Source organism: Sceloporus occidentalis, unplaced genomic scaffold, assembly GCF_023333645.1.
Source record: "Sceloporus occidentalis isolate IW3139 unplaced genomic scaffold, rSceOcc1.0.p SCAF_4, whole genome shotgun sequence".
In the NCBI taxonomy this organism is placed as follows: Eukaryota; Metazoa; Chordata; class Lepidosauria; order Squamata; family Phrynosomatidae; genus Sceloporus; species Sceloporus occidentalis.
This window is the reverse complement of record NW_028316984.1, coordinates 88,971,930-89,033,753: the sequence shown is the minus strand read 5'-3', so window position 1 is coordinate 89,033,753 and position 61,824 is coordinate 88,971,930. Positions and strand designations below refer to the sequence as shown.

General features: G+C 39.0%; 1 protein-coding gene across 1 annotated transcript; it reads right to left on the bottom strand.

The window, feature by feature from the left end:
• Positions 1–10,363: 10,363 nt before the first annotated feature.
• On the bottom strand, positions 10,364–55,461 carry PTDSS2 (phosphatidylserine synthase 2). Its single transcript, XM_089520806.1, has 12 exons — positions 55,115–55,461; positions 46,771–46,872; positions 36,647–36,729; positions 33,020–33,087; positions 31,380–31,514; positions 28,933–28,983; positions 26,542–26,655; positions 25,015–25,133; positions 21,383–21,497; positions 20,762–20,907; positions 13,706–13,891; positions 10,364–12,600 (listed from the first exon to the last, which is right to left on the bottom strand). Exons 1-12 carry the CDS (start codon positions 55,378–55,380, stop codon positions 12,450–12,452), a joined length of 1,536 nt encoding a protein of 511 aa, XP_089376932.1. The 5' UTR covers positions 55,381–55,461; the 3' UTR covers positions 10,364–12,449.
• Between the last annotated feature and the right edge of the window lie 6,363 nt (positions 55,462–61,824).

Genomic DNA, 61,824 nt, shown 5'->3' with positions numbered 1-61,824 from the left:
TGACTACTGAATTTAATACTAAATTGGAAATGTAGGAAGTTGTAGTATGAGCAGGGAAGAATAATTCACAGTGCAACGACTTAGGTTTAGAAGTAAACCCCACTGAATTCAATAGGACTTATTCACAGAAAAGTATATGTACCAGTTGAAGGCTAATGCAATCTCATTAGCCTTCATCAGTGACTACACTGATTAGGAGTTATAGACTAACAAACATCTGGAGAGCTACACAGCCCCCATTCCTGGTGCACAGGATCTCAGCCTGAAAGTTCTGCACACCCCAAACTGAGCACTCTCTATTGAAATATGGCTTAGTGGGGGGGGGGACCACCTCCAAAATACAATCAAAACATTTTAATAGAAAATGTGACTAATGGAGATTGTAATGGAAATGGAGTGCCATTAAAGTGTCTATTAGATTTCCAACATAAAGGTTATTGATTGATGTGGTCAGGAGGAACTGATAGTTTTCTGACCATTTTTAGCAGAAACATTAGTTGGCTCTTGTTTGTTTGAAAGCATTCTCAATTCCATTGACTATAAGTCACAATGCTTACATAAGCCATGGAACCAATATATGAAGTACACTAAATCCCTACAGAGCTATGACACCGTTCATTGAACCAGATACACAGATCTCTTTCTTGGGAGGCAGAGAGAGTGACACTCTTGTCTAGATAGGTAACAGACATAATCTGAAATGAGTCATAGCGAAAGGCATCTTGCTTTCATTTCTATCTGAGACTAACACAACAACAAAACCTGACAGGGAAAGACTTCTCCGCTTTTCTTGCATGAAAACATATGAACTAGTGAGGTAGTTAGTATAGCGGTCAGAAGAAGAGTGAACAACCGGTGGCTCTCATGATGTTCCTGGAGGGCAACTAATGTCAGCTCTGATCTAGATGGATGTAGACCCATACTCCTTAGAAGGTCTTGGATTCTCCAACCCTGAGTTAAAGTCTTAAATTAACATTGAATTGAAATCCCTTCCCACTCAGGCATGATGCTTATTTGCTCATGTTGTTGTTGTTGTTGTTGTTGTTGTTGTTGTTGTTGTGAGACTTCAAGTCATTTCGACTTATGGTGACCCTGAGGCTCATTACTGACCTACCTCAAAGGTTTGTTGGAAAATAAAAGAGAAGGGATGAAAAATATGCCATGCTTTCCCTCTTGTAAGAGGGGGAAACCAATTGGCTCTCCCTACTGCTATCTGCCCTGCCCTGTCTTTAACTTCACTAGCCATATTGGGTAGTGAAGATGCCACTGGTCCTTCAAGATGGATAATATGCCTTAGGTATACCCCCCAGTCACAGCAGCTAATCTGTGCACATCTGGGATTATGGAGAAAGTAAAAGGCCACAATCATCTTCTTACCCAGCAGAACAGATTGGTTGCTGTTGGAGAAGTGAGCAGTTAATGTGCCTGGGGCCTAAGCCAACAAAACAATATTGATTTCTCACATGAAATTTACAGATTTCTAGTATGTTCAGCCTGGGATGGTTGGAGCCATGCAGAAATATGATAGGACCAAGGCAGGTTCAAACTGGGATAGGGTAGACGTACGGAAAGCATACTTTTCAGTTGCAAGTCCCCAATATTTGGCATTTCTGCATTTCTGAGGAACCAGCTCATCCAGAGACAAAAAGGAGAAAGTTGGCATTGAAGCACTGCTATTGTATACTAAATGTAGGGGGACACTGTAGGAGGAGAAGACTGAGCTCTCTCCCATGCTACTGCACTTTTTGTGATCTTCCACCTGTAATTTCACATTTCTTAAATCCTTGTACACTAGCATCCCCTTGTGGATGACAGAGATACTTCTTTTTCTTTGTTGAATAGTGTCAAACCTATCATAGCATAGCTTTCTCCAATTGTATGTGGAGAAAAAGATGTCATCATTCATGCCCTTGTTACATCCTGGTTGAATAACTACAGCATACTTTGCATTGGGGAGTTGGAAAGATATTTGGAAGCTTCAGAATACAGTTGCCAGATGTGAGCAGAACTTGGAAAAGTTACATTTTTAGACTACGGTTCCAGAACTTCCCAGCCAGCATAGCCAGTGGCTATGTAAGGGATGTGGGGAAGTGCCATCCAAAAAAATAGCTTTCCCCAGCTTTTAAGATGAGGTGGAAAAAGTGCAGCCCTCCAAATGTTGTTGGACTGCCCTTCTCATCAGTTATAGGCAACCTAACCAATGGTGAAGAAGGCTGGAAGTGGAAGTCTAACAAAATCTAGAGAGCCACAGTTTGCCCACCTCTGGTATGAAGTATTGTGATCACATCGCTCAGCGCTGTTTAGCTTCATTATCAGCTTATCTTTAGACTCAATTAAAGTTGCTCTTCATTTTTAAAACCCAGGAGCATGGGTGTTGCCTATCTTAAGGAGTGCCTGATTCTATATGAACCCATTCATTAATTGGTCTCCTGCCTGAAATTTGGTAGGAAGGAGCAGGAGATAAGGCTCTTTTGACTGCTTATCTTTGAATGAGCAGCTGAAAAGTGGCTTTTCTTTACGCCTTGGCCCTTACATAATTTTATATAAGCTCTTTAAAACAAAAGGAATAAAATTTTCTTATAGCAGTCTCATATGTTACTATTTTATTTGGTTTAATTTTATTTGTCTTTTGAGCCTTCAAGGCCTCTGCTGGAAATTCTGTATATCTTTGCACACGTGAACAAGACATAATAAATGAACAGGACTTTTCAGAGCTCAAATGAATAAATGGTCAAAAGTGCCACCTGGATTCAAAAGCCAGCTTTCAAAAACTGGTAGATTTAGGACATGTACTTCAGCAAAATAAATTTTTGTTGATTTTACAACTCAAAACCTTTTAAAAACAGAACGTGTCCTTCCTCTCCTTGGTGGAAGTGAAGATGTACTCCATCCTTGCAGTCAACACAAAAAGGTTTGGTAATATTTGTTGCCTCTTTGGTATTAATTACACTATGGACAGTGCAGCGGAGCAGATTTTAGTGTTGTCTTGTACTTGGCATGTTGCTCAAAGGAAATGTCAGCTGTGCTTATCTTCAGACATGGTTACAAAGAAGAGATCTCCGAATCAGTTGGAAACTAAATGACAATGTTTCTAGGTCATCTGGAAAACAATGTAACAGTTCATGCAACTTGCCATCCGCCTGCTTAATGAACTCTACCAGATTTAGTTGTGTAGTTGTGTAGCAGTCCTGAGCATGGTTGTTTGCTTTAGTTTTGCTGTTGAACTGTACATAGCCAAGTCTAGATTTCTTCAGTTAAAGAAAAGGATACAAAGAGGGGGAGCTACAACAGTCAAAACATATTTTGCAAGTTAACAGTTTATTTATTTCCACCTACTAGTGGATTGATATAATGGTTTAGAGACTAAACCGTAAAACAGATAATCTGTGATTCAGATTTAATCTCTGTTGTGAACTCTTTAATTAATTTAAGCAAGTGACTATTTTCTCAGCTGCAATCTTCCACCACACCTATTTACATTACGGGGAATACTATCATGACCTACCTTTCAGAGTTGTTTTAAGGATTAATGACATAATGTATGGCTGGAGTGGGACTCATGCGGCCCTCCAGATGGTACAGGGACATAATTTCCATCAGCCCTAACCAGCATAGCCAATGATGAGGAATGCTGGGAGTTGTAATCCAACATCATCCTATTCCCTCCCATGAAATATGGAAGTATCCCAGTACAGTCTAGAACAGTGGTTCTTAATCTGTGGTCTGTAGACCCCCAGGGAATTGTGATGTCCTCACAGGGGATTCATTAAGGCCTGAAGGCTGCTCAGCCCACTTCTTCCCCACAGCACAGCAGCCACATGGCAGATGCCAATGCAAAGGCTGGCTTGAGTATTGCTGTTCAATCCAAAACAGCTTCAAACTGGCCGGAAGAAGCAGGAGAAAAGTCTTCCCTTCCTCTCTGGCACCTTTGAGGGAGGTTTAATGGATGGTATAGTTGTTAATGGTCAGTGTTCAGATGATGATGATGATGATGATGATGATGATGATGATGATGTCTTGAATTAAGTCTTAGGGTCTGCAGCAATGCAAGATATTTAAAGGGATCCCTGGTAAAGAAAAGGCCGAGAACCACTTGTCTAGAGCAATGGTGTTCAACCAAAGATGTTCCAAGATGTTAATCTTTAGTTTCCAGAACCCAAGATGACTGTCTAAGCTGTCTGGGTCTTCCTGGAGTTGAAATCTAGCAATATATGAAAATACTTCACCTGCCCAATTGAGAGCTATTTGTATAGCAATGGTGACAGTTGATGGGAACCATGGTCCAATAATATCTGGAGAGCTGTAGTTTGCCCACATTGCAGTTAATGGTTATGCCTTCATCTGTAAGATACATTGCCCAGGGCTGGGAGATGGTTTATATAAAACACAATGAATATATGAAGTTTGATACCACTTTAACTGTCAAGGATCCATCTCAAGGAATGCTGGAAATCATAGTTTAGAGTCCTCTGCTAAATAACTCAACTGCACCCACCACACTACAAATCCCAAGATACCCCACTTTATTATCTTTTCAGGGTATCTTGGGAACTGTAGTTCAGGAGAACTATCTAACAGAGAATTCTAAGTGCTTGATAAGGTTCCTCATAATATTTTAATTAACAAACTGATAAAATGTGAATAGATGGGAACACTTGTCAGATGGATCCATAACTGGTTGGAAAACCATGTTCTAAGAGTTGTTATCAATGCTTGCACTTCAAACTGGAAGGAAGCCTTGAATAGAGTACCTCAGGGATCTGTCCTAGGGCCCTTGCTATTTTACATTTTTATCAGTGATTTAGATGATGTGGTGAAGGGAATCATCATAAAGTTTACAGATGGCACAAAACTGATAGGAGTGGCTAACACATTGGAAGAGAGGAACTGAATACAAAAGGACCTAGATAAAATAGAAAATTGGACAGACATGTTAAAAAAAGAAAGAAACTAAATTGACAGATGCAAAATTCTCCATTTAGGCCACAAAAACCAAATGCACAGGTATAGGATGGGTGATACATGGCTCAACAATACTACATTCAAAAAGGACCTTTGAACATAACCCAGCAGTATGGTGCTGTTACAAAAAAGGCAAATGCTATTTTAGCCTGCATTAATATAAGCATAATTTCCAAGCTGAGGGACGTAATAGTTCTACTATGTTCTGCACTGGTCAGGCTGTACTGCATTGAATTCTGGGCAACTTATTTTAAGAATGATATAGACAAACTGGAGTGAGTTCAGAGAAGGGCAGTGAGGATGATAAGAGGTATGGAGAACAAAACATAAGAGGAAAGGTTGAAGGAGCTGGGCATGTTCAACTTGGTGAAGAGAAGACTTGATGGGTGACATGATTGCACTCTTGAAATACCTCAATGGCTGTCACAGAGAGGGGAAGACAGGCCTGTTCTCTGCTGCTCCAGAGGGCAGGACAAGGTCTAATGGTTTGAAGTTACAGAAGAGTAGATCTTGATTGAACATTAGAAGGAACATCTTGAGAGTAAGAGCAATGAAGTGGTGGTCTTCTCTTCTGGACATCTTCAAAAAGAGGCTTGACAGCTACATGCTGGGGATGCTTTAGCTGAAGATCCTGCATTGAACAGGGGGCTGGATTCAAGGGCATATGGTGCCCCTTCAGCTCTATGATTCTAGGATTTTGTTTCTAAGCTGAAATTAACCAGCCATGTCAATAAAACAGGGTTTGATGATGAGCTGCTTGCTGTGGGGTTTATGGTCACCCAGGTATTGAATCATCTCTGTACATGTGGTCAGCTGAGATTTTCTGCTCTTCCATTGCAGAGATACTTAAAAATATGCAGGGCTGTGCCCATTAAAGGATGATAAACAAAAGTGGGTTCCAGTACAGCTTCACTTCAAACAAAAGTGAAGCTTTATTAATTTACTAGCTGTACCTGGCCACGTGTTGCTGTGGCTCAGCCTGGTTAAGTGGAAAAGAAAGAAAAGAGAGAGCATACATTTCTGAAAAATGTAAATCCACAATGCTTGTGGGTATGCAATATTTTTGTTGCTCCATTGTCTATGTAGATATAGAGATTGTCTGGTTTGCTATGTCTAGAACATGCAACATATAATTGTCCATGTGAGAAGCAATCTGTGTCTAGATCAGCTTTTGCCGCTGGCTCCCGTCCTTCAAGGCCAGTTTGCCGGCTTCTGAGGGTCCCAAAGGGACCCTCAGGAGCCGGCAAACTCCAGAGGATGGCAACCAGCAGCTCACAGTGACCAACAGCACACAGTGACTTATATCGGAAACACTGAAATGGAATCGTAAAATATTTAATATAGCGTGTGTTGCTGTTACGTCCAACAGATGGTGCTGTTTTTCAAAAAAACATATTTTTATCTGGCAGGTGTGACATCTATATAATAGTAGGTATATAAAAACATAGCAGGTATATAAAAACATGTGTATTCAAATGGAACGTTGTGTCAAAATTTCAAAGCAATTGGTGAAGAACTTTCAGAGGTTTAAGATTTTGAATAAACGAACATTTACATTTTTATTTATACAGAAGATGAGATGAGATGTTTTTAAAAAGGACTGAGTTTCAGAACGTATGGGAAAAAAGTTTAATTCCTCAGCCCATTTTGTTTCAAACAAAAAATATCTGTATAGCCTTCTTCCAGGGAAATCAACCTGCAATGCATTTTTAAAAGTGACTCTAAAACACGCCTGGCAATTGATATGATTAGAGTAAAATCAAGTTCACTGAGTGACTACTACATATGTGAGTGATGTCATATATAGTACTGTAGAGTTACTTCATTAACGGGCTAGACAGCTAGATGATGGCATTGATTACTTTCAAGGGAAGAAGTGAAGGTCTCATATTGACAAAAAGCTGTCGTGTATACATGATATAGGATGGAGGACACCTGGCTTAAGGAGACAACATGTGAAAGGGATCTAGGAGTCCAAGTAGACCACAAGTTGAACATGAGTCAACAGTGTGATGCGGCAGCTAACAAGGCCAATGCGATATTAGGCTGCATCAATAGAAGTATAGTGTCTAGATCAAGGGAAGTAATAGTGCCACTATATTCTGCTCTGGTCAGGCCCCACCTGGAATACTGTGTCCAGTTCTGGGCCCCACAATTCAAAAAGGACATTGAGAAACTGGAGCGTGTCCAAAGGAGGGCGACTATAATGGTGAAGGGTCTGGAAACCATGAAGCCCTATGAGGAACAACTTAGGGAGCTGGATATGTTTAGCCTAGAGAAAAGAAGGTTAAGAGGTGATATGATAGCCCTGTTTAAATATTTGAAGGGATGCCATATTGAGGAGGGAGCAAGCTTGTTTTTTGCTGCTCCTGAGACTAGGACCCGGAGCAATGGATGCAAGCTACAGGAAAGAGATTCCACCTCAACATTAGGAGGAACTTCCTGACAGTAAGGGCTGTCCGACAGTGGAATAAATTCCCTTGGAGTGTAGTGGAGTCTCCCTCCTTGGAGGTCTTCAAACGGAGGCTGGATGGCCATCTGTCAGGGATGCTTTGATTTGGATTTCCTGCATGGCAGGGAGTTGGACTGAATGGCCCTTGCAGTCTCTTCCAACTCTATGATTCTATGACTACAGCCGGCCCTTCTTATACACAGATTTTTTTATACACAGATTCAAGCATACATGGTTTGAAAATGTTCAAAAAAAGTATAAATTTCAAATATCAAACCTTCATTTTCCATTTTTTTAAACAAGGGACACCATTTTGCTATGTCATTATATTTAACGAGACTCGAGCAAACACGGATTTTGATATACACGGGGGATCTTGGAACCAAATCCTAGCGTATAACAAGGGTGCACTGTACTACACTGATTCAAACGCAGCTATAAGGATTACAGCTATAAACAGATGGTGGCTAATACACTCCTTTGCTTACACAAGTGGCTAAATTAAAATCCACAGTGGATAATATTAGCAATAGGGCAGCTCCAGTTCATTCTGTACTCCTTGACACCTATTCCACATGTTAGGCATTCCAACACAAGATCCTGCTGCACCCTTAACTGTGGAGGGGAGATTGCTAAGGAGAGGACATCACAGTGTTTCCCCAGCCAAAAGGCCAAATGCCAAAAACTCAGAAGAGGGGTTAAGAATTTTTAATCTCTCAGTTGCTACTAGAAATGTGAAGGCTCAGAAAAATATCGGGGGGGGGGGGGGGAGGGGAAAACCAGTTTTCTCAATTTTTAGAAGCTAATTTTCTCCAGGAAAAACTGAAAGAAGATTGGATTACGGAATACCTTCATTTAGAAGGGTGAATAAAATATTTACAAGTTGTTCATATTTTTCCTTCCCCTTCTCATCTTGGTTTCCCTTTTTGATTCCTTTTATGGGAATGCTTTATCTTCTTGGCACAACTGCAGAAGGCTAGGTGAAGCAAACAGTTTTCTTTGCTTTACTAATGTTGATGTTTTCTTCTGTTTTTTTTTTAAACTGTGTTTTCCTGCCTGCTTCTCATAATCGGACAAAAGCAAACCAGTTCTTTATACATCAGGTGTTCCTTAGAGTTCGAGATCTTGCAGCTCCATTTGTAATGAAATAATAGTAATAATACAGTTAACATTTTTTCTGGAAATCTAGAAAAAAAGTGCTTTTAATATATCAAACATGATGCCAAAAGAAGGTATCCATGATAGAATTTAGTTTTTTCAAGTAATACAGTGACTTTAATTCTGTAAAACTGATATTGCATGTTCTTCAGTCTTTTAAAAATTTGTCTCCTCCCAAAGAACATACCCCCCCCCCCGGGCATGGCTTCAAAATTTCTGGAAATTTCACATATCTATCAACACACATTGATATTCCTATAAGGTGAGAACAGGCAGCTAGCCTCCTGGGGCATTATACTGGAAGGGTAATATCTCTTGGGTTACTATCTTGGAAGTGCAACAAATCCAGCCTACAGAAAACCCCCAAAGCCATTTACCAGCTTAATGCAAGTCTACATTAATGGGTTTATCCAGTTCACTAAACCACAGCTTTACAAACAAGAAACTTGCTGACCAAGTATCTATCACCCTTGTTAACCTGGTCTGAAGCCAGCAATAAAGTGGCAGCTCATAAAATAGGTATGGGATAGAATAAAGAAGCACTCCACCCAAGGCTGGTATCCTTGACTCCCAACATCTAGTTTGTTTCTTATTCCTGACTATCCAGTTAATTAAAGGGAAACAAATAAATCAAACAAATTGGTGTACAGTGTTTGGTGTATGAATGGCCTGCATTTCTTTCTCCTTTCCTCTTTGTATGAGGCAATGTATTTTCTAGCTCTAAGGGAATTGTTGAAGAGACCAAAAGGTTACACCACTCAGTCTCCAATGCTAAGACAGGATCCTTCAAAAACACCCAGAAACTATAGACTGCAACTGGCTGATATGGGCTATTTTGCTACAAAAACAGAACACCAATCATGACACATACCTGCAGGTTGAATGATGGGTTTATCAGTATTCTCTTTAGCTAGTGAAAGGCAGCACTAGAGTGTGAGTGTGTCAAGTCAGCCCTTCTGTCTGTGTATGATTGATCTGGGTCCCCTGAAGCCTGTCTATCAGCTTGTAGAAAGGAATAGGGTCTGTCTCCTAGACATAAATTATTCTTTTTCCTGCTCTCAAACAGCACTTCCGGGTGTATTGGAAAATCTGAGAGATCTACAGCTAAGTAGAAAATAGAATTCTTTACCTGCAAAATTTCAATCTCCCAGCCTTAATGTTCCTTCAGTGTACAGCAAATTTCAAAATACTGTACTGCAATTTGTGCATATTTTGTCAAAGTGGTTTGGTTTGAACACTTTTGATACTGTAGTTCTGGATTCAATGTGCGCACACTTTATTTCACTGCTGCAGGAAATTAGGTTGTCCAAAAAACCACAGATATCTGAAAAATTTGCTGCAACCGAAATCTAAATCTCTTAAAATCAATTGATAAGGGTTGGGCTTTCAAGGGTTGGACTGTATATGGTATAGAAGCTTTGTATATAGTTTTAAATACATTTTAATATTATAATACATTATTAACTTATTTAATTAATTGTTTTTAAACTGTATACTTTTTTAATTATTTGGATTATTTTAAAATTTTACTGTTTAAAATTTGTTGCTATCTGCCTTGAATCCCTGTACTGGGAAGAAGGTGGGATATAAGTAGATATTATAATAATAATAATAATAATAATAATAATATGTCTCACTCACATTTGGATTGGTTTAGGATAGTTTAGGGCAATGTCCCTGAGTAATTAATTTGAGTGCTGCCATAGTCAACAGATTTCAATGAATACTTACAATTGAACTTGGACTGAATAAAAATCCCTCTCTTCCCCCACAAAGTTCATGACACAGGAGTACACCAGCAAAACACCCTTTTATTACATTTGTCCAATTATCCAGACTATAACTGTAAGACTTAACATTTCACTGAACATAAAATCAGTATGAAAGTAATGTTTTAAAAATAGGTCAACTTCAACTTAGGAAACAAAGTTTTTCTCCCCCTCCCTTCCTATACTTGAAATTATACACAATTGGTTCCTCAAACAAAAACAAAAAATAAATTTTCCTTCAAGTTCTCCCCATTGCACTTGTTACCACCAGAATTACATGGAGGACATTACAACACAAAATTACAAGAGGGGCAGAATTTACTAGTACAAAGACAAGGACTACGCCTATGTAAGCCTTGCAAAACTGAGGCCACACTAGTACAGGTGCATTCGTACTATCTCCAGTCAGGTCACAAGACAGGTACAAAATGGACCTGAAAATCTTTGAAAACCTACTGCATCCATTTGTGGGGAGAGGTTTCTTCTATGTACCAGTTGAGTCTAGCATCTACCCTTTTAAGATGTCTGTTAATGTCTTGTTACAGACACTGTATTCCTTATTATTGAACACCAGATAAATCCTAATTTTAAACATCAGCAATTCAGTGACTATGCAGCAGTATATTATGCACAAATCAAGAATAAGTTTCACATGACCTTTCTCATATTGATCATCATGGGCCAGAGTTCCTTCACTCATTTTATATGCTAAAAAAACCCTGCTTCATTTGCTGAGCTTTCAAAAATTCATTTGCATGATTGCATGAAAGCATCCATTGTTTAAAGAGAACATTGGTGTCATTGTAGAAACAAGGCAAAGGCAGACTTATTTTACCATTCAAGTATTGTTATGAAAGGGAGCCAAAGTCATTGTGCTTTAACCAGCAGCATTTTTGAGATCTCATGGAGGAGGAATGGCAAAAGGAGGGCTAGCATTTTAGCTTATACTCACTTAAAAAAAAAGTTTGTTTCAAAACTAATTTCCCCAGATTTCTATAGATTTAAGGCTGTTACATTGTTAACGAAGGGGAAACAGAATGTGAAATTAATTTCTATAACTGTAATCACAGAAATGTTTGTAACATGACACCATTTGGTTTTGGGAAGCAAATGACAAGTAAGACAGCCAGTGTCCCTTGACTCGAGCTCCTGTGTGCTGTTGGCAGTAGCCATAGCCTTTTAGTGACTGATTGTGTCCACTGCCATTGCCTGTAAACAGCTTCATTCTATTTAGTTCAATTTAGACTCTAGAAGTAACAAGACCATTCTAGCAAATGACATACTCTGTCTTGTACAAGGAAGAGGGGTCCAAGAACCAAGGCAAGAGCAGCAAACAGCTCACTGGTAGAGTAAGGCAATGAACACCCAACTTTAGTGGATTAACTATTTTCTATCTTTTTCATCCTGCATTTGCTTTATTTGGCTACTGACCAGCAAAGTTAAATGTTCTGACCTAAAGAAATGACCAGGATCTAGATGGATTGAAGAGGTATTTGGTTATCAACAGGATGTAGTACAAAACTTGCAGGCTGTTTCAAGGTTCTGCAGCTTTGTTTTGAGACATAGGCAGCTAGATCCAAGACCCTCATGGGCTGTTGCAATAGTATACTGTGCAAGTTATGCAATTTGTTCTCGTGTTTCTATTGTATCTCACCATTTATTTTATTGAGACTGTCCTAACTGGTGAATGAATCAGAAGGACATGAGTATTATAGCCACAGTTCCAGGTAGATCCAGCAGAAAATACCAAACTGCTTTTCACAGTGTACATATTTATTCCAGAAAATGTGTTCATGATGCCCCAAGCAGGAACAGTTTTCCAGACCTGGGGCTACTAGATTCCCTTTGTATCTACGTAAGCCTCCCTGACCCTCCTCTTGTTAAGATGACACAAACACTTATAATACACTTCAGTGGAGGTTCTTTTGTGGAAGGAGCATTGCTTGTAACATTAGTTGTAAACACCTTGGTCAAAAGAGATTAGGTGGCACCTTTTTCCAACAGGATTCTCACACATGAGAAAACATTGAAAGTTACAAAACTATGGAGGGTTAAACTTACAAAGTCATGAAAAATAACCCTTATAGCCCTTAATTCATCACTCAAGTTCAAAGTTTTTTCTCCTTTAGTTTATTCTCACTGTGCTCATCTGCCAATATTGCATGTCCATCACCATTGCTTAAACACTTGTCTTTGTCTTTTCCATACTTATGTTCTTGTTTCTGTCGTCTTATCTCTTTATATCGTAAACTGATGTCACTAGGGAAAAAAATACACCATAACAGAATTAATTTTATGAATTCATGATATGAATGTTGAAATATCATGTAATCTCAGTTTAACTTTACAGGAAGAATGTTCACTGTTCATTAACTGTTGTTTTTTTCATGTCTTGGAATTGCCATTATATGTCAGACTCTACGACCAGTTCTAGTCAAACATTAAGCATTTTCTAGTTCTAAGGAAGACAATCCTACCACAATAGTCTTGAAAAATTGTTGTTGGAAGATTATCTCCCACCCACTTATTCACTTGTTTGAGTCTTCACAACACAACTGTCATCATTGCCCATGTCTTCCCTCAGATAGGAGATGCCCCATTGTCAACTCACAGTTTGTTTTGAACCAACTGTGACTGCTACATTTCTCTGTTACTAACTAACTCTCCTCAAGCTTAGAGGCCTTTGGTCTGGCAGAACATAAATAAATAAACAAACAAATAAATAAATCTCTCTTCAGTAAGTGCTCTTCATTTTGATCTATCCTCTTTTTCTCTCAAGAGGGGAATGCCAAAAACCTAGAGAGGTCCTAGTTGATCCTTCAAGTGGGGAACATTTTTCAAGATGCATCCTTCATGGGTCTACTCTGAGGACAAAACACAGGGAGCCCCTCTTGCTGGCTTCCCAACTTCAACATGGAAAATATGCTCTTTCTTAGCAAGGTGCCTTCAGAGCAAAGTAATTCATGCTGGGGGAAGGGTATGCATTTGTTACCAATTCTCTCTGCTTTCTAGGAGGGAACTGGACAAAAGCAGCCCTGTCTGTTTAATTCACAGTTAACAGCACACACATATTGGAGACAGTTCTTTTTCATTGTAGACTGTTAGACAATTTGTCATTCTGAAGCCTTTAAGAGGGGCCTGTGGATAAACACCCGACGAATAAATTACAATGAATATTTGAAATCTAGTTTTCTCTAGCCACAATATTCTTGCTTGAGTTCTCTCTCTATGTCAAAACCCTGCAGTGCTAAGTGCTCATTTTTGCTCATTTCTGCAACACGTTTCCATGATAACCCTTCATGAGAAGTAAGAACATCAGGTAAAAGATCCAAATAAACAAGCTGGAAATTCAGTTTTTGCTCACCGAATGAAGAAGCGCCACACTGTCCATGTAAGTACAAGCATGATCCCAAGGATCCAGCACTGTGTGATGTAGAAAGGAAGTGACAATGTTAGAGTGTAGGGATCGTATTTCACTACAATAAGGAACTCTGTAGCTGTGATAGCAGCAACCAGCCATGCCTGTTGACCCAGTTTTTTATGGAACGCCCTGCAATAAAAAACAACAGCATCAGTATACCGTTACACACATTTCTGAATTCTAAATGGTATTTGCAGGGTAAGTACAGAATACACAGTATTTCTGGGTTTTTGCATATCAAAATGAATTACATCAATACCGAAAGCTAATGACATAGTATTTTTGGCCGTTCTTTACATCCTTGTGGTGATCACAAAAGTTACCATAATAAGCAAGGCTTCAAAAGCTTGTTATCTTCAGACATATATCCAGGATGCCTAAGAATCAACTTGGTGTATAACAGTATAACAATTCTATGTGCTTTCTGAAGAAATGAACAGTCTACAAGTGAATCATTTTTATGAACAATTTCCCTTTTTGTACAATATGGAAATATGTTATTCAACAGGGTGACAATGCCCATAACAGATACTGTAATAAGATCAATCAAGAACAGAATTTCTGAGTGTCTGCTTCTACAAAGGAAAATAAACACTTGTATCCGGTATCTGTTGCTCTAGAGACACATTTCTTAGAAAAATCGATAAAACTGTACTTTGGAAACAAGGTCTGCCATCTAGTTGGTGAATTACAGTGGTGTAAGGTGGACTTTCACCTTGTAAATAGCACAGATCCCAAAACAGCCATTTCCATGATGTCTGGGGGAGGGAGTGATCTAGCTATATTTTAGCAGCTGGACATGTTGCATGGGTGACATCTGAGGAGACCCCCCCCCCCAGGAACCCTAGCGATTTCTGCAGATGCCTATTGCAGCACATCCAGCTACAGAACAATGGCTAGACATACTCCTGCTCACCACCACCACCCTCCAACAACATGGAAATGGCTATGTTGGAGGGTTGCATTGCTTACAAGGTGGATTTTGGGAGGCTAACACAACTACGAAAACATAGCTTCACAAGATCTCTCCCACTGCAGGATCTTGGCCAATAGTTCCTTCTACAGCAAGGAAATGTGATCTTCAATAGTTATTGTATTTACTAACTTTAAAGAAGTGTCAAATGGAAAGACTAGGGGAATGGAGATTTCTAGTTCTTCTCAAAACAAATTTCTCCATGATGCCTAGAGAGGTGATGGATTCTCCTTCTCCAGACATTTATACAAAGAGGCTGGACAGTTACCTGCTGGGGATGCTTTAGCTGGAGATCCTGCATTGAGCAGAGGGTTGGAATCAATGGCCCATGAGGCACCTTCCAACTCTATGATTCTATGACCATTGCTTCAAACAAAGCAGTAATCTTTTGTCCCCCTGTTTCTTCACACCAGATATTATAGACCTGAGCTAGAGGAATCCTTCTCCTGCCCCCAGCCTAGCAGCTATATTCAGGGAGAGAGGAAGCAATGCTCCTCTCCCCTTGAACTCAAGTATTGGGGTTGTAGAAAGAATCAGGATCAAGAAGTCCTTCTCTCTTTACACTTAAGCAACATTCAGGAGAAAGGCATTTTGCCCCACCTGAAACTGGAATACTGTTGAAGGGAACTATGTCAGTTGGAATCAGGACTGATAAGTAAGTAGCACTGTATTTCCCCTTTTTGGAATGAATACAGTTCTTCTGTACAGTGGAAATGAAAAGCATGTTAAAAAAGGCACCCCTGAATTTGAAGGACCCAGCCTGTCCTGGTGATCATAGGGTTTACTGTGAGAAGCTGAGTCTTGCCCCTCCCTAAACTGCAAATCCCAGAATCCCATATGATGTTGCCATGGTGGTTACCTATAATCCAAGTGTTAACTGTGTAGTGTGGAGGGTCCTTAGTCATATAGAACATTATGTTCTTCCTATCATTAGGCTAGGAAGTGGCTTCATGATTGTGTATGTATTAGTTATTAGAATTTTTAAAATATCTACTTAGTCAGAAATAACGTTGGCAAAAGAAACTCAAGAAAATCTGGCAAGTGTCAAATTCCATTTCTTTAAAATGCTGTTAAAATTTGTCTTTCAAATTGTGGCTTACAATTTACTTTAAGACCATAGACAAAACAAACCTATTTAAACTGGGTTGGAATTTTTTTACATACAACCGTGGCAAATGCCAGTTTTTAAGCAGGAAAATGGGACAGTAGTTGTTGCACTATATTAGCATCTGGACCACAGATAAACTATAGAACAAGTGATTTCAAAATACTGAGAAGTAAGCTCTCTTGCACTGCTTCATCAAGCCTTGATCAATAAGACTGCAACTAAATGTTACAGCTCCAGTTGCCCATTCTATTAACACAATTTAAATTCAAATCCACAAAAGATTTCAACATATTCAATAAACGTTATCCATTTATATGTGTGGGAAGAGAAATATGCCATACCTTAGTGTGGCAGGAGTGGTGGTGGTAATATCTTTGGTAGCAGGATCACAGAAAACCCTGGTCTAAAACACTGGAGAATAATTACCAGCCAGATTTTACAATACCAACCTATCTCAGTGTAAGGGTCATCCATATACAACTGCAGGAATGTATAAAGAGTAAATCACTGAGTGGGGCAGCACTAAAAAAAAATCCTCGAATCAACCTCAACCCCACAATCCCTACAGACCATTCCACAGAATCTAGACAACAATGTTTCACAAGCATAACAAGAGTAAAGAACTGTGCTGATCAAAATTGTCTATGAAGTAAACAGCTTGCAATGGCTTGCAATTGATAAATTACACAATGCAGGAAAAGGAAAGCCTCAAGAGACCATTCCAGTTCAGACATGAGAAGAAACTCCATTATTTAGCCAAGTATGGGCAACTAGGTAAAGCTCACATGTCAGGAAAACCTTGCTCATTCACTCTTCTAAAATGAAACATTACTCAGCACAAAACCATATCACTAAATATGGTCCTGCCGACTCACACTACTCAATGTCAAAGGAAGAAAGAAGCTCCCAAGACATCAAGGGATCTCCTTGCCCTATTTTACATTCTCCAACTTGGTAGCCTCCCACACAAACTGCAATTTGACTTTTATTCAAAACTTGAATAAAATACTCTGATCGGTTCTCTCAACACTAACATGGTAACATACTGTGTTAAGCATATCAAAGATCAGGACTTGTTCTATATACTCCCACTACATTTTGATTAGACCCTGATATCCTGATCTGTCCTCAGTCCACTTTGTGCTTTAGAGAATGTAGGCAGGTTAGAAACGAGACTAAATAGCTTCAGTGCCCCCTCTAGACTGGCAAACAGGCTTCCATCAGTAGGTAGCTAGGACTAACTAACTCCCAGAACAGAATCGGATTGCCTTGATCCTCCTCCTCCTCCTTTCCTGTTTTGATATTCTTCTTAAGAGTACATTACTGATATAATTGAGAAGGAAACTATTTTCCCCTGTCTACCCTACTCAATATTAACCCTTCCCCAGCTGCAGCAGTTAGCATATAAACAGCAAAGTGAAATTTTATCATGTCACCTGTGAGTAAGAGCATGAGGGGACTATTAGTGGCAAGAAGGAGTACCAATGAGCATGTCAATGTGCCTGCCTGAGAAACAGAAACCAAGAGACTGAACAGGCATAAAGGGGGTGCCTGAACCTTCAACTTTCTTGCTCTACTATTGGAAAAAAGACTGAACCATGGGAATGGCAGGAGTGCAGCCTTGCTTTCTTGCAGTTAGGCTGATACAGAAGTCCTTTCAAAAGCTTCTTCTAGCACTCAGACAAGTAAAAACCTTGGTCACAGAGTATTTTATGTGTGATTCTGGTATGGGAAATGGCAGAGTTCTCTCCTCTGAATTAGAAGTACAACCTGCTTCTCATCAACATTTTTGTTGACCTTCCAGACCTTCCTGGGCTCGCATGAATACCATTGGAATAGATTATGATGGAAGGTCTTTACTACATTAAAGAGGTACCATATTTTCCACAATCTCTATTCTGACAGTTGACAAGCTGGTTGTGGAGACTGTGTAGCTGAAACTCCTTATTTTAGTTCTCTGCCAAAATATGCAGTTAGTAAGGAAAGCATTAATTCAAGACATGGCAGCAAAGTATAGAATTCGATGGAACAGAGATTTTATTTATTAGTGAACACTGTTGAATTAGTGCTATTGCTCCCATTCTATAAACTGTCCTATTGAAAACAGCTGAATTAATCACTCAGTTCACAAACTGATGGTGATATGGAATGCTTGAGGAGGATTTGCATTGCAGGATAGCTCTGGAAGCTGAAATAAAGTTAGAAGCATTTTATTTAATCTTGACTGGATTAAACATGGATCATCTGAACAAATGTCATACTCGTCCAAAGGTGCTGTGTTTTTGAAAAATTAAGAAGCAGTACAAGATCATGAAGTAACTTTATTTTGAAAAGCAGCAAGGATGAAAATCAAGCAAAAATAGCAAGCCATTTCAGCAGCTTCAAGTGGTAAAAATCTTCAAAGATATATGAGGCTTTTTAATCAGTCAACAAATCATTAAGCTCTCAGTCAAATTACACTTGCTAAGTGGCATCACCAATGTACTCCTTAGAGTATGGGTTGCTTAGCAGACAGTGCTAGATACTGACACAACTTTCTGTTGTCGTCTTCATGGGATCTTGTGTTTACAACAGTGAGTACTCTAGAGCCTCTTTGCAAATGCAAACAGAAAACTATTCCAATATGGATATTCTACAATTTAGAAGGCTTTCCAATATTTTGCACAAGAAGAAAACTTAGATTGTTCTTAGATGTTAACAGGTGTTTTCTTGCCATACTGATACCAGCTTTAAGGCACATTCCACATGTCACAAACTAGATGTTCCTTATTGGTAGAGTGAAGATAGCACTGATAAAGTCTTGTCCAGGTGAACAGGAGACACGTATGACAGGCAACTGCCCTACTAATTGAAGCCTCCTTTCTTCCCAAAGCAAACTACACAGTTAACTCAAGGGTTAGGTGGAATATACTTCTTTCAAGTAGAGAGTGAAGTAGAGAGATCTCAGGAATAAGATGACTTGGATCAGTGAAAGAAAAAATAAGAACAAAGCTGATCTCTGTTACCCAATTGCTTAATAGATAATTGTTAATTAGGAAAGCAGGGAATCACCACTTGGTGATTCTAAGTGCAAGACACTTTCAACATTCAAACCTGCACACTCCCAAATCTGAGGCTGCAGATGGAACATGAGTGAGGATTAGTGTTAAAACATTAGAGGAGGCAAACCCAATATCAGATGAGCAGAAAACTTACAGACTTCCTTTAAAATGTACAAAAGTTTGTTTTACTGTTGCGTCAGATCAGAATAAACACACACTGCAATTTCTGAATATTTTTCAGAGAATTCAGTAATAATCTTAGCTCCTGAAATAATATCCTTCTGGCCCAATTACCAAATCTGTTTTGCTCTTATTTAAGAGACACTATCTCATTTCCTGACTAACAAGGGGGGTGGGGGGAGGAAGAGAAATACCATGTTACTCTGTTGCAACAAAAATAACAAAGAGACTGGAGCACTTTAAAGACTAACCAATTCTATTTGGCATAAGCTTCTGTGGACTGCACCCATTTAATCAGATCCACAGAATGTTGCCTCAGTGAGTGGATGATTGCATATCAAAATGGTGTGGTAGAGAATCTGAAACAAAGTGCACGGGACCTTAAAACAGAAACTCTTCAGACTGAACAGTAAATATGCCTTCACATAAGTTTTAGAAAGAAATAGTTGTATAGATGTCTTGTTCTTTGCTTGTAAAATTCTCACCAGTGATGAACATAACAGAGGGTAGGTTCTTCTTAAATTCATGCAGAATCTGGAACTTCAGTTCAGCTTTAAGTGCTGAGATCAGTCATTTTACCCAAAAGAAAAGAAAAAGGCTGGAAAATGTTCATCTACAACTTAGAAGTGAAGTTTTTGTCTGCTGAATGAAGTCCTTGATTTCTGCATCTTGCATTAGCAAAGAATGGCAACACAGAGAATCAGTAATGAGGCACTGGTGACTGATGAAGCTCCCCTGTTCCAGTGTTATGCCATGTGATTGAACAGAGGGCAAATGGATAAAACACAGATGCTTTTTCAACTCAAACAGAAGGACCAGAAGATGAGCTGGGGTATTCAGGAGAGGAGCTCACTAACAGAAATAGAGAGCTCTTCTTACCTTGAAACAGGAAGCACATCCCAAATCAGCAGATCCAATGTGAGGGAGCAGGGGATGGCCTGTCACTGTTGAATCTCATGAAATCCGACTAAGTAATCAAGTCTGGCCTTTCTTCCCAGTTCTAGGAGTCAAAGGCTTGCAAGTGAAACTGATCTTCATAAAATAATGAAACCCTAGATACTGAACACAGACACTTTTTGTGTTGGCCAGTGAAGACAAGATTGTCAGCCGGTTTGTTCCATTATCACTAAAATATTGCTAAAAATACAAACACAAAAAGAACAAAAAACCATTCTGGGGATCCGTGTTCTATTGACTGCTAAACTGCTAAAGTAGAAAGAATGAGCTGTACTCAGGCAGATGTTTTGTGCATGCACTGCTGTGTGAGGGCAGACTTGCAACATACTGAAGATGTAAAGGAGGCCAGTGACACAAAAACTAAAATAATTTGCTGGAGAGATCTTAAAGAACAAGAATTTGAAGGGTGTTTATGATCAGACCCTACCAATTTGACCATTTCCTCAAAGCTGCAGTGCTGACAGACTCATTTAAAAGAAAATCCAAGGCTGTTCTGGGCAAAAGCTATTGGCATTCAAGTTAGCCTGAATCATGAGCAGCTTAGTGAGCAACACTGCATGTTTGAAGACAGCACAAAGCAAAGCGGCATTGCCATCCAATTGGCTTTTTGCCAATAATTATATAAGTTGTGTCCAATTTTATCTTATATTTATAATGAGATTACTCAAAGCAGCTTCAGACTGGTCAGTCCACTGCCTTGTTATTTTGCTACCTGATTTTGAATATGAGGAATAACTTACGGATCATCCATGAAGTCATAGATTTCTCTCATGGCAACGCCTCCCACATTCACATAAAAGACAAGTCGCAGCAGAACCAAGTAGTGTTCTGGAGGCATCCACAGGACAAACTTCAAGTAAAAAGTGTTCAACTCTGCCAATAAAAACTGACACACATAGGCCATTCAATCCCTTAAATTCCAGATTCAAATCCAAAACGTGCTATAATTTCCCAAAGTTTAGGAATCTGTATATATTTGGAGTATCTTCCAACAGTGGCATCCTCAACCCAAAGGGAAGTATTTCCACATTGTTCCCTTTTTATTCTACAAAAGTACGTTTTCACAAGTTCTTAAAACATGCACCTACTTTTCCCACCTCACTGCTGTAATCCTCCTAGGTTAATATACCAATCTGTCAATGTTCAATACAATGGAAATGTTCAAAACCCACAAATATTCTCCACAAAATTATCATGTAAGAAAACCTTTAAAAGGTACATGTGGTCTTATTAGAAGCAGTGGATTAAAGTACTAAGCATTTCTTATTTATACAAACACATGTGCATGTTATCATGAAGATATAATCATTTTTGAATACTTGTCAACTTGTTGCATCTATAAAGAAAAAAGTGGTCCTTACTATAAAAATAATACCACACACTGCTAGCCATCTGCGAAGGCTGGATGCTGGCTTCCACTCAAATTTAACCCAGCTATAAGGTGTGAACTGGAAAGCAATTCTCTTCATTTTACCTCTGGGGAGAAAAAGCCACAAGAAGTTCATTATTGTAAATGATATTATTATGTGGTGAATAATGATTTCTATTTCAATACCTATATAGAGGCATGCTGAAATACTAAAAGTGATATACAGTCAGCTCTCCTTATCCACACATTTTTTAATCCATGGATTCAATAATGCAACGCTTAAAATACCTTAAAACTATAGATTCCAGAAAGCAAACCTTAATTTTTCCATTTTATATATTTTCTATGCCATTGTACTGAATGGGATTTGACCATCCACAGATTTTGTTATCCACTGAGGGCCCTGGACCCAAACCCCAGCAGATAACAAAGGCCCACTGTACATTCATCCTGGTTAGTAGTATCTCCATGAATTTATCCAATTAACTTTTAAAGAAATCCAGACTGGTAGTCATAATTACACTCTGTAGCTGTGAATTCAACTATTAACTATATGCTGTGTGAAGACATACTTCTTTTTATCTTTCCTTAAGTTCCTATCATTCAGTTCCAGTAGATGATGCCAGATTCTAGTGTTTTGGCAGAGGGAGATAAGCTTCTCTTTATCTACTTTGTCTTCATCATGTATAATTTTATATATATGTATCATATCTTCATTAAGGCTGCATCTGCACTGCAGAAATAATCCGGTTTGATATCAGTTTTACTGCCATGGCTCAATGGTATGGAATTCTGGGAATTGTATTTTGCTGTGGCAACAGAACACCACTCTGGTGCCACAAAAAACTACAGTTCCCAGAATTCCATGGCACTGAGCCATAGTAGTTAAAGTGGTATCAAACCAGATTATTTCTGAAATGTGGAGGCAGCCTTAGTTGCCTTTTGTGCCTCACCTTAACAGCTTCAATACTCTCTCCTCACAGGAAAACTATTACAGTCCTTTGATTATTTGGATTGCCTCTTTCTGTACTTCTTCCAGTTCTACAATACACTACTTTAGGTGCAGTGTTCAAAACTATATACAATATTCCAGGTGCACATTTCTTATACAACACGGATCTGTGTAAGTATAATACAATATACTACTGGCAAGTCTGAATTCAATTCCCTTTCTAATTATGCCCAACACTGGGTCAAGTTTCATTTAGTTATTTTCCACAACCCCAGGTTCCCTGTCTTGGTTATCACTTCAGCCTTGGATCTTGTCAATGGATACAAGAAGCAGAGATTTATTTATTTATTTTGGCTCTGCTTATAATAGTTTATACCTGCTCATAGAAAAACTCATTTGCCATTTTACCAAACATTACCCCAATCTGGAGAGATTCTTGGAAGCTCTTTCCACTCCATTTAGTACTCACCATAAAAATAATTTTGTATTATGACCAACCTTGTCCACCACATTGTTCACCTCTAGCTCTATCTCATTTATGAATTAAATAAAAAGCACAAGTCTCAATACAGATCTCTGTGGAATGCCACTGTTCATATCCCTTTTCCCCACAAGAATTGGCCATTTATTCCTATTCCATGCTTTCTGCTCTTTAATAAGTTTTGATCCACTGTTATCCAATGACTGCTACATTCGCTCCACAGTCTTTTGTGAGGGACTTTGTTAAAAGTCTCTTGATAGTCCGAATAAACCATACTTAACAGATCATACCTGTCCGTGTACTTCAAAGAACTCTAAAATTTTAATTTGACAGACTTACCTTTGCAGCTGCCATGTTGATTCTTTTTCAGCTGGGCTTGGCCTTCTACAAGCTTGATAATTTTATCCTTAATAATACTTTCCACCAAATTACCTGGAACAGACGTTAAGCTAACTATCCTGTAGTTTCCTGGATCTTCCCACATACTTTCAAAAAAATGGTCTTATATTGGGTATTCTCTAGTCCTCTATCACAAAGGCTATTATTGAGGACATAATACATATTTAGGCAGAGCAATAATTTCACTGTTAAATTATTTAAGAACTCTCTGGTGGATGCTGTCTGGACCTAGTGATTTGTTGGGTTTTTTTTGTGATTTGTTCATGAAGTCTCACACTTCCTCTCTGGTCAGCACTATCTTACTCAACTCCTTCTCTCCCTCCTCCTTGAAATTGGCACAGTTCAGGTGCTTTCCTTTGTAAGCACCCTGAAGACAGATGAAAATAATTCATTCAACTTTTCTATAATCTCCTTATTCATCTTCAAAATTCCTTTAATTTCATTGCCATAAAACCATCTATCTGTCTCTCTAACATAAATAAATAATCCTTTGTTGCTGGTCTTGATGCTATTAGTGATATGCTCATCAATATCCTTTTTTACATGCCTAATTTTCTGCTGGCATTTCCTTTGTGCAAGTTTATGTTCCGTAAGCCCGCCTCATTAGGTCAAGCCAATTTCTGGAGGATGCCTTTTAATTTCTAATAGCTTTCTTCACACTATATGTTAAGCATCTTTGTGACCTCCTGGACCTCGTATTTCTCTTCATAACTTGTGGTATGCATTCCAGCTTAGCCTCTATTGGTGTTATTTTAAGAATGGAACAAGTTCCATGCAGAGATGTGACCCTTTCAGCTTTTCTGTTCAACTTTCTTTTTATTACCATATATAATTTGCCTTAGGGTCATCATAAGTTAGAAAAACCTTAGAGGCGCACAACAACAACAACAACAACAACAACAACAACAACAACAACCTCATATATAAGTCAAACTAATTTATAACTCCAGGATAGGTTTGTGAGTCAGTATTATGGATTTTGATATGACCCACAGACAAAGGATATAAAGGAGAAAAGAACACACTAGATGACAGGCAGACTGCAGTTGAGTTCGGCCTGTTGAGTACCTGCTCCCTTCCTCATGGGGAGCCTTTCTCTTTTGGGGTGTGTGGAGGGTAAAAAGAGAGTGGAGTTAAAATCCAGTTTGCCTAACAAAATACTGTAAACAGAAAAATCTCAGAACTTGAGGGGAAAGACGGGGTTGCCTCCATCATAGGCAGAGCAGTGCCAGAACAGTGGAAGAAACGAGAGTATAGGCAGGAAGAGATGGACTGCAAGGTTTAGTGGTGGCAAGCTCTGGCTGCCAGTTCTTCGTGCTTCCTCAACCAGCTTCTGCCTATGAAGGAACAAGCAGAAACATTGCTATCAGGCAGCTGGCATGCTCCCTGAGGTAGGGATTTTAATCCCCCTCTCTTTTACCTTCCCCACACTCAAAAAGAGAAAGGCTCCCCATAAAGAAGGGATCAGGTACTAACTAGTCCATACTCAAGAAGAGATTGAGGTGAGGATGCCTCAGCTGCCTCCACTTTGAATCTGCTTTGAATGGTTGGTTGAATTCATGGATCTTGAACTCATGGATATAGTGGGCACACCGTACTTACACTGACCCATGGATAAATCAACCCAGGATTTTATGCGTCAATTTTTGTCTAGTAAAAAAACTTCAATTTATATACAAGTATATATGCTAGTTATTTTCTCCAAATCAAAAGACATTAGCATACATGCAATCAAAAGCTCTAAGATTTACATCTTTCCACTTTAAACACGAAATTTCAAAATTTAACATACTTGTATGTGGGAATGTTCCAAAGTCCTTGCCATTTATATGTTTTTAATGAAAGCCAGCCCAAAGTCTTCATTCCACAGTAAATGCCAAGTCCATTGCATAAAATTACATCCATAATCCACTGGAAAAGAAAAACAACAACAATTAGCTTTTTTTAAAAATTACATTACATTACATTTTTTAAAATTTACACTGAGGTATGTTTATAATACATGCCATAAATTACTTCAAGATCAGTGATGTAAACAATCTTTGGCCAGGACAGAATGTTTGTCAATTCATAAAGTGTAAGAAAGGATATAATCTAAATAACTAATATGTCACTTTTCACCATCTAATATAGCTATTGCATTACCCCATCAATTTTTTCCCTAATACAGTCCACTCTCTGTATCCGTTGCCTTGCCATCCGCATATTTCAGCATCTATGGACAACAAGCCCATGGGGGGGCAGCAGAGGAGGAGGAGGTGGCGGGAAGAGAAGAAGCAGAAAGAAGGAAGAGGAGGAGAAAGGAAGAAGATGTGGTGGTGAGGGGAAAAAGAGGAGGAAGAGGGAGGGAGGGAGGAAGGAAGGAAGGAAGGAAGGAAGGAAGGAAGGAAGAGGAGGAGGAAGGAAAAGAAGTGGAAGAGTGGCGGTATTGGGGGAAGAGAAGGAGGAGGAAGGGAAGAGGTGGTAGAGGTGGTGGAGGTGATGGGGGAAGAGGAGGGGGAAGGAAGGAAGGAAGTAGAGGAAAAGGAGGAAGAGAGGTAGCAGCGGGTGGGTGGAAGAGGAGAAGGAGGGGGGAGAAGAGAGGAAGGGCCAAAGGAGGAGGAATGGAGGCAGCTGCCCATGATGGTGAGGCAGGCTTGGGGGTCTGGGGTGGCAAAGTCCCATTGTCCCCAACAGTGGTGTGGCCACATGGCCACACCACCATTGAAGACAATGGGACTTGAGCATCCACGGATTTTCGTATCTGTGGGTGGATCTGGAACGGATCCCCTATAAATACCATGGGCCCGTTGTCGTTGTTAGTATAACTCACATTACAGTGCAATTTGCTGGGTTGACTCAGAGTTTCTGTGATGGTCAATCCATTATTCCTATACTAACTAGCCAGGATATTCATTCTGAACTGTTGTAACAGTCTGCCTCTTCCTTCTGAATAATTTCTTCCTTCTTTCAAGATATATTATCTGTTCTTTCTAGGATTGCACATTTCATTTAATCTTTTGACTCCTGCCTTGCTGGTCTTCTCTGTTGCCATGTCTTCACTGCTCACTATGGACCATTTTAAAAAAAATAAAGCTTTTATTTAAAAAAAATCATTTTTAACAATTAGTAAAAATAATAGTACATTACTGGCTCTCCACTCTTTTCCCCTCCTCTAGTATGGTTGTTAGATCACAACCTTTGCTTAATTATATTTTTTTCTAATCTCAGTTTCCTGGATAAATATAGGCAAACTGTGGTTAGTATTAATGTGAATTAATGAACAAAGCCAACTTCAAACCTAGATTTCCATCTTATATCTATAAAGGGTAATACTTACATGGTCCCACCAACATTCACTGAAGTTTGGAAGTTGATGTTCTAGACTGTACTCCAGAAATTCAAACATTACACTGATAATCATGCACATCCACCAATCACGAATCATTAGCGTCTGAAGAGATTTATTAAAAAGAAACAGTAAAATAAGAGCATTATCCCAAACCATGGTTACTCATTTCTGAAAAGTGTTTAAAAAGAGACAACACTAAAATACAAGGTGTTTTAACTGGGGAAAAGACATAAGATTAGCATTTTTGCAGCTGATATAGCTCTATTTGTACCATTGCTGCAAAAAGAGGCCTCTGAGATTATGAAAGAGTTAAATTTGTATGGTTTACAGATAATTTTCACAAATCTAAGGACTATGGAAAGGTCTTTCAAAACAGGTCAAGCACTCACTCCATGATATCAATGGTCTGAAAACTGGTATTAAATCTATGAAATATGTGTATAGACATCCCAAAATCCCTTAATAAGCACCAGAAACTTAATTATAACACATTGAAATGATAGAAGTAAGTTGAAGAAATTTCATCTGTCATGGTTAGGATGGGTGGCTGCATTTAAGATGCATCATTCCAAAATTAAGCTATTTTTTTCAATTTAATTAAGCCAGTTAAGGTATTTGTTCCCAGTATGACTCCTTAATAAATATTTTAAAAGATGCCAAAAATATTTAATGGGATTATAGTCAATAATAAAAGGCCAAAGATCAGTATATATTAAAACAGCAACCAAACTAATTTCTCCATCAATTCTTTCATTATGTATCTTACTGTGTGCTTTAAATTAAAGACTCTGTAGGCTATACAACAGAACCAGCGTGGTGTAGTGGTTTGTGTGTTGGACTATGATCAGGGTTTGAGTCCCTGTTTGGCCATGCAAATCCTCTGGGTGACCTTGGGCAAGTCACACACTCTCAGCACCAGAATATCCCATGATATATTTGCTTTAAGATGACCATAAGTGAGAAATAACTGTCGAACAGAAGATACTTTAACTGTGTGGCAAGTATTAGCAGCACAAACTGTTAAACATGTTCTTCAAGAAGGAACATATAATTATTCTTGAGATTCTTTTCCTTTTTCATACACTTGGGATACATCTCAAGGTTGAATTAAAATGTGCATTATTTGATTATTTGTTTATTCAGCAGGCACAAACTCCATACCTCCAACTCTGAACTGAAAAGAGCAAACAGAATTACCAGTGACCACTTGTAGGTACCTTTAAATCACAGCTCAGATAGAGAAACAGATGTGATAAGCTACTTAACTGGAAAATACTGTCTTTCATAAGCTACTCAACTGGAAGAAGCTGTTTTAGCAACTAGTTGTGATCAAGTACAGAACAGCACTATTAGAAACTTATTTGGGAGGACAGCCAAATATCCATGCTCACTACATAACAATACAGAAGCTGTTGCATTCTCGTGATAGAGAAAATGATCAAGAGGAAATGCCAATAGGACAACAATATTTGACTAAAGCATGGGAAACACATTTACTAAACCAGTGCTACTCAAAGCTGCAAGCCATTTGTATGCTGTTTGTGGTACGTTTCCAAGAAGGAAAGAAACTGTAGCTAACAGGCACAAAGATGGTGCCAGTTCCTACCACACTGGGAAAGAAATCTGCAGGACCACTACATCAGATAGCTTAAGAAGCACTGTCCTAAGCAACATTCATAAAGCAAAGCTGGTCTGTCTGCATTATTACTGGTGGACTCAGAATATTAGGTTGTTTCTTATTGGTACATTGTTAATGTGTATATGTGTGAGAGGGACAATGTGGGAAAGATGCAACTTTGCGTAGATTAGTTTTATCACAAGTTGGAAGCAAGTTATTAATTTTTTTTTTGAAGTTTCATATGAAAATAGTTTAGCTGTGTATGGATTAAAGGTATTAAAATGAATATGAACAGCTATTTTTGGCCTGAAACACATGGGCATGGCGTACAGATGACACACGCCCCTAATTTGGCCGGAAGTCGCTGTGAGGCTGCCTAAGGTGGCCCAGGGCCACGGGCAGAAGGAGTGGCCTGTTTGGGACCACCATGCTGACCCACTTTCAGAGCGGGCCATCTGGTCACTTTAGCCCCTGGCCAATTGTGGGCTGATAGCAGCTGGAGCTGCCAGAGGCCACTCCAAGCCACTGGTCTGTTTTGGCAATTGGTTTTATATATCAAAAGATTGGCAGATAAGTGTATGAAATTGTTACAGTATTTAGAAAGGAATTTGAATGACACAGAATAAAAAATATTTTAAGTTTAAATGTTTTCACAGATGACTGCCTTACATAATTAATTTTGCACACTTACAACATTGAAATAGAGCCAGTGAAGCTTCAAAAACTAACAAGAAGTGAACACAGAAAACACCTATTCTTACCTTTAGATACCAGCCAAGGAAATGTGCAGGGACAAATCCATCCAGTTTGTCCTGTAATGCAAGCAAAACAATTAGGTTGCACAGATAAGACCAATTTTCTTTAAGTAAAATAACCAAGATAATTATCCAAAATGACTAATAGAGGATAGGCTACTTTGGTTCCAACACAGAATGTCTCCTTTAAAGTTTATATATTTAAAAAATGTTAAAAAAACCCCGAAGCCTACATCAAATACTATAACTTTGGGGGGGGGCATCTAATACAAAATAATAGTTATTGTTGTGTGCCTTCAAATTGTTTCCAACTTATACTGACACTAAGGCAACCCTATCACGGGGTTCTCTTGGCAAAATTTGTTCAGAGCGAGTTCTCGCCTTTGTTTCACTGGGAGGCAAAGAGAGTGTGACTTGCCCAAAGTCTCCCAGTGAGTTTCCATGGCTGAGAAGGGATATGAATCCTGGTCTCCAGAGCTGACACCACACTGGCTTTCTACAAAATAATAATAGTGATAACAAAAATAAAAATGAAGGGAAGTGTTCAGATAATCTTGCATACAGGTTGAGTCTCTTTTGTCCAGAATTTCAAAATTTGAAATATTCCAAAATCTAAAATTGTTCACATAGGGGACAGAGTTAATGGCACCTTTGATTTGTGATGGTTCAGTGTTCACAAACTTTTTTCATGCACAAAATTGTTAAAAATATTGTGTATAAAATTACCATCAAGCTATGTGTATAAGGTGCATTGAAACAAATGAATTTCATGTTTAGACTTGGGTCCCATCTCTAAGATGTCTCATGTAAATACAAATATTCCAAAATCCAAGAAACCCTGAATCTAAAACACTTCTGGTTCCAAGCATTGTGGATAAGGGAGACTTGACCTGTAATGTGTTCATTCTGTTTTTGATAAATGCTAGATCTAAACAGGGAATGTATGGCACTTTAATTAGATATCTTCCACAGATCTATACTTCTCCCTTGACTACACTCAAAACACAAGTTGTAACCAGAGAAGCTGTTGTTTTTGCACTGAAAGTTTGTAGTGTAGGTGTCTTATTTTTCAAAAGACAGAGTAAAAAATCTTGATCATTGGTCCACGTAGTCTACAAACAGTATTAAAAAATGAATGCTAATCTACTACTTTCCAGATTTTATGGCTCAAGATAATCTTGACTCAGAAATATCACAAAACTTGCATTTCAGTCATCTGAAGATTCTACTTTCAAATCTCTAGAGAAAACCTGAACAGCAGCAGAGAATGGGTGTAGATTTCCTTCAATACACTCTAAAGGATGTAAAGCAATTAAATAATTTAACCCCACTTCTAAAATGTCTAGTTAGGTTACAGAGGAATGGATAGCATGCTCTGGTCAACACAGGGGTTAGTTGGCAGCTATAAGGAGTGTGTATATATTCTGTCGTCCCAGAAAAGGAGAGAGGGAGGGAGGGAGGGCACAAAGAACAGTAAAATCTGACATCCTTAACAATCAACAAAATTAATAGGCTTTGTATAATTATGTTTACATAATTCATGCTACTGCTGTCTAGGTGCAGGAAAAGGCAAACTACTATGCTGGGCACTGAAGCCTCAACCCATGTGAACTGGAAACCTTATTTAGCAACTCTTTTGGCTTCCAACATTTCATTTTCAATCCCATCTTTCCAGCTAAAGTAGGTGAAGCTTCCTTTTAAAAATATGAAATTTGAGATTCTAGGAAGCTGCATTCTATACTAACATAGAATTACATAATAAATATTTCATAGATTTACTTTGTTTATTTATTTATGGGATTTATATCCTGTCTTTCTTCTAAAATGGATTTTAAAATACATATTTCTTAATAATAATAATAATAATAATAATAATAATAATAAATTTTTATTTTTATCCCTCTTTTCCGCGATGATCAAAGCGGCATACAGATTAAAATTTCAGCATCAAAATACATACATAGGAATAAAAACAATATATAAAAATATCATATTAAAAACTATTACACAGCCAGCTGAGTTAAATCCATAAAACATTACAAGAAACAATTACAAAATAGGGGGAAAGGAAAAATCACAACTCATGGGGGGAAAGCTTTATGAAAGAAAAAGGTCTTCAAATTTTTCTTAAAAAGATCCAGAGAGGTGGTGGAATGGAGCTCGTCGGGAAGGTTGTTCCACAATTTTGGGGCCGAAATGGAAAAGGCCCTTTGTGAGGTCACCATGTATTGCGCAGTTGGGACCCTCAGCAAATTCTTCCTGGCTGACCTGAGTGTGCGCGGTGGATTATATGGGGAGAGGCGGTCCTCCAAGTACCCTGGGCCCAAGCCATTATGAGAAAGACAGTGGTAGATTCAGCACTAATCACTAACATACATGAAAAACATTCAGACACAAATTGCTAGAACATAAACATATTAATAATGTAAGATCTTTCAGATTTAGTATCTCACCCAAATATTGTGAAAAGGATCTGTCCTATTGTCTGGATCGTATATAAGACAATTTCCACCATAGTCTCTTTCTGGCAAAGGGACTCCTAAGTTAGGATCGATGAACTTCATAAACTGTCTTCCATCATGTACTGTCTGCAGAATTAAATAAGTATCTTAGAAATAGTTCAGACTACAGAACATAGCAAAATGTCTAACACTTCTTGAACAGTTACTTTTATTGACAAGAAAATCCTTTCAGTGGAGACAGAATGTTTACTCACTATTTAATGAACGTAAGTGATAACTTATAACAAGATTTAAAACAAATTAGTTTATCTCCTACATCTGATTGCACCCCAACTCTAAGAGAACTCAGCACTCTACTCCAAAGACAGTAAGTCTTTTATATTTCCATCTTTTTAAAGGGGATACATTGTGTCTGTCTGAAACACAGATGCAAGCTACCTGTGGCTCTCTAGCATGTGAGATGAAATCTCTGAGAGTAAAAACTGACACCTGGCTATAAAGGACTAGTAAACTACAGTTTAACAGCAGCCCTGCAGAAAAGACACAATTTGTCTTTCCTACAGACCCACTGATAATCAAAGGGCTACAATTAGGAAAGGAGGGCTTGAGATGTAACCCTTTCCGTTAATAAATCTGTAGGCACCAATGTGAGAAAGGGTTTTTCCTACTATCTTCACAACATAAACCAGAGCCCTCTTTATTATATGAAACTGTTTTGACTTGCTATAGATAGCCACTAAGGCAAGGTTGCTGGTAAATAACTACTGTTGTAACCCAAGTCTGTGCTTAAACTTGTCAAGAGAGTATGACCTGAGCCACTTCATGGAAGCCACTCTCTAAAGACATTTTAGCAGGAAATACAATCCATTGAGCATTCTGCTCACAACATTAACACTGACATTAAGAATACAGTTTATATAGCCCATGAAATTGCCAAGTACTGCTTCTATGGCTTAGATGCCAGTAAAGTGATAATTAAAATCTTCTCCTACTGCTCTAAAGAGACTGATTCACAGGACCATCTATGAGGCCCCTCAGTACAAGATTGCTACCTAAAATGTCTGCAGACTGCAAAGGAAAAAGAACAAACCTAACTAGCTAGGAAGACAAATACTTGAAGGAAAACTGTACCAGAAACTTCACATTGTTGCTGTTTGCATAATTGTGAGAAAGGAAGTGACTGGGAAGGAAATAAATCTGCTTCTTGCCTTGTAAAAAGGACAAAATGAATGGGGGGGGGGGGGGGGAGAGGATATACTGCCTCCTCTGACAAGTATATTTTGTCATACACGATTGCAATCTTTACTTGAGGCCATGAAGAAGAATGAATTATTATGGGGAAGAGAAATAGTTTAGAGGCAAAGCACATGCTTTGTGCAACAAGCTCCAAATTAAAGCCCTAGCATGTCCAATTAAACAAAAAATCAGATACCAGATAATAGGAAACAACATGAAATGTTGGAGAACTTTCACTAGTCTTGAGGAAGAAAAAAATGAGCTCAGTGGGTAAGTGATCTGACTGAATAAAGCAGTATCATATGTTCAGAAAAAAGAACTAACAAGTATGGGATGGTTATGGTAAATATGATCTTTGAAAGTTTCTTTTAACATGCAGTTCTAAAATTCCTTACCTGAAAGAGAATGAATATGAGGAATAGCTCATACACCACACTGACACATAGCCAAAACCTCCAGTAGGCTAGAAGAAGAGGGAAATCACAGTGAACATAAAAAAGACAATACTGATTGATACACACACACACACACACACACACACACACACACACATACATATATATATCAAAATATACAGTATTTAAGGCATGTTATGGAACAGTTATTATTTCCAAACCTCCACAGTGTTCTTTCCAAGACACCACCATTTTTCAACCCAGTCCTCATATTTAGTAATGCTAGTATTTTGCAAACACATTTAGTTCATTTAGAGTTGATTATCCACAATTTTTTTGCTAATGAGAAATTCATTCTGTACAACAGTGAGCCCTTCATATTCATTGGGATTAGAGGCACAGGACTCCTGTGAAAGTGGAAAAACCACAAATAAAAAAAACACAGTGTGTTTTTACCTGAGAGAACATTTATCTAGGAATCTCTAGGTCCTCCAGTACAACTCTATGGCCAACATCAGCCAGAGGCTGACCATAGACTTGCACTGGAGACCTACAGATTTCTAGATGTGTTTTCTTTAGGAATCTCTAGATACTCCAGTGTGACTTCCTAGGACCTAGACCAAATATATCAATCACATTTGCAAATAATTCTGCAAAAATCGAAAGTGGGCTTGGGCATATTTAACAGCTATGTAACACCTCAAATTCAAGTTCTTTAGAGCTATGCAGTCCCTGCTAAATACATTGTTTCTCCTCCTCTTCATCACCACTTTGCTCCAAGCATATGATGACCTAATATTAATTCTGGTTTAATCTTGTTTTAAGTAGTAGCTTTCTACTATGTCATATACATCTAAAAATTGTTTTAAAATATTATATATGCTATGTAAAAACATTATACATGGTATGAGTGTCAGATTGGAAGGATCTATGTAATAATTCTTAATTATTTTTTTCTTTCTTCCCTATTCTATTAAGGTACTACTTATCCTAGGGTACAGTTTGGCCTTCAGACATTTTGGCCTAGAACTCCCATCATCTTCACTCTGCATAGCCAATGGTATGGAATAATGGGTATGGTGGTCCAAACAATTTGGAGGATCAAATGTTCATAACTCTGACTTATGCAAAAATGTATACTAATTTACCTTAAAATCAATTAAGAAGGAGCAAGAATCTTTATCTCAGACAAATTACACACATTGCTCTCTACTCTGCCAGTAAAAACATTGTTACTTGAACAGAAATATCAGTTCTCAACAAAGTCAAAATTCTTATGATCATTTGCTAGAAAATCATATTAAATCTAGCCAGCTTTGCAATAAGCAAAAAAGTTAAAAACTGATTCCTGGGTAGTTTGAGTTGTGTGTATAAAATTTACCATTTCAGTTATCAGCAAAGGATGGCCACATTGGCTTTCCATAACAGTAATTAAGGAGGCTAAACAGTAGGTACTTTGAATGCCTATATTGCTCATAAGGAGCTCTCACAAAACATTTAATTTTTATGAGCATTCATTCAAAACACAAAAGTTCCAGATTCTTTCAGAACAAACATAGCAAAGTTAGTATACATTCTACAACAATGGCAATCTTCTCACTATATCTACCCCTTATTCTATCATTGTTATGAACAGGGTAGGTTCTTCAATTCAGAGAAAAGCCTAACTTATTGAAGTATCATTTTTGTAATAGTGCTGTTCGTCCTTTTGAAAGTTTCTTCAACCATTTTCATGTAAGTATCATGATGTTTGTGTTAGAAAGCAATGCTTAACTCAGAAGTGAAAATTGGCCATTTATTTCTTTGAGATATTTTCTGATAGTTCAGTCATTCAAAATTACAAAAGCATCATCATTTTACAAAATTGTCTCTCTCTCTTTGCTATCTCAAAGAAAAGGCCAGATCACTAACAATAAAGGTAAGTACTATCTTGAAGTTTCATTCATATATATATATATAAAGATAGAATTATAGAGTTGGAAGAGACTTCAAGGGCCATCCACTCCAACCCCCTGCCATGCACAAATCTCACTGTCAGCCTGAATTATTGCCCTAACGTACACAAACACAGCCACTCAAAATTCATTTAAAACTCCAGTAGTGATAGTAATGACTTGCCCAGACATTAGCTAACTTGTCATTCTGGGATTATTATACATGTTGCATATTTCAGCAAATTGTCTATGGTCCAAAACACACTGCAGAAATAATCCAGTTTGAGGCCACTTTAACTGCCCTGGCTCAATACTAGGGAATTCTGGGAACTGTAGTTTTGTGAGACATTTAGCCTTCTCTCTAAGAGAGTTCTGGGGCCACAATAAACTACAACTCCCAGGATACCGTAGCACTGAGTCAGGGCAGTTAAACTTACCCCAAACTGGATTATTTCTGCAGTGTGTTTAGGACCTATGACAAAATGGGTATTGTCACAGACTAACCGATAAACTTAAAAAATAAGTAATATTAAAATCCTGAAGAAGATTTTTCACTTCTAGGAAACTTGTCACAGAGAAAGCTATCAATGAGAAACAAGGGATTTTTAAAGATGTTATGACATTTGGCCAAAAATACATATACCAGTGAGAATCTCCCGTATACTCACTGACATTATTTATTAGGTGATTATTTATACCCACATTTTCTGTATACTAATAATTCAAAAGTGGCTTACAAATAAATCAGTACACACTAAGACACCTATACCACCACCCTATAGTTACATATATCCTTCTCACATGGTAAATGGTGATATATGGCCTAGATAGGAGGCTGAGGAGGAGTTGAACTGCGGCTCTGATGTCCTTTGTCTGCCTTCCCATAAGGCAGTTAATGACAGACTGTCATATGGGGAAAGTCAGGGAAGGACAGTCTGAAATGGGAACAAGAGTCTTACATTATCTTCCCTTTCTCCTTCAGTATAACTAAACATCCCTTTAAGGTATAACCTTGGATTGGAACAAGTCACTAATAAAGTGTGTCTTTTTCTGAAGTCTTGTCAGCAGAGCCTTTTGTATTTCGTGAAGCTCTGCAATGTCAGTTCTCTGGGCATGCTACTGAAATCCCCAGATGCCACAATCCAATCCTATGTATTTTTATTTAGAATTAAGCTCTACTACATTATTGTGGCTTACTCCATGGTTAATATTCACAGGATTGTAAACTATGGCAGTTATGTTTTGACAAGCACATGAATAGAAGGCCAATGTTACCATTCAGTGTAGAGTTTGCATACAACTCAACTCAGCACAACTCAAACTAGTGTGGAAAAAGATTTTGAAGATAGCAGAAATCAGTTTGCACAGCGTTAGGTTTTTTGTCAGAAGGCTAAAGGGCAAATAAAAGATTTACTATGTAAGCCCACTGATCAACATGTCTTACTTTCCAGGCAGAATCTGCTGTTATACAAATTAAGGTCTTGTGTAACAAGACATTCTCCTTCTGTCAGCACCTCTATTCAGCTCAACAGAGGATTTCTGCTATGTGTTCTATTGCACTAAGTGGTAACTGTAAGTGCACTGCTCTTTCTTAGCAACTGATCACATCTGATTCGCTGCATTTCATTTGACCGATTCCTCCAGAAGATCTATTTTATCAAGAATATTTAACACTATGGACACTTTGGATTACCTGGATGAGGTCTTGAAAATGGCCCATCTTTAGCTTGAGTGACTCCAAAACACAAGAAAACTAAAATGCTAGCAACAATTCCTCTGGGGGGAAAAAGAGAAAATATTAATTAGTATATAATCAGTTCATAAAATAATAGGTCAATGTTCAAATATTGTCTAAAACCAAAACAAATATTACTATTTTAGGAAATTGTAAACTTGAAGCCCAGTTTCATATTATAGTAATAAGCAAGCTATTTTAAATGTTTCATTAGTCAGAAACATACGAAGAAGAAAACTAACTTTGCTCCAACTCAATGCAGAGTTCAACTATTGCTGAAAGCCACACTCAGGGAACTGTTTTAGAAAAAACAAAGTCTCTGTTTTGGTCAACAAAGGGAAGAATTTGTCAAGAGCATTTATAAGGTCTTGCTGAGAGGGATCTCTTTAAAGGAGGATGTTTGGTACAAGCACATTCCTTTCTGAGCATCCTGTTTGCTCAGTTTTGAGAGGAGATGTGCAAATGAACAAACAAATCTTTAGGAAAACTCTTGGAGAAGGGCTGAATGTTGACTGAGCATGCGCAGCAGCCATAGAATCATGACTGATTGTTGAGCACAATGGCTAGAAGGGGAATTAAATGGAGGGCATACTTGGCTGGAGACCAGAATATTGTATAGCAGGAGGTTCTCAGTTTTTAATGTGTTCAGCCCCACCAATTACTCAACCAAACAGCCTGAGTCCCAACATGATGCAAATAAAAAAGCACCTATTTTTCTTAAGAGGCTATTTACAGGTTGAGTCTCTTTTATATAGAATTCCAAAAATCCAAAATATTCCAATAATGATGATGATGATGATGATGATGATGATGATGATGAAACTTTTTTCATGGGTGACTGAGATAGTGACACCTTTGCTTTATGGTGGGTTCAGTGTATACAATCTATGTTTAATGTACAAAATTATATATAAAATTACCTTCAGGCTATGTGTATAAGCTGTATATGAAACATAAATGAATTTTGTGTTTAGACTTGGCTCCCATCTTTCAAGGTATCTCATTATGTATGTACATGCAAATACAGGTATTCCGAAATCCAAAAAATAAAAATAAAATCCGAAATCTCAAAACACTCCTGGTCCCAGCAATTGATTAAAGGAAAAATCCACCTTGTTGCTAAATGGGCTGACTTACAATCACTCTCGAACTCTTCTTTCTCCTTTTGGTTTCCATTATATAAAACATCGTTTGGATTAGAGAATTATTTTTTTAATCTTACTCTGGCTCCTATTAGAAAAACATTTACAGCCTTATGGTTTCAATGTATGCCTTCTGCCTATTTGACAGGCAGAATCTTTGTTCGCGAAGAAAAGCCAGAAAGATAATAACACCCATGTCCACCTAAGATTGTGCATTTGTAAAACTGGAATAGTGGACAATATTGAACATTATCTTTTACATTGCCCTCTTTATGCAGCTCTTAGACAAAAGTTCCTTGATCATATTTTACACTCTCTTTCCAACAGATCTTGTTCCTAGCAGATCTGTATGCTTTTGGCTGGTAATGATGTATTCATTACTTCCATAGTAGCAAAATTTGCTTTAGTTGCTAGTAAGATTAGACTTAGTTCTCAAGATGGGAGTGAGGATTAGAAGTCTCATTTGCCTGTGTTTTTATCACTATTGTTGCATTACTGTATCTTATTGATGGGATTATTTTATTATTGTTGTTGTTTTGTTTATTTGTATTTTTCCCAGAAATTCTGTGTCTTGACTCTTTTATATTGCTTTTGTATCTACTGGCTGGACCAGTATCAAATTGTGACGGCTTTTAGCTTTTAACAATAAAATTATTTTACCATGTTTACCATGATAAGAGAGACCCAATCTGTACTGTATATGTTTGCACTCATTCATTATACATTTATCATTTATGTTTTGACATAAAATTGCAGTAGTATTGTTGGAGAGAAACACAGAAGTAATTAAATTCAATTAGTGGTGGGGAAATGTGGTAATACAAGCATAAATATTACAGCTGTGTGAGCTATAAAACAAAGAATATAAAGTCAAAAATGTAGTTGTAATGTTGGGAATAGTTTTTATTGTAATACTGGGACATCTGTGGCCCACTAGTGGTATACAAAAGATCTCTTCTCTGTAATGTTTTGTTATAACCCCACTTTAATGTACTGTTACACAATCTCCATTCAAATAGACAAAAATCCTACTAACAGTGTACTCATTATACTGTTGAAATTGTCAGGCCAGGGAATGGAGGAGTAAGATAAAGGGATTCCACATGACCAAATGAAAAAAGAGAACGCTGGAGTGAGTGGGAGGGTCACACTAACACAGTGTATATAATGAAAAAAAATCTGTGAAGCTAAGAAGAGCCTTTTCTAGCTCACGATGCAAGAACGAGAGATCACAAGGAGAAAGTTTGGCTCAGGATTGTTTTTTGCTTTTTGTGTCCAATAGCCATGGACAGCTTCTCCACTTTTTATTTTCTGAAAGCTTATCCATAAGGCCAAACATTACTATATGGCTAAAGTGTTAGTCCCTGGTTCCAGTGGGAATCCCACATTAAAAGGATCAAGTATTAGATTTACCGTGAAATAATGTTTAACCTCAGGTCAGAGTTTTCCTTTAGCACAGCACAAATAAAACAAAAAACCGCCACAAAAACAAACAAACAAACAAACAACAAACCCAAGTACCCAGGGACTGACCTAATTTCCATGGTGTTTTGGCAGCAAAAAATGGGAAAGTTCAAAGAATACAAAGAACAGGTCTTTTACCCATGAGAAGATCCTACTGTATCTCTCAACAAAGCACTTTGCAACAGATGAGGGAAGGACCCAGCTAAGTACTAGGGCACATATTGCTTTCTTTTCTAAGGGCCACGTCAATCCCATTTTGCTCTCTCTCTCTCTCTCTCTCTCTCTCACACACACACACACACAAACACACACACTGCGCTGAAGGCTGGATATCTGGTTTAGAAAGAATGTCTTGGGAGCTGGAAGACATTGTGGCATTTTGTTTAGCCAAGAATAGTGGCCCTGAAGATTTCCAGAGGTGTGTTTCTGTTCTGCTCTGTTCTTCTTTGTAATGGGTGTCTTGAGGATTCCAGAGATTGCAGGAATGGTGGGCTAGACAACACTATATCCTTCCCTTCTTTCAAGACATTGCAAGAATGACCCCACCCCTGAAAAGGATTGAACCATCTAAGCAGCAAATAGGAGACATGTTTGTTCAGTGGCTCCCTATTAAGGGAAGTACCATTTCACAGGGACAAAATGAGGGTGGATATAACCTACACATGCAGATAAGGGGAGAACAGCACTGCAAGCCAGATGCACACAGTGTATTTAAACATATTATGTTTAAAGCATGGCATTCTCTATCTTGTACAACTATGGCATGAACTCCCTTTGGAGCTGCAGTTGGCCTCCACTCTCTCTATGTTCTGGAAAGAGTTTAAGATGCATCTGTATTTTTAGAGTTTTAAATGTTGTTTTCTTATATTTTGTGTGGATTTTAAAAACATTTTATCTTGCCTTTTTTTTTAAAAAAATGTGACTTTTAAAACCTTGCCTTTTAGAGTAGTTTTTAAGAGTGCTAAATGTTGTGTTATATTTTGTTATTTTTCTAAAACCATTTTTGTACATTACCTCAATGGTTTGAGAAATGTGACACAGTATTTTAAATAAATTATCAATCTTGAAACGTATCTGTAAAATGTTTTGCTGGACTTTCAACTGCATCTGATGAAGTGGGCTTGAGTCCAGGAAGGCCAATGCCAGATAAAACATGCTGGCTTTTAAAGTGTTTGTTGTTTTTGGTGGTCCAGGCAGCTGCTTTAGTGGTTACTTTCCTCTAGCATGCCTCCTAAAGAACACAAACTCATACAGTTTTCAAGCTTTAATGCTGCTCTTCAAAGTTCAAAAAATAGGTACATTTTCTGTATGATGGCATAGCTGTATATGCTCCCTGGTATTTCCTCATTGGCTTACAGAATTTCTACAGATAGGCCCTTAGGGTCACTGGACAGGCTTAAGAACAAAGGCCCACAAATTTAGTCTTGTTTCCACTGCCAGCCCAAATCAGTGTTCACCATAACCATGTGCTCCTCCTGATCTAGGGAAGAATGGGTTTTTGCCTCCAATGTCATGCTGAACTTCACAGGAACTGGACTGACTCTGAAGCACAGCACAAGTGCAGAACTGATCCTATCCAATTCTCTTCCCCCAGGTTGGGAAATGGGGAGTGACATCAATTTTACATAAAACAGAGCCATAGCTCCATTCTAGAGAGTATTGAACCATCTAAGCAGCAAATAGGAGACATGTTTGTTCAGTGGCTCCCTATTAAAGGAAGTACCATTTGCAGATGTACCCAGAATCATGCTTACCAGACGGAGAAGGTATGTTAACCATCGTAAACACATTCACAGATATCAATATATTTAAAAGTAAATTAGACTAAGTGTTTTATATCCCTCTTGCTACAAAGACTCACTTTGTAGTAAGAGGCACATTTAGCTTACCACAAAGTGAAATTCAGTTGCTCCCTGATCAACAAGATAAATCGTAATGTGAAGTACTAGACACACACATATCAGGTGTAGCAAGATCAGACTACGTATAGTTTAGTTTAGTGTACAGTTCACAGAGTTTAGTAACTCTATAAATGGAATCCAATTCACACAGATTATTTATGAAACTATAACTAGCCATGGAAAATATGTAGAGCTACGTAAAAGGCTCACACTTTCATCAAATGATCCATAAAACCAAAGCAGCAAGATTTTAAATTTAAACTGTAAGAAACTGAGCCATGTGTGTTACATGTAATGTAATTATAACAGGTCAGTAACTCTGTGTGACAAACAATGAAATATTAGTTGCAATGACTGTACTGAACCTCAGGTACTCAAAACTGGAACCATCCATACCCAGAGGACTGTGTCAACTCACAAGCACCAATAACAACTGACTGAAAATGGTTTCAACTCTTAAATCATTATGAAGGACTACATTTATATTCATGTTATTTTATTATAACAACCAGTTAAAATACATCACAAATTGGTGAAACAAACAGATCATCCAACTGATGTCGGATGGCATTTTTATCACATGGAACTGTACTAATCACAACTCTGCACCAGCTATACAAACAGTGGAAAACAATGTGTGAACATTAGACACATCCTCAATAACAACTAACTTTTTTTCTTCTTTTATAAAAAAGATTTCATCAAACACTTGTTTGATTAAAACAGGATCTGTTGTACTGATTGTTACAAAATGTGAAAGAAGTGCTGGGTTCCCATTTTTAACACACTCTGCAATGTACTAGATGTCTATATTTCAATTTGACATATTTCATTAGACATTAGACTTTGGAAAGAAGTCATATAGCAAAAAACCAGGACACAAAAAAGCCTCTGAAATCTTCCATATAGTAAGGATATGTTTCAGGAACAAAATGCATCCAGGTTTGGCATAAAATTATGATGTTTGATTCAATAAAAGTACAGTAACACTTTATCCAGAATATGATTAAAAATTAATTTAGTTTTTAAAAGTTTCTTTTTAAAAAAACAAATGGTTAAAAAGTCCTAATTGTAAGGCACACTTGAGCTATAAGGAAGTTCTTTGCTTTTGCCAGTTTATGATGAGTAGGCAAATATATAAAGAAAGCAAGAATAATCAACTTCAGAAAAATAAAGAAAAAATTGTCTCCTCTAGTCCTCCATTATACCAGATAGACATAAAGTACTCAATCCCATGAAAAGAGCTGAGAAAAGGAAATCAAGACCAGGAATTGTGATGCTCTGGTGTTGTGTACAGTCTTACATAACAACCTTCCTCTTAGTTTTTTAGAAATGATTTTGGCATGCATCAGGTCTTAAATATTTTATTTATAGTTATAAAAGAAAATATTCCATAATCCATTTTTTTGCATTTTTTCCTGAAAAAAGGATTTTAAAAAAGCATGAGAAAAAAAATGTTCTCTTTCTCCTGTATTTTTTTTTCCTGGGACTTCACATCTCTATTTGTGTCCTGCTTGTGAACTCCTAAAGGCATCTTATTGGCCACTGTGGGAACAGAATTTTCCCAACTAAGCCTACAGAAAAGAGCTCAATTTTATGCCTGCCTACTTATAAGTAAGCTCTAGTGCTACACTATTCCTACTTATATTTCACAGTCTTGATCTAAGTTCTTTAAATGTTTAGTTTCTGAGTAAACAGTACTTAATACTATGCATAAGGCAAAGAGGTAAGCTGCATAAGACAGAGAACGTGGTATTATCTGCTTGAAAGTGTTGGAAAATGTACTCCAGCAGAACTGAGTATAATGAAAGCAGTTTATTAATCTTGTTCTTGGATCAATCTATATGACGAGGCTCATGTATAAACACAAGATATACCATTAATAAAGTAAAGGCACACAGCCTGTGTTTTATAGGTAAGGTTATAGCTTGACTTCAAATTCTGTGCTCAGTATTAAGTATTTTGTTTGAAATGTCTCACTAATCATATATGTCATTTGCCTGACAGTAAACACATGTCACAGGGTGACATATAAACTGATTTTGGATTCTCTCCACGTGAAAGACCAAGATGTGAATGAGTCTACTGTCCAAACCCACATGCTCTTCTATCCATGATGCAAACAAACTAGGTAGTCTCTAATTAAGCTACCATTTCCCATTTGTCTAAAACAAGAAAGCACAGTTCAGTATATTATATATATATCCTGTACTGTACAGTATAATATCCCAGACAGCTTCAGAGCTAGTAACCACTTTTCCAGTTTGGACAAAAGGCATACTATGGTCAGTCACTCCCGAGGTTAATCATTTTGCTATAAAAAAAAAAGGAAGGTATTGCTTTTCTGGGAAAAGTTTCATTCCTATCTTTTTTTAGTAATCTGTAATTTAGTAATTAATCTCATCCAAACCAGGCATTATAATCTGAAATAGGATGCCTATGCATGTTTTTGTCATCACTTGATGTATGCATATAACAACTTTGCCCTAGAATTAAGCAAAGCCTACAGTAATTATCATTCAGTACAGCCTAAATACCCTAAAGGTACCAGATCCTATCTGATCTTGCAAACTGGCTACAGTACTTGGTATAATACCTAGTACTTGGCTGGGAGATTGGCAATGAATACCAGGGGCTGTAAGATATATTTTAAAAGAAGGAACTGGCAAAACCACCTTTGAGTATTCCTATGCCTATGAAAACCCTATGAAATCCATGGGATTGCCATATGTCAACAGGCAACTTGAAGACACGTGCACACACACACACACACACAGAGTAAACTATTCCAGTGGAATACCAATGCAAGTAGTTTATGAAAGTACACTCACAGGTAGTAATTGTATGCTTATGTAACATGTTGTCACATAATTAAATATATACTGCCTTTCAACCAAAGGTTCTCAGTGCAATTTAGGTAATAAAATCAGTGAACAGCCAAATCATATTCTGAAATTTTCAGTAGAACTTCATCTGTAATCATCTTTGATTTCTAAATTACACCAATATATAATCCACTATTGCCATACTAGAGTAGTCTGAACGTAGCCCTGTGATCTTACTGCAGCACAGGTGAACCTGAAAATGCATCAGACATGGTAATGTTTGATGTCACAGACAGAAAAAGACAAGAGTAACAGCAAGGCTGGACTGTTGTGGTTTGAATTATAAACTCACTAGTCTTTCTACTTCTTATACCCCTCCAATGTTTTACTCATAACTCATGACTGGAAGACCATTATGTCTATGGTTTCAGATACATTTAATACCTTTGTACTAAACAAGTTAAAATAGATTAACATGTTAAAATATGTAAAATGGGTACAAAAATATTAAGACACAAGAAACCCAGTGTCCTTTATTTTAAAGTACATTATTTCAATGAAACCAATTATGATTCTTTTACCCTACTTTTAAAAACCAGTTTAAATACTACTTTTTCTACACTTGTCAACATACAAACATACTTGTACAATGAAAGACACCATCTAATTTTCAACACTGTCCGATTCCTGTCTATCCAGAACAAAGTCCTATTAGGTTCAACTGGACTTAATTTGACTTTCCTTTCAATATAATATATTTTAATTACATTCGTCTAACAGGATAGACAGGAATTGGACAGCACTGAAAATTAGATGGTGTCTTTTATTGTACGTACAAGTATGTTTGTATGTTGACAAGAATAGAAAAAGTAGTATTTACGGCACTCCTTTGGTGCTGTTTCATGCGGATGAAGCGTCAGAGGAGTGCTGTGATGCTGTGCACTGCGTGCCATGCAGCATTATGCCATCCTTGGGTGGAGCTGGGACATGCGTTATATGGATGCTATGCCCCAAATTCCAACGCTAACTGGCCTTTAAGTCAGTCTGCACAGGGCCTAAATGAAAGAAAATACCTGATAGCATGGTAGCATGCACCTGAAGAAGTAAACTCATACTAACAGCAGTGGTGTCATTAGGGATTGTGGACTGCACTGGGTGACACCCTAAGGTGGGGGGTGACATCAATGGGCAGAAATGGCCTGGGGCAGTCGCCTGTATCTCTTTAAAATGCTGAAGAGGTGAGATGAGTGGGGTGAGGCTTTCTGGGAAGGGAGCCTCACATTTTAAAAATCACATTTTATCAAATTTTCATTTTAACCACATGGAACTGTGTGTGTGTGTGTGTGTGTGTGTGTGTGTGTGTGTGTGTGTAATTCTGTGTGTATGATATCATAATTTAAAGGTATAAATTTAATTTGGTTAGTTGTTTATGTCACAACTATTACCATTACATTAAATGATATATGGGAATTGTGATTTATAAGTAAATCAATACAAAAAAAAAAGCATTACTAAGGATTCTGTACAGTGTGGTATGGGAGGAGGTCAATGGGGTGTGTGTGTGACTGCACCATAGAATCATAGAATCATAGAGTTGGAAGAGACCGCAAGGGCCATCCAGTCCAACCCCCTGCCATGCAGGAAATCCAAATCAAAGCATCCCCGACAGATGGCCGTCCAGCCTCTGTTTAAAGACCTCCAAGGAGGGAGATTCCACTACACTCCAAAGGAGTGTGTTCCACTGTCGGACAGCCCTTACTGTCAGGAAGTTCTACCTAATGTTGAGGCGGAATCTCTTTTCCTGTAGTTTGCATCCACTGTTTCGGGTCCTGTTCTCTGGAGCAGCAGAAAACAAGCTTGCTCCCTCCTCAATATGACATCCCTTCAAATATTTAAACAGGGTTATCATATCACCTCTTAACCTTCTCTTCTCCAGGCTAAACATCCCCAGCTCCCTGAGTCATTCCTCATAGGACATGGTTTCCAGACCCTTCACCATTTTAGTCGCCCTCCTTTGGACATGCTCCAGTTTCTCAACATCCTTTTTAAATTGTGGTGCCCAGAACTGGACACAATATTCCAGGTGAGGCCTGACCAAAGCAGAATACAGTGGCACTATTACTTCTCTTGATCTAGACACTATACTTTTATTGATGCAGCCTAAAATTGCATTGGCCTTTTTAGCTGCCGCATCGCACTGTTCACTCATGTTCAACTTGTGGTCTACTTGGACTCCTAGATCCCTTTCACACGTAGTTTCATTCAGCCAGGTGTCCCCCATCCTATATCTGTGCATTTTATTTTTCTGCCCTAAGTGCAGTACCTTACATTTCTCCGTGTTGAATTTCATTTTGTTAGCTTTGGCCCAGCTTTCAAGTCTATTCAAGTCATTTTGAATTTTGATCCTGTCCTCTGGAGTATTAGCTATTCCTCCTAATTTGGTGTCATCTGCAAATTTGATAAGTATGCTCCCAATTCTGTCATCCAGGTCACTAGGTGACACCAACCCTAGTGATGCCACTGACTAACAGCTTCTTTCTTTCAGTTAGTCTCAAAGGTGCTACAAGATCCCTTTGCCTACTCATATATTGTAATATGTTACGTTAACAAATAAGTCTAGAAAATCACTACTGGTGGTAGACTGATACAATGACCAAACCCATTTAAAAAAGTGCTTCGAGAAAAAGCTAGCCTGTTTATAAGCTGGGATGCAAAGTTTACCCTGCAACACATTTGTTAAAGCTTGTTACCTCTTAGTGTTATAGGCTGTATCCTGTGGGGTCTCTTCCAGCAGAGTCACATATCCCAAGGTACAGGTGAGAATAAACAGGACAGTTACGGTGTGCGCTTCCCTGTTTTATAAAAAAAAAGCAGGTCAACAAATCTTTTTGTCTTATATTGACAAGTAGCATGGTATTTTCTGCAAACTGATATTGATTTATATGCCAACCTTTCAGACTTAGGGCTGTTTATATTAAAAGGCATCCAATGGAACACTAAAAGGTGAACATGCCACAATAAACTCAGCAATCAGATATATCAGTTCAGATAACTCATCCATGAACAACCACCCCAAACCAGATGAAGAGTGTGGCCCCCTTGGAAGGGCAAAAATGGATGGGAATTGTGTGACTGGATTGTAACTTTCGCCATGCCTCACCACTAGCTATGTTGACTAGGACTGGGAGTTGCAGCCCACCAATACCTAGAGGACAAAATCATTCTCGCCTCTGCTATAAATTAAGAGCTAGTTCTGACCTCCACAATAGAGCCTTCTTGTACCTGGAACTGCAGTAAAAACCTGCTATTACTTATTCGCCTCACATAATCAGGGTAAAAGAAACATGGCTTGATTAGTTTATTTAACCATCATGTGGATACACACAAGAAGCAACAGTATCTAAGGATATGTTGATAAGATCTAAGGCAGTGATTCCCAAACTGATCCTCCAGATGTTTTCGACTTCATCTCCCAGAATTCCTGACTGTTGGCCAAGCTAACTGGGGCTTCTGGGAACAACTGATCTAAGGTATGATTAAAAGCAGCATCACCTTAACTAGGCTCAAAATAGAATAGGAAGCCAGAATGAAAGTCATAAATAGATTGTCCTCACCTCCTGTAGTCATTGGGTGGCATGACCTTCTATACAATGGGATATTTCCAAGCAGTTTTCAAGAGTAGTTCCATAAAGCATGTACTACTTATTCAACAAGAATACAAAGACGTACAGTGGTGGAAAATCTTTCTGCCCTCTTCCAGAGGATCAGGGACCATCTATAGATGCATCTGATAAAAGACATTCCTGCCCACTGCCAAAACCCAATCTGCACAGTCTGAGAGAAATTGAAGACTCCAAACCTACTCTGATTGAGCACCACTTCAAACAACGGAAATACAACTTCATGGAGAGACTTCCAGTTATTTTTTGTGTTGTTTTCAAATGGAACTTCAGCTTGTTTAACATCATGCACAATTTCCAGATGCTGGTTTAAGGCCATGGATGCCTAACATGGATAGCCAGAGAAATACAGACTTGGGTGGCATTAGAATGTTGGCTGTAACCAACTCCCCAGTTCCAGACAAGACTCTCACAGAAAAGCTTCATTTAGAAGCTCCTCAATGACCAGTTTATGAACATGGCCAGATATAAACCACTGGAGTCCCAGCTAATATAAACCAAGATGTTCATTTTGCTCCAGGAGAATGGTATGAGTTGTAATGCACTAAAAGTCACCGAGAGCCTTCTTGTCTTATTTATAAAAGTAAGACAAGACAGAGTGAGATACAAGTGGCATTTTTACCTCTCTGCCTCCCCTTCAAACACTTCTATTCTATGTCCAAGAGAGACAGTAATAAAAGTGTGCCTTTTGTCACACTGGAAAAATCTGTTTGGCAAATTGTATGCTTTTATGATTGTCTCCCTCTGAAGGGAGAACAGAAGTGCTATAACATCATGTGTGGAGGTAAGCAGAAAGCTGCATCTATCTTGCTGCATCTTGTCTTACTTTTGTAATACAATAAGGCTCTGAGAGACAAAAACACAATCAACAGAGAAGTATTTTCTTGGCCAGTCTTTAGCTAGGTAAGGGACCAAAATAGTATACCATGAACTAATTTTAATATGAATTTGACTTCTCACAACAAATTGTAATACACAGTGGAACCAAATGTGTCATGGAACTTCCTATTAAATGTACAGATGTTTGCGTTTATTTTTTAGATCAGACGCCTGTTAGCTATGCTTTGCTATTTTAGAAAGACTATGGTGTCAGACATATCTCCTGTTGTGCATGGTCACTGTGCCTATCTTGTGTAGATCTGGAGTTCTGTATAACAATGGCACAGACACAACAGTTATTCATAAGAGCCTTCTCCAAATGAAATCTCTCTGTGGGAAGGGGGCAACTGTACCAGATACACTGTGCATGCTTTTTGAACCTTCATCACCAACATCTACATGATTTATATCTTTTATAGGTTTCTGGGAGCTAGGAGGGAAGGGGAAAAACCCATTCATATAGAACTGCTCACATATAGGCCTTCCATCTAAATAGGGTATTCATTAATGCTACCTATCATCAGCTTGAATTTTCTTTTAAGATCTTTACAAGAACACCAGGGTCCATCTGATCACCATTACACTCAACTATAGTTTTAAATTTTCTTCTTCATACCATAAATGAATAACCAAAACAGGAAAATCAAACAATGGTCAAATAATTTAAGTCCATAAACTACAAGAAAAATAAGATCAGGAGACTACACAGTATATGTGTATTGTCCAAGAAACAATAGTCAAAGTGTGAAGGAAAAAAACAAAGATTAGCAGTAAGATATATAAGCTTCATATTAACTAGCATTGACGAAACCATTGAGTGACCATGTTACCAGTTTTCCATTTAAAGGGCGGTGCTTTGTCAAAATGTCAAGAAGATCCAGTTACAGTCACTATTTCTGCCAATACACAGCCTGTTCCCAGTGTGTTCTCTGTGACACTTCCCTGAATGCTGATGAAAGATGCTGTTTAACAAACAGCTGACCTTAGAATACTCTAGGCTCCATGATGCACAGGTGGCATATCCCCCCCTCAAGATGGGCAAAGATGGTAAAAAACAGTTCGGATGTATGCTGGAGATGTAATAGCCATTATGGCTCTTATTATCATATGTGGTGGACATGCCCAGTGGTGAAGAAGTTTTGGAAAAAGGTACAGGAAATAATCAAGGATATACAGTGGTACCCCGGGATACGAATTGATCGCGTTACGAAATTTCCGGGGTACGAAAAAGTTAGATTGGAAAAAACTGTTCCGGGTAACGAAAGATTTTTCGGGTTACGAAATTCATTTCAGCGCGAAATTTAAATGCGAAGCGCGGCTAGCGGCTTTCCAGCGCTAACGGAAAGCCTTTTCGGGTTGCGAAATGTATCGGGTTACGAACGGCGCCGCGGAACGAATTAATTTCGTAACCCGAGGTAGCACTGTATATCAAATTAATATAAGATTAGAACCAGAAATAATATTGTTGAATATGATTGAAGATAATATATTAAGGAAACATAGAAAACTACTGCTGTACTTATTAACAACAGCAAGGATTACTATAGCGAAGAACTGGAAAAAGATGGGAGATATAGAAATAGATGAGTGGTTAATGAAGGTACTAGAGGCCATGGAAATGGACACACTAACAATGTGGTTACGGGATGAGGGAAGTTATGAAGTCTCAAATGAGGAAACGTGGAAACCATTATTGTTGTATTATAAAAGAAGATGGACAAACCCAACCTAGAGGCACCCCACAATGATTTGTGAATGTACAGCAGATATAAAAGTTAATGTAAATTTAGAGATAGGAGGGTGGATATAAGGCAGTTTCTTTTCTTTAATCAAGCAAGACTAAGATGGGAAAGATATAATTTAAAGCTATGGGAACACAGACTGCACAGTATACCTAGCAAGAAATTAGATATTGGAGTGAGATGGGTGTGACTCTTATATACAGGTATAGAGGAATAATATTTTTAGTTTTCTTTTGCTGTATGAGAAGGTGGGATTGGAAACAAATATATGGGAGCAATGTCTTATTTCTTTTTGGAGGTGGAGTCGGAAACATCTAAGAACAGACTGGAAGATCAAGGAAGTTGGAAGCAGATTAGGAATATTATCATTGTATTCTCTTTTTATTGTACATATGTAATAAAATCTTTTTTTTTTTTTTTAAAAGAATACTCTAGGCTCCAAGTTCCTAGATCCCATGTCAAAATGCAACAGCCTCTATATCCTCTACTAACTGTTTTCTAAGCTTGCAGAACTGTCACTCAGCTTCAGGAGATCAAGCAAGATCAACACATCCCTATTTCCATTACTGCCAAGAGTAGAGGGACCAGAGCCAAACTCAAATCAAGGCAGCTCCTTTTACCTATTGCAGAAGAACTATTCCCCCTAATGTCTCTGAAGAAGGATTTTTTTTTACTTTGCATCTAACACATTCTGTTCTCTTCTCCATAAATTATATGTGTACTACAAGGAGGAAAAGCCTTGCAAGACAACTGGAAGCTACACTAATAATGTATACAGTAGAATCATAGAATCATAGAATAAAAGAATCATAGAGTTGGAAGAGACCACAAGGGCCATCCAGTCCAACCCCCTGCCATGCAGGAAATCCAAATCAAAGAATCCCCAACAGATGGCCATATAGCCTCTGCTTAAATACCTCCAAGGAAGGAGACTCCACTACACTCCGGGGGAGTTTGTTCCACTGTCGAACAGCCGTTACTGTCAGGAAGTTCTTCCTAATGTTGAGATGGAATCTCTTTTCCTGTAGCTTGCATCCATTGTTCCGGGTTCTGTTCTCTGGAGCAGCAGAAAACAAGCTTGCTCCCTCCTCAATGTGCATCATTTCAAATATTTAAACAGGGCTATCATATCACCTCTTAATAGTTTTTAAACAGAGCCAAGGTGCTGTAGTGGTTTGAGTGTTGGACCAGGGCTCCAGGAAACCAGGGTTCCAATCTCTGCTCAGTTGTTGGGTGGCCTTGGGCAAGTCACACTTTCTCAGCCTCAAAGGAAGGCAACACAAAACCTCTTTTGTATAAATCTTGCCAAGAAACCCCTAGGCTGGGTTTGCCATAACTTAGAGTGGTCTTGAAGGCACATAACAATGAGAAGAAGAGTTTTTAAAGTTTACTTGAAAATTATCCTATTCCAATTGAAAAGCAAGCATACTGAATGGATAAAAATGTTCAAAGAGATAGTCAAATGAATCTGTTTCAGAGTCAAAGAGTGGAATGGAGGGGAGGGAAGAATCTTGCTGCAACCATTATTTTAGCACTATCTGGACTAAAAAGGTAAAGGTAGTCCCTTGACGTGAATGTCTAGTCGTAACCAACTGTAGGGGGCGATACTCCTCTCCATTACTAAGCCAGTGTTGTCTGAGGACTACTCTGTGGTCATGTGGCCACAATGACTATCTTTTGATACATTCTTCTTATTATAGGCACGGTATATACCGCCATAAAGTGGTGTACCAGCACCGATTCTAGGGTTAGGAACTGTGAGGCAACCTTAACCCTACAACGTACAGGCTTTTCCTGGGTTCTTTTCCCCCCGCAGGGAAGCCATGCAGTTTGGTGGTTGTGGCTTCCCTCCGGAGGAAAGTAGGCCGCCGGCAGGCCGCCCTTTTCGGGCGGTCTGTCCCAGGCCATACTCTCTCAAGTCTATCCCAATTTATTTCACTGTTTGTAAAATATTTGTGTCTAAGAACATAATAAAAATACACTTGTCCCTCCACATTTGCAGCTTTGACTTTTGTGGATTTGATTATTCACAGATTTTATTAATATGTTCTCTCTAGGGACATCTACGTCCTCCAGTGCAACTCTATGGTCCACTTTAACCAAAAGTCGCGCTGAAGGACTTAGAGATACCCATAGAGAACACTCCATTAGGCATTTGTAGCTCCTCCAGCACAATTTTGCGGTCAATGTCTGACAGATGTTGACCACATAGTTGCACTGGAAAACCTAGAGATTCCTAGAGAGGTGTTCTCTCAGCTAAAAACAGTGTTTTTGTTATTTGCGGGTTTTCCACAATCACAGGGGTCCTGCCCCCTAACCCCAGCGAATGTGGAGGGACAAGTGTCAACAGGCCATTATTTTAGGTCTGTAATAGAACAAAAACAATAAGGTATAAATGATGCACATACAAATGATGCAAGTACAAATCAATTCCACCAGCTGCAGTGAAATTGGTTAATCCATTTGTGTACAGACAAAATTGACAAATGTTTATAAATATTGCGTTCCATCACTTCACAAAGTTTCTCAGCTTCTGAAGCATTTCATGATCCCCCCCCCCCCCCCACAGACACAGACAGACACACATACTAGTTCTTAAAAAGATAAAATTAATCCAGAAAGTCAGTAAAAGGTAAGGGCCAGAGTAAACAAAATAAATTTGGAGTACCATCAGAAACATTAAGCAAGGAGACTTTGAGAATTTCTGTGCCTTCAAGTTGAGTTTGACTTACAAGGAACCCCATCAGAGGGTTTTCTTGGCAAGATTTGTTCAGAAAGGGTTTGCCTTTGCTTCTCCCTGAAGCTGAGAGCATGTGACTTGCCCAAAGTCACCCACTAGGTTTCCATGGCTGAATGGGTTCAAATTCCCATTCTCACTTAGAAAATACGATTCCACAAACAGACCAGACAAGAATCCCTCTTAATCTGCTTGGAGGGAGGGAGACAAAAGACTTGATGTTGCCTTTCAGAACTTCAACTGGACAGTCCCCCAACAAAATTCCTTCCACAACAAATGTGCAATATAAGGAGAGTCTTAAAATGTGTTCTTGGAGAAATTAAGCCTGAACTCCAAGCGAATCTGCTTCCACGTTGATTTAGGGATATAATCTCTCCCTTTTAACTGCTGCAGATTAAACAGCTCCTTTCAGATACTTTGCCGTACATTCAAAGAGCTGATTGGTCCCACTGACCACCCTACTTGGAATTAGGGAGGGGGCTGTTCAGAGAACATGGCAAGGAAAATAAAGTATGCATGTGTTCAGGGAATCAATTACAGAGCAATCCCCCTAGCTAAGTACCATATATACTTGACTATAAGACGACCTCATGTATAGGCTGAGGGCATGTTCTGGGGCCAAAGTTATGGATTTCAATATCACCTCTGGATAAGTCAAGGGTAAAACATATGGGCATGTAACAAGGGCTGTAAAGGATGAGGCAAAAGAAAACAATGCCAAAGGACACACAAAATTCCAGCAGGCATAAGTGTGCTCACCCTAAAGGCCAGATGGATGAGAAAGTAGAGGGGGGTCAGTGCTTCCAGGGCAGATTACACTCTTGCCTTTCACCTGGGGATGGTTCCTTTTGTTTTAATAAGAATTAAAGTACAGTAGTTATTTATTATTTATTTATTTATTTATTTATGTATTCACAGTGACCCATGGATAAGTTGACTCAGGTTTTTGGGATCAATTTTTCGACCTAAATTTCTAGACTTATACATGAGTATATACAGTAAATCCGAGAGCCCAGGGGTATTTACTCTCTCAAGGGTAGGTTTATGACTTTAACCTTCCTTACTCCCCTGAGGGCAGGAGCTGGGAAGGGAATCCTAGGCAGGAGGAGGGCAAGGCTTAGGGTGCATCCCAGGCTCTTCCTTTTCAGGGGAGGAAAAAGCCAGCAAGGAAAAAGACCAGCCTGGCCCACCAGCTTGAAGTGGCTCTTCAAAACTCAACTCAGAGGCCAGTATTTTAATCCCCCACCTCTCCTTCACTTGTTTAGGACTTGCAACCAGGTTACCATGCAGCTTCATTGGATGCCCAGTACCTACTGGTTACTCTAAATATTATTATTGTTGTTGTTGTTATTATAGTATAACATTTTTTTGTTTGTTGTTATGTGCCTTCAAGTGGTTTTTTTGACTTATGGCAGCCCTAAGGCAAACCAACCATGGGGATTTCTTGGCAAGATTGTTCAAAGGAGGTTTCCCATTGTCTTCCTCTGAAGCTGAGAGAGTGTGACTTGCCCAAGGTCATTGAGTGGGTTGTCAGTCAAGCCTTTACGAAAGTTAATAAGGCAAATAATAATAATAATAATAAGAAGAAGCCTTATGGTTTGTAATAATAAAAGGCCTGTAATAATAAATGGCTAAATAATAATAATAATAATAATAATAATACTATGCCTTGTGGCTTATTATTATTATTATTATTATTATTATTTTGCTTTATGGCTTGTTAACTGTCCTAAAGGCTTGACTTGCTGGTTGCTAAAAGTGACTGGCTTGTAAATCAGAAAGGGCTTGCAATTATTATTCTTATTATTATTGCCTTTGGGCTTGTTAAGTGCCATCAAGCCCTGACTAAGTGACTGGCTTGTCACCATCAAGGCCTTGCAATGTATTGTTGTTGTTGCTGTCTATTATTATTATTATTATTATTATTATTACCAGCCGTGTGCCTTTTGGCTTGCGAGGGGCCAGGGGGCCTTGACCGGGGCCGAGGGGTGACCCTAGAAGCCGAGGGGCCGCCTGCCTCCCTGGCCCTTCTCTCCCTGCCTGCTTCCTTCCTCACCAGAAGAAGGTGTTGGTCCCATCGTCGTAGACTTCGGACTCGGTGCTGCGCCGGTCTCCGGCCGCCGCTCCAGGCACGGCTGGCGGGGTTCCCTGTGGCTCTTGGGCCGGGAGAGGGGAGGCTCCGTTGGGCTGCCCGGCGAGAGGAGGCAGGGGAGGCAGGGTCTGCTCCTGGTCCTCCTCCTCCTCCTCCTCCTCCTGCTCTTCCTGCTCTTGAGGGCCCTTTCCCGGGGCCCCTCCGCCGCTTGGCCACTGGGTCCGCCTCATGGCTCCCGCGATGCCCAGAGGCGCAGAGAAGCAGGAGACCCTCCTGGGAGCCCCATCCGAAGGCCAGGAGCCAGAGCCAGGGCCAGGCAGACAGGGAGGAGGAGGAGGAGGAGGAGGAGGAGCAAGAGGAGGGCCAAGCGCCGCCCCCCGCTGCCTCCTGACCCCACGTCGCAGGAGGAGGGACTCCAGGCCCCTTTGCACCCTGGGATTTGTAGTCTCTGCAAGAGGAGTGGGCCAGGGCCTGTCCGGCATCCAGAGAGGAGGAGGAGGACCCGAGCCCAGCCTCCTGGCCGCGTCCAAAGAGACAGCCCTCTTCTGGTCTGGGGAGCCTCACTCAAAGAAGGAAACTGGCAGCAGCAGCAGCAGCAGCAGCAGCTTCCCTAGACTGCATTCTGCCTCTTTGAGGGGTGCTCCAAAGGGAAAGGCAAGGCAGGGTGAGGGGCAAAGCTGGCCCCAACCCCTGGCCTCAGGCAGCCTTCTCAGCTGGGCTCCGGAGGAGGCAGGGCCTTGGCAAGGAAAAGCCAGAAGCACTCCGATAGAAGTGCAGGCTTAGTCGGGCTCAAAAGGAAAGGCGTGGGCAAAAAGACAGGCGAACAAAGAGAAGAACATGTTAGACAATAATAATAATAATAATAATAGTTATTGTTATTACTATTATTATTATTATTATTCTGTGACTGTATGTCTGCCTCTGGACAAGAGAGTGCAACTATGTGTATAATTGCAACATTACACCAGTAAATTGACCACTGGACCAGTTCAAACATAACATTGATTGAATCAGCACCACGGAATATGTAGCTCTCCAAGTGTTGCTGAACTTCACCTGTTATGATCCCTCAGTAGTGAGTGTCTAGTTCAGTCTGTTGAGAGCCGTGATCCAGCAATATCTGGAGGGCCACATGCTTCCTACTTAAAGCCTAACATAAAACTGCATTTTCTCAAGTTATCTGGACAATGACTAAAATCACCAGAATTTGTATCATTCATACTTAAAACTATAGTGCTCCCCACCAGAAGGTAAATAGATTGACTTGATCAGATGGATATCCAGGCAAGGTCAAAATAAAGTGATAGTGCCACAGATTTTAACTGGTAGTTCTCAGTTAAAGCCTCTCCAATACAACATGATGTACACACAGTTTATCCTAGAGCTATCCTTCCTTGGAATGGAGTGGGAAGAAAATAAAATGCCTGCCTTAGCTAATAGACAGCTGTTCCCATCTCTCTGTTAGATCACCCAGCAGAGAAAGAGACTCTGCCAACTCTGCCTCCATATTTAACTGAGTAGCATCAACATGGAACTCTTCATCTATGCATGTCCCATCATTATATACCAGAAGTGTTCATCCACTAGCTGTACTGCTCAAAATGAACTGTTTCTACTCAAGGGACTATATATAAACAATAGGGTCGCTGTGTGGAGTAGATGGCCAAGTACTAACTGGGGACAGAGAAAATGCAGAACAGCTCAACACCTCCTTTGCCTCAGTTTTCTCTACTTGAATACATTTAGGTTATGCATATGATATTTCATGGCCGGCATCCATAGTTTTTTGTGGGTTTTTCGGGCTCTGTGGCCATGTTCGAGAAGTGTTTCTCCCTTTGGTTTCACCTCCATCTGGGGCTGGCATCTTCTGGGAGAACCTCCCCTAGAACGAGGCCCCAGGGCCCGAAACCCCCCCAAAGCCTCTCCCGGGGGCCGGCCGTGAAAGCCTGCGACTCCCCTTCAATGCCCGCTTCTTCCAAGGACCTATCATGACCACACTACCAAAGGTGCATCAATATTTTTGCAATATACTGTATGTATGTGTGTGTGCGTGTGTGTGTGCGTGCGTGTGTGTGTGTGTGCATGTGCGTGTGTGTGTGTATATATATATATATTCTATATATGTGTGTGTGCGTGTGTGTGTGTATTGATGCACCTTTGGGAGTGTGTCCACAATATGTTCTCGCGATCTAATTTTTCATGTTTTAATTTTTTTAATGTTTTAATATGAGGGTCTTCCTTAATTAAAAGAGATGGAGGGCGGGGGGCAGGAGGTTAGGCGGCCATAGAATAATAGCTCTTAAAACTGCACCTGAGGAAGCAGACCAACATGTCTCCAAAAAAGCTTATGCTACAACTTTTGCACAGATTAGACCCTTTGCACTGGAGCAGTTCTGTAACCCATTGCAAAAAGCCCCGGGGAAGCGAGTCCGGAGGAGGACCTAGGGCAAGAGCGACCCTCTCCCTCCCTTGTGTCTGGGAGGGATCCTCACCAGCCAGAGGGAAAGCAGTGCTGCCACCCACTACTGGCTGCTGGCACGGGTTGAGAAAGTCTGGAGGTGAATGGAAAGACTGGCTGCCCAACAGCATCCCCAAAGCCACAAAACAGTGATCTCTTTTTATTGAGACAACAGAAATGCATAATACAGTGGTGAATCCATATTCGCTGGAGTTGGCGTGAAGGACTCCCATGAAGGTGGTGGTGGGGGATCACAAAATAACCCTATTCTTTTTACATGAGATGACAGCTCTCTAGGAATCTCCAGCTCCTCTGCTGCAACTCTAGGGTCAACATCTGGCCAGACGTTGATCACAGAATCATGCTGGAGGACCTACAAATGTCAAGAGAAGTTTTGTTTCTATGGAATTATTAGGCTTCTCAGCATTACTTGATGGCCAACTTGCAACCGAATTGCACTGGAGGACTTGGAGATTCCTAGAGAACATATTAATCAATACCGCAAATAATCACATCTGCAAAAATCAAAGCTGCAATTGTGGAGGGCCAGCTGTATGTATGTTGCAAGCTTTGGAAGCTAAGACAGTTGTCCAATCAAGGGATCACTGTTTTATAGATTCTGGATGTTATTGTTCTTTGCTATGTGGGCAACAGCAATGAGGATATTATTGTCCTTTCCTATATGGCTTGCAACATGTATGTTGTGCATTTGGTTGGTCTAATAAAGAGATCACTATTTTATGGATTTTGGAGGTTATTGTCCTTATGGGTAACAACAATGTGGATGTTATTGTCCTTTGCTATATGTCTGTTGCAATATTTATATTGTGCATTCTGGTTGGCTCAATAAAGGGATCACTGTTTTGTGGATTTTAGATGTTATTGTCCTTTGCTATATGGCTACCCTTAGGTATGTCCAATGGTGTGACCCTATCCGTGTTTCCTTCAAAATAATTCCAACTGTATACAGTGTGGCTTCTTGTGCTCCTCCAAGTACAGGTTGAGCCTCCCTGACCTAAATCCTTGCAATCATGTGCTGGCCAAATGGCTGTAATAAACTTTGGATTTGGCTTGCGATCAGAAATGTTTTGGATTTTGGAATATTTGGGGGGGGGGGTATTTGCATATACATAATGAGATAGTCTTGGAGATGGGGCCCTTAACTCAAAACCTGAAATTCATTTATGTTTCATATACATCTTATACACACAGTAATTTTACTGAAGATAATTTTATACCCAATATTTTAAAAAATACTTTTGTGTATGAAACAAAGTTTGTGTACACTGATTAAACCATCAGAAAGCAAAGGGATCACTGTCTCACCCAGCCATGTAGACGATTCTGGATTTTGGAGTATATAAATAATAAATAAATAAAAGCTTTATTTATATACCGCCCTTCTAAAAAATCAGGGCGGTGTACAGCATAATAAACAATACAATACAATAATATAATAAAAAATACAAATACAAATACATTCAATTAAAAACATCAATAAAACAATTCCAGCCAGCTTGCCTTTGCTGACGAGAAGAGGGGGGGAGGTATTCGGGGCGCACATTAGGGGTATGCCTGCTTGAACAAAAAGGTCTTCACCCCTTTTTTAAACTGGGCCAGGGAGGTGGCCGAGTGGAGCTCAACAGGCAAAGAGTTCCAGAGGTTGGGGGCCGAGGTGGTAAAGGCCCTCCTAGAGGTGGAAGCTAATCTGACCACTGGAACCCTTAGCAATTGTTGCCCAGATGTTCTGAGTGTGCGGGGCGGATTGTATGGAGAGAGGCGGTCCTCTAGGTACCCTGGACCCAAGCCATATAAGATACTCAACCTGTTGTTTCTGAAATATGACGACCCGAAAGCCAGCCTATCATGGGGTTTTCTTGGCAAGATTTGTTCTTCTGAAATTGGGAGCTGCCATGGTGTACTGGTCTCTCAGCCTCAGGAAGGCAAAAGGCAAACTCCCTCTGAACAAATCTTGCCACGAAAGGTTAGTCAGGAATGACTTGAAGGCACATAACAACAAGGCTGAGAGAGTGTAACTTGCCCAGTGTCACCCAGTGGGTTTCCATGGCTAAATGGGAATTTGAATCCTGACCCTTGGTCCAGCACTCAAAAAACCACTATTCCACACTGATTTGGGGGCTTAGTTGCCTGTATCTCAAAAATAGTTTGGACTGATAGATGTTCAACCAAAGATGTATCTAATGTTGGGAATGGCAAATAACTTTTGTTTTCAAATGGCCTTCTCAGCTGTAATTTATTGCTGTAGGGTGTAATCTAGATTCATTTACACTGGAACAATAGAGTAGAGTAGGCAATATAACTTTACTGATTACTCCCTGTTTAACAAGTACTGTTTGAATGCACATTGAATTTTTTATTGTTGGTTTTCCATTCTGATAAAACAGCTGAAATCATAAATGGAAACTTCAATTGGCAAAAGTGAATCATCCCTGATAGATGTGGAATCTGGAAATATGTCTATAACAATCTGTATGTTCCCCCTTCGAAATAGATACACGTCAAAAGATAAACATCAAAAACCATCAGATGGATTTAATCTTCCCCTTTAATCCATTTTATTGTTGTTGTATTGAGGGAGGAGGGGACTTGTCTAAATCTCTGTAATGCTGCAGCATGAACAAAACAGTGTCACCTTGAAGACCAATAAATACATTGTGGCATAAACTCTAGGGGTAAAACCCCCAAATTCAAGTACTACACATAGAATGATATTTCATTGCAATGGCATCACTAAGGTTGGCACCATACAGAGCAGTACCCATTGACCTCCTCCGATATCACAGCATTCAGAATTCTTAGTAATGGTTTTGTCCTAATGTTACTCATAAATTGTAATTCCTGTATATCACTGAATGTAATGTGACATAGACAACTAGCAAAATTAACATTATACCTTTAAATTATAATATCATATGCATAACCTAAATGTATTCAAGTAGAGAAAACTGAGGCAAAGGAGGTGTTGAGCTGTTCTGCATTTTCTCTGTCCCCAGTTAGTACTTGGCCATCTACTCCACACAGCGACCCTATTGTTTATATATAGTCCCTTGAGTAGAAACAGTTCATTTTGAGCAGTACAGCTAGTGGATGAACACTTCTGGTATATAATGATGGGACATGCATAGATGAAGAGTTCCATGTTGATGCTACTCAGTTAAATATGGAGGCAGAGTTGGCAGAGTCTCTTTCTCTGCTGGGTGATCTAACAGAGAGATGGGAACAGCTGTCTATTAGCTAAGGCAGGCATTTTATTTTCTTCCCACTCCATTCCAAGGAAGGATAGCTCTAGGATAAACTGTGTGTACATCATGTTGTATTGGAGAGGCTTTAACTGAGAACTACCAGTTAAAATCTGTGGCACTATCACTTTATTTTGACCTTGCCTGGATATCCATCTGATCAAGTCAATCTATTTACCTTCTGGTGGGGAGCACTATAGTTTTAAGTATGAATGATACAAATTCTGGTGATTTTAGTCATTGTCCAGATAACTTGAGAAAATGCAGTTTTATGTTAGGCTTTAAGTAGGAAGCATGTGGCCCTCCAGATATTGCTGGATCACGGCTCTCAACAGACTGAACTAGACACTCACTACTGAGGGATCATAACAGGTGAAGTTCAGCAACACTTGGAGAGCTACATATTCCGTGGTGCTGATTCAATCAATGTTATGTTTGAACTGGTCCAGTGGTCAATTTACTGGTGTAATGTTGCAATTATACACATAGTTGCACTCTCTTGTCCAGAGGCAGACATACAGTATGGATTCCTGGAGGTTCAGATTGGTCATGGGATAGAATTCTGTTAATTCGATGGAGAATTTCTGGAACCCTGCCTTCTTCCCAGTATTTCTTAGACAGAAGAGAGTCCACTAGGAAGAATTTAAAGACCCAGAAAACAAATGTAATATTTGGGAGGGTGGAGATATGGTCCCTCCCCTTTCCCTCTCAAAGCCCCCTTTCCCCCTGGAAATATTGGGGGAAATGATTATGGAATATTTTATTTTAGAATAATAAATGAAATGTTTAAGATAAGGTGGTTCATGTATTTATTTATGCAAGAGGAAGAATTTTATGTAAGACTGATGGCATACACCCCAAACAGCAACTTACATACTGTATTGTGCCAAATAGGATGGTTTTTAAAAGCTTTCAGCCTAGCTTTTAAAAAAGCTTGCAGTCTTGTTTTAAGTGTC

Coding starts and splice junctions, on each gene's coding strand:
- PTDSS2 (XM_089520806.1), bottom strand. CDS start 55,380: ATGAGGCGGACCCAGTGGCCAAGCGGCGGAGGGGCCCCGGGAAAGGGC. Junction 36,730..46,770: donor ACAGCCTATAACACTAAGAG/GTAACAAGCTTT, acceptor TTTTCCCCCCAG/AGGAATTGTTGCTAGCATTT. Junction 25,134..26,541: donor GTGAATGTTGGTGGGACCAT/GTAAGTATTACC, acceptor TTTCTTTTCCAG/TGGATTATGGATGTAATTTT.